At 43.5% G+C, this 71516-nt stretch overlaps 1 protein-coding gene and 1 pseudogene across 2 annotated transcripts; one reads left to right on the top strand and one right to left on the bottom strand.

The window, feature by feature from the left end:
- Positions 1-1831: 1831 nt before the first annotated feature.
- On the bottom strand, positions 1832-5278 carry LOC143640230 (carbonyl reductase [NADPH] 1-like; annotated as a pseudogene). The gene is made up of 3 exons (XR_013154899.1): positions 4992-5278; positions 4195-4302; positions 1832-2554 (listed from the first exon to the last, which is right to left on the bottom strand). The product of XR_013154899.1 is annotated as a carbonyl reductase [NADPH] 1-like (transcript).
- Positions 5279-17692: 12414 nt separating this feature from the next.
- Positions 17693-38350, top strand: LOC143640231 (SET domain-containing protein 4-like). Its single transcript, XM_077108113.1, has 10 exons — positions 17693-17783; positions 22779-22874; positions 24687-24724; positions 27020-27108; positions 28595-29024; positions 30229-30403; positions 32058-32139; positions 33298-33378; positions 36309-36432; positions 38171-38350. Exons 1-10 carry the CDS (start codon positions 17711-17713, stop codon positions 38348-38350), a joined length of 1368 nt encoding a protein of 455 aa, XP_076964228.1. The 5' UTR covers positions 17693-17710.
- The last annotated feature ends 33166 nt before the right edge of the window (positions 38351-71516 follow it).

The raw sequence follows: 71516 nt of genomic DNA, 5'->3' as shown, positions 1-71516 counted from the left end.
CTGGTTGTAACACCTGTCTGAATCCTTCATATCCTATATGAGACTCAGTTTCTCTTTCTCTTCTGATTTCCTTTTTCTTTTTCCCTGTGAATGGGTCTTATGTGCTCTCATGTGGTCTTGAACTCTTAGATTCTAGCTTTGAACCTGCACAAGCATCCCAAGCAGTGGCACAACAGGTGTGCACCACTGCACACACCTCTGGAAATGGTATTTTTATATGTAATTTTACATTTTCTGAAAATTTTATTTTAGCAGCATGTACCTTAGTCTTCAGGTTGAGAAATAAATCTTAGCAGTAGGATAGAATATCCTTTCCCCCATTGCAGAGGTACCCAGGAACCTGAATATGGAATGATGATGTCTTTAGAGCTCTTGAAGAAGCTGGATGTCATTAAGGTATTAAGGAAACTTATCTTTGCATTTCAACTGTACATTTCTAAGCCAGCACTTGAAACACTATAGTCTTGACTTAGACATTGTTTATGTGTTGGTGTCTGCCTACAAAAACAAAATAACTAGGAGGAAATGAACAACCCTGTTGAAGGGTCAAACCTGGAAACCAAACCTTCCTCTTTTTTTTTTTTAAGTATTTTTTTTTAGTTGTAGATGGACACAATATCTTTATTTTATTTGCTCATTTTTATGTGGTGCTGGGGACAGAACCCAGGGCCTTAAGCATGGGAGGCAAGCGCTCTACCACTGAGCTACAACCCCAGCCCCCAAACCTCCCTTTTAAAAAAAGAGCTGGTTCTCAGGGGTGCTCACTCTTCAGGTCTCCAGCCATGGCAGCCCCTGGGGCAGAGTGAGAAGTCCTGAAAGTAGAGGTGTGGACAGCATGGAGCCAGGCTGTGGGAGGGAAGGGACAGTGGACACTTCCTGATACCCTCTGGAGCCAGCTGGGTGATGGGCAGTGAACAAGGGCTTCTCTCCACCACCAGGGGTGACATTGCTCTGATCCCAGGTGCGACAAAAGCACATGCCTTGTGGTACACGTGCCAGGCACCGTTTTTCAACACTTACACTGATGTGTCATCCCATGAGTGCTTGACAGTTAAAGAAACCCAGACACAGCAAGGAGTGGCCACTCTGCTTGAGCCACTGCTAAGTAAGGTGCCAGATCCTGGGCTTTCCTTTTCCATTTCTAATTTTTTATTTATTGTTGTGGTACTGAACTGTGGACCTGAACCCATGACTTCACCCATGCTAGGCCAGTGTTCTACCACCGAGCCATACCCTCACCCTCCCCAAGATTTCAAAGCTCACAATAAACAAAAAAGTGGAAAAATGGTCATCAATGTCTATATATACATCTATGGTTTGCAATTCCAAACATCCTGTTATGCTCTTCTACTTCTTTGTATTTTGGAACACATGGGAGTATTACAGTTGTGGGCTACTTCATTCCTACTTAGGAACACTCTCTTCCAGGCGTCTCTATAATATTTCTCGAGCTCAGTCATAAGTGACCATGCACACAGCACCCACTCACTCTTCTCAAGCTGCTGGTTGTTTTCACACAATGACCTAGGCTTTGGGAAGACACAAGGGCAGCTGCCTTTGCCTTGGTGGTAGTGTGTTTTCCTGGGGGAGGGGTAAGCCATACTCCAGGGGCCACATCCAACTATGATGCTTGTTTTGCTAAGTGTGTCTGCTCTCCTGTTGGACGAGTAGTTGCAACTGAGGGCATAGCCCACAGAGCAAGGTGTTTAAGGCCTGGCTCCTTCTAGGTCTGACCACGCCTGAGTTCCCCTCTCCCTCCCCTTGACCTAGCTTTTACAGTGACCAAGCTCCTGGCATGGAGTTTGCTTCATCATGAAAACAGTCTGCAGAGTGGACATTTATCAAGAATCCTTTATTCACCTTCTCATTTGCATTAGTTATTTTCAGGAATTTCACTTTTCTCTCCCTGTGTTGAAGAAAAGACCTCAGGGAATTAGTGGTGCCTGAGTGAGCTCTCTAGTCCACCTTTGACATGTGACACCTAAGCACTTGATAAGGATGCCTTGCGGGATTTTTTTTTTTTTTTGTCTAAGGATAGTTTTGAAAGCATAAATATCCTTTGGGTCACATCAGTGCAGGATACCAAGTGGGGACCATGGTGGAGGTGTGAGTTCAGCTCACCACTCACTAACTTGTTTATCCTGAACAAACTGCCCATGAGGCCCCTCTGCCTCTGGGGACAAAAGGGCCAAGTACACGGGGGTCTCGGCTCCTTCTTCCAGGCTCTTGGTGGCCGAGGGTCCTGTCATGTCGGTTCTCACCCACCCTGGGCAGCAGGCATTCAGCAGGATCTTGTCTCCTCTCCTCTGTTCACTGAGTTTCCAGGCATAGATTCTGGACAGGACTGTGACACCAATCTTGGACACTCCATAGGCAGAATTGGGCCAGCCTTCTTTTTCGTGCACTCCATTTTTTGTGTCTTCCACAAACTTGTTCATGAGCCCCACCAGCTCCTCCTCTGTGATGGTCTCACTTCGAAACTTCTGCTGCAGCTCTGGGCTGCAGCGTTTAAGGTAGACCAGACTCAAAACGCTGGAGACATTTACCACTCTGCCTAAAATACATTCCAAACCATCATACATTCACCTGTGTTAACATGTAACATAAAATCTACATGAGAACAGTGAAGACCAATTATACTGAAATGTTAGAGCAGAAAATTGTCATATGAAAGAGCGCTACCAGTATGAGCTGTAGGAGAAACAGACATGGACTGTCGGGTGGTTGCATAACGAACTTCCATAAAGAACCTCCTGGGATCACAGGGTGCTTGTGAGCACAGAAGTTTCAAGGAAGCTGTACACTCAAGTGTCAACTCTAAGCCACACATCTCCTTGTTGTAAAGGCGGCTGGCTGCCAGTGTGTTCTTAATGAGAGGGGGTCTCCCTGAGTGGAGGAGTACTAGGGCAGTTTTTAGTGGAAGACTAGGAGAGTCTGTGGCGTGCACAGCATGAAACACTTTGATGGGGAGATGAAATGAGCCAGGAGGGAGACAGGGGCAGATCACAGCGTCACTGTGAACCATGCTGAGGGCCTGGATTTCTCCTGAAGGAGTCTGGGAGTGCCCGGCACAGCTTCAGCTTCAGCAGACACTGTGCAGAGCCCTGGGAAAGTGCATGACTCAAGAAGGGAGGCCTCTCAGGAGGGTTTGCAAGTGTGTGCATGGTCAGCTGAGGGCCCGTTTAGGGCTGGAATGCGGGATTCGGGTGATTCTCAGTAGGCACAATCTTTTTAATTTTATTATTTCTTTTTCTTCTTTTTTGAGAGAGAGAGAGAGAGAGAGAGAGAGAGAGAGAGAGAGAGAGAGAATTTTTAACACTAATTTTTTTAGTTATCGGCGGGCACAACCTCTTTGTTTGTATGTGGTGCTGAGGATCGAACCCGGGCCGCACGCATGCCAGGTGAGCACACTACCGCTTGAGCCACATCCCCAGCCCCTTATTATTTCTTTTTGATTTCAGCAATTGAACCTAAAGGTGCTTAACTGAGCCACATCCCCATCCAGTTCTTTGAAATTTGAGGCAGGTTCTTCCTATATTGCTTAGAGCCTTGGTAATTTGCTGAGGTGGGCCTTGAACTTGCAATCCTCTTGCCTCAGCTTCCTGAGTTGGTCGGATTGCAGGGGTGTGCCATGATGCCTAGCTCAGTGGGCACAATCTTAGCACATGGGCATTGCTGATGTGGGGGCAGAGCCTCGTGACCACCAGGGTGGCCATGATGGTGGGTGGCCAGGAAGATTTAGAGGAAGGATGGACATCCTCTGAAAGTGTCAGTTGTAGATTGGGGGTATCAGGAGTTATGGAGGATCAGGAACATCCATGTGTGAGTTGGTCTGGGAGTGTTTTGGGCAGGTGACAGGTTTAGTGGGGCTGTGTCTAGTGAGGTGGTCCTAGTCCATGAGTCTGAATAAGGGTGCACAGAATCGAATTTAGGGCCTTTGTCAGTAGGAGGGAAAGAAGAAATAAAGAGCTGCTCTGAGGAGACCTTTGAACAGACACTTGAGGATACCAAAGAGCCAGGTGCGGCAAGAACAGTGCACAGAGGATTAAGCCACTGGAGAAGGGGGGTGGGGAAGTAGAGCTGCACCTGGCAGGTGGAGGCCCAGCAAGGCAGGGGCACAGCTGCAGCAGGAGAGGCCAGGGGCAAGGAGATGAGACTGTAGGAGGGCAGGGCCAGATCACCCACCCCACTCACCTTGTGGTTTTATGAGGGGGAGTAGATCTGTGCAGACATCTCGGGTACCAAAAAAGTTTGTTTTCATTGTGACTTCTGCTTGAATATGAAAGGGTGTCGGATCAGCCGCTTTTGAGAAAAAAGAGAAAACAATAAACAGTTGCCTTGGGGTAGAATTTCTCAGAAATAAAAGAGTGCACAGGATATCCCTCCAAGTAAAGTCTTGTGTCTAGTGCAGGGTTGTTCACACTTGAGATCTCCTGGGAAGCGGGTATAGCAGTTGGGGAAGGAATGGGGAAGGGTTTCAGATAGTGACCTCATTATATTGTTATATTTTCTTCTATATGAACATGTAGCATGAAATCCCATCATCATGTACAGCTATAATGCATCAATAAAAAAAATGTGGAAAGCGGAAAAAAGTCAATCTCCTAGTTTCATAACATTCTTTGTTTTTGTAGAATGGCAGTATTGGGGTAATCTGAGTCATGGGTACTATTTACTATATTGGTGTAATCAATATTTTGCAATTATTTATTTCAAAAGTAGTCAAAAGTCTATTCAACTGCTTTAATGTAAAGTTTTTTTGTAAAGAAAACCTAGAAAGGTCCCAATGAGTCCCAGCCACGCAAACACAATGTCCCTTTGGCTTGCACCTTCTCGGTCTCTGTTTTCCCTATGGCTTCAGTCTGTGCTGTTCTGTTGCTTTCTAGGGAGACTTTCTGGATCCCACAAAGCAGAGGGCACCCGCCCCTGAGCCGCTTGAACAATCGTGGTCCCCCAGGACTACAAGCTTTGCACCCCGACCGACCGCTTACTCTTAAAGGCGATGCCCGCGTTGTTGACCAGCACATCTAGTCCCCCGTACTCCTTGCGTAGGAAGTCGCGCAGGTTGCGGATGCTCTGCTGGTCGTCGATGTCCAGCTGGTGGAAGAGCGGGCTCAGGCCCTCTGCCTGCAGCTGCTGCACTGCTGCCTGGCCCCGCGCCTCGCTGCGCGCGGTGAGCACCACGTCCCGAGAACTGGCGACAGAGGTCGCGCACGATGGCAAAGCCAATGCCCTTGTTGCCTCCAGTGACGAGCGCCACCGGGCGACAGGACGACATGGCTGGTGGGCAACGCGGAACACCTGCGCGGAAAGCGGACCTTAGAACCTCTGCACCGCTGGAGCGCAAAAGTGGAGCAACCGCTTTTGCCCGGGACCGCCCGCCCACCACGCAGGCGCAGGCGCAGCCCCGCCCCGCGCAAGGCGTGGCCCGCCTGGAGTCCCCTGGAGTCATTTTAGGTGGTCAAGGACTGGGAGCTGGAGATTAAAGTTGTGCTTTGCAATTTAATCTTTGCAAAACTCGCCTCCTGGTTTTATTGGTGTGTACTTAATGAATTGTTCAACTGTGGTTTCCTTCCGCGGTTAGAGAAATAAACAGTGAAATTGAGTAGCTTTTTGTAGAGGAACATGAGGAGTGTTTTGGGGGAGTCAGAGTGAACCAGGAGGTAGGCTGGGGCAGATCACTAGCATCCCTGGGAACCATGCTGAGGGCTTGGACTTTCTCCAAAGGATTTTTGGAGCGGTTTGCCAAGCAGACTGTGTGCAGAGCCCTGGGAAAAGGAAAGGATTCAAGAAGAAAGGCCCTTCTCTTGCCACACAGGCCAGTGGGAGCTGGTGGGTGCTGGCAGGTGCCTACCTGGTAGAGTAGAACCATTGGGATTGGTCATGTGACTACATCTGTACTGACTCCCAGTGCTGGTCTTCTAAGGTTTGCTTTCTGTACCACCAAGTATATAGTTATTCACAATTGTGCTTGAAAGACATGTGGCTTGTGTATGAACTTCCCCTCCCTTTATCTCTGCAATTGAAGTCTTTCAAACTAGAGTTGTGGAATGAACTAAAAGAACAGTCCAGGGCATCAAATTTCTGTTCATTTCACCCTAAGTATATAAAAGCAAAGCTACTCACCTGTCCTTTTTGAGAATGGAGAAGTATTTACTAAATCAGCTGTTACTTTACTATGTATTTGCAAAAATGCCATCCTACCTGGCTCTGAGAGCTGCAGTGTACAGGTGCCTGGGCACATCACAGCCCTTCACACACACACACACACATACACACACACACAAGCACACACACACAAATCACATGTCAGGATATACTTTTCTTTCCCTATTTTAAGATGAAGGAATGGACTCCTGCTGAGAAAGTTTATAAGTTGGTTAAGTGATTCGAATGAATTTTCCTCATCCCTTGGAACTTACAACTAGGGAAGAGGGGACTAGATCAAGTTTCATTTCTGTCCTGTCCCATAGATATCCACAGTGGCTATTTATATCTAAGTTGAAATTGATGTACAATTAATGCAAGTTATACTTAATGCAAACTTAATTTTGCAATTAATGTGAAATTTCTGTTTTGGGCTAGAGTTGTGACACAGGGGTACAGCACTTGCCCACCATGTATTAGGCACTGGGTTCGATCCTTAGCACCACATAAAAATAAAATAAAGATATTGTGTCCACCTATAACTAAAAAATAAATATTAAAGAAAAAAATCTGATTTTTTAGCTGGGCGCCACACCTGTAATCCCAGTGGTGCAACAGGCTGAGACAGGAAGATCATGAGTTTGATGCCAGCCTCAGTAAAAAGCAAGGCGCTAAGCAACTCAGTGAGACCCTATCTTTAAATAAAATACAAAATAGGGCTGGGAATGTGGCTCAGTGATTATGTGCCCCTGAATTCAATCCTGGATACAAAAAAAAAGTAAAGAAAAAAATTTCTTTTTCAGGGCTGGGGATGTGGCTCAAGTGGTAGCGCACTCGCCTGGCATGCGTGCGGCCTGGGTTCGATTCTCAGCACCACATACAGACAAAGATGTTGTGTCCGCCAAATACTAAAAAAAAAAATAAATATTAAAATTCTCTCTCTCTCTCCCTCTTTCTCACTCTTTCTTTAAAAAAAATTTCTTTTTCAATTTCAATTACCACATTTGAAGTGCTCAAGATTCACACATCTGTGACCATGGTATTGGGCAGTGCAACGCTAAGGTATTTTCATCATTGCAAAAGAGACTTTTGTACAAAGCTGCTTTACACAGATTCTGATTATGTTGCCATTTCAAAGTGACTTTCCTGGCAGTTGATTTAACAACAAGTTGAAGAACCTTGCTTTTTTCAATGGATTTTTTAAATTAAGGTAATAATAAAATCACAAGCAGTGGTAAAAAAAACAAGAGAAATCTTACTGCCACTTCCGCAGTTTTCCTCAGTCTGCAAACTCTAGTATGATATCACACATATATTGACATGAAAAGGATGACAAGTCATTTTTGGAGTTCTTCTGTTTTGTGTCCTTACTCATGGGTGTACAGTTACTTCTGTTTGATTTCATCACATGTGTAGATTGTACAGGGCTCCTGCCCAAGACACAGCATTTCCAGGAGCAGAAGAGCGACTATTGTTGCTGTTGTATAACCAAACTCTTCGCTCTTGCTCCCAAACCCAGTCTATCCCCTATCAATCAAGCATCTGCTTCCCTTTTCTCCAGGTTGTTGGAAACTTGTTACACAGATGAAGCCTAGGATATGTAACCCTCTGGGTTGTCTTTTTCACTTGGCTAATGAAGTGGCTTTGTGTGTTCTCTTTCACCCGAGTGTAGGTGTGGTCTGTGGTTGGGTGGCCTTTCCTCTCCTGCTTTCTTCTGTAGGTGTGGTGAGCCAGTGTAGGAGGGCATGGGTTAAGGACGTGGGTTGAGTTAGAGTGGGTAGGAGGGCCACTCGCTGATGGCTGGTGGTGCAGGAGCTTGGAAAAGAGAGCACCTGCTGATTAAAAAGGCAGTGCCTGAGAGAGGGCCCTGGATCACGATTTTCAGGCTGGTTTGTTTGTGCTTTCAGAACTGGTCCTCACACAAGAGTTGACAGTTCAATGGGGCTAAATGCTCCAGAAAATTCAGTATAGGAACCATCAAGTATTAATAAGTCGTTGCTGTTACATCAGCCCTGTTTTTCTCTTTGCCAATTGCTGGGGCAACATTGGCAAAAGAGAAAGAGCTTGTTTACTTGGGTGTGGTGCAGGGTTGACCCAGTCTTAAGTCCTGCCACTCCCGAAGTAGGGCTTGGGGAAGTTTACGAGATAAACAAGAGGGTGGTTCGACAAAAGGGCATATATGGCTGGAGTTGAAGTAATCTCTGCTCTGACTATGCATTATCAACCTTTATGTCTCTTCATGGGATATATGTTCAGATAATGGCATTAGCAGGAGTGGAGGGTGCAGTGTGGATTTCCCATTGTCAAAATAAAGTTAGGAGAGGTGGTACAGTCCTGAAATCCTTGTGAATCCAGAAGCTGAGGTGCTGAAGCAGGAGGATGGCAAGTTCCAGGCTGGTCTCAGCAATTTACCAAGAAGTTGTCTCATGGGCTGAGGATGTGGCTCAAGCGGTAGCTCGCTCGCCTGGCATGCGTGCGGCCAGGGTTTGATCCTCAGCCCCACGTACAAACAAAGATCTAAAAAATAAATATTAAAGATGTTGTTTCATGATAAAAAAAAATAAGAAGGGCTAGGTATATAGCTCTGTGGTAAAGCACCCCTGGGATCAATCTCCAGTGCAAAAAGAAAAAAGAAAGAAAGAATCCCCAATGGACCCTTGCATAGGCCCAAGTGAAGAGCCAATGCTTTCACAAAGGCAGACTTTAAGTCCCTGGAGGGAAACCTCAGCCACTATTTTCATTATAGGCTGCTCTTAAAAGGTCCCAGCTACCGCAAAGTGGGAGACTAACAACATATGCCGAGCTGTGTGACCTCCAAAATGATTCCCCCCTTTTTTGTGCCACACCGAGGACTTAGCCCAGGGGCACTTTACCACTGACTACATCTCCAGCCATTTTTATCTTTTATTTTGAGGCAAGGTCTCCTTAATTCACCTAGGCTGGTTTTGAACTTGTGATTCTCCTGCCTGAGCCTCCCCCATTGCTGGGAATACAGGCATACGCTACTAAGCCTGGCAGAACTCATGATTTTCAAGGTCTACTAAAAGCAAGAAACTAAAAGTGTGTGAAGGTGGAGATTTTATGTGGGTTTTCTTTTTGGTTTCATTAGTATATGAAAAAGGTTACATCAAGAGTTAGTGGGGCAATGGAAGGATCATTCAAAATCAGTGCTAAGGCAAGGAAGCAATGATTGAGGGGGAAAAGTAGACACTGAAATAATCACTAAATAATTTCCAAAGACAGAGAACGAAACTGATTTATTAATGCAACCATAAAATAACTATAGAAATACATAACATTTATCCCTTCAACCTGGGAAAAGCACTTTATAAGGATAATTATAGGAGAGGACTCATGAAGGACTGACAGAGCTAACTATGGAAAACTTCAAGCATTTGTTTTTAGAAAGCATGGTATTTAAAAACCTGAAAATTAATCTCTATTTGAAGGATTTTGCATCCTTTTTTCCTTTGTGGCATTTGAATCTTGGATATTTTTTTCCTCTCAATTATTTTTATATATTTTTTTCTTTCTAATTTTGGTTATGTATATTATTATTATTATTATTATTATTATTTTAATATTTATTTTTTTCATTTTGGGTGGACACAGCATCTTTATTTTTTATTTTTTTAATGTGGTGCTGAGGATCGAACCCAGTACCTCATGCTTGCCAGGCGAGCGTGCTACCACTTGAGCCATATCCCCACCCTTGTATTTTATTATTATCATGTTTTTCTTTTGCTTTGTTTTTCTCTTTCCCATGCTGTGGTTGGAACCCAGGGTCTCTCCCACCCCTGACCTATGTCCCGAGCTCTGGGTCTGGATTCTCGTTTGTTTGTTGGGCCACCCCAGCACAAAGCACTTTGTCCAAACGTCTGAGAAATAAACCCAAAGAGCAGGGTGAGGTTCTGGACCTTCCTTCTTCCTGCCGTTGGCTAAGTTGGGAGACATGCGTGGGTGGTGAGAGTCAGAGTTGTGGGATCTTGGCTCCTGTGTGGAGAGAGACTTTCATCCCATCTATCAACTTGTGGAGTAAATTGACATCTTTACTATCTATTGGTTTAAAACAATTTTTTAATTTGTCTTAAAGAACATACTTTCATGGTGTCTGTGAAAACATGCTGGAAAAGACTATTGCTGAATCCTAAATCATGACGCTCTCGGGCCTTTCCTTGCCTGACTTGTCCATACCAGCACCAACATCTTTCTTGGGAGTGCCCTGTGTGTCACAGAGGATCCACGTGTGGTGGTCAGGCCAGCTTTTCCACAGTGTTACTCAGTTTCATCTCAAACTTTAATTAGATCTTTCTTTGCACGGAGGCCTGCCTCCATCCTGAGCATATGGACTTGAATAATTTTGGACCTTGCTGTGCGGTTAACATACCTTGTCTTTCTGGTATATTGCCCGTAAGGTTTGTTCACATTGTCCCCACCCCCCCCCCCTCCTTAAGTATTGTAAGGATACTAGAAAACTTCTCTATGGCAATATGTGTTTGATTCATGGACTTACACTTTGATCATCTCATTAAACCACACGCAGCATGGTTGCTGAGGAGTACACTCCTGCCTTGTGGGAGATATATCTCAGAGGAACAGGAGAAGAATGCATAGTACTAAGTCTTTTTAGTACATTCTTTTTTATTTTTTAGTTATAGTTGGACACAATATCTTTATTTTAATTATTTATTTTTATGTGGTGCTGAGGATTAAACCCAGGGCCTCGCACGTGCTAGGCGAGTGCTCTACCACTGAGCCACAACCCCAGCCCCTTTTTAGTATATTCTTTAAGGGTGGTCAGGGGCCTAATGTCAAGTGTTGTCTAGAATCAATAGTAAATTTTTTTGCAGCTTTTAACATTATCAAGAAGGTACTTAAAGGGATGGGGGCTAAGCTTATCCTTGGGATAGAGTCTTGAACTGTTAGAAACTATGTTAGGGGCTGGGGATGTGGCTCAAGCAGTAGCACGCTAGCTTGGCATGCATGGGGTGCTGGGTTTGATCCTCAGCACCACATAAAAATAAAATAAAGATGTTGTGTCCACCAAAAACTGAAAAATAAATATTAAAAAATTCTCTCTCTCTCTTAAAAAAAAAAACTATGTTAGTGTTTAAGTTGTTTGAGGTGGGGACATAGATGGACAAAATTGTTTGTGCTGAGGGTCTGTAGTTTTCATAGAACAAGTTTTAAATCAGGAATCTGGCTATAGTTCTGTCAAGGAGAGAACCTTTTTCAGTTCCTATATAGCAAGTGGGATCATACATTATTTTTGACCTTCATAACAAGAAAGTTCTTATTTAAATGCTGCTTTTCTTTTCTTTTTTGTTTTGGTACTGAGGATTGAACTCAGAGGTACTCCACCACTGAGCCAAATCCCCAATCCTATTTTGTATTTTATTTAGAGACAGGGTCTCACTGAGTTGTTTAGTGCCTTGCTTTTTGCTAAGGTTGGCTTTGATCTCATGATCCTCCTATTTCAGCCTCCTGAGCCCCTGGGATTACAGTTGTGCACTACTGCGCCTGGCTCAATGCTGCTTTTCTTGATGTTTAGAGGGCAGGTGTATGTGATGCCCAGAGCTGTGGCAATTACCTTGAGATCACGAGAGAACAACCAAAAAGTGTATTGAATAGCCAATTACATCAGGGATGGTAATATGGAAAGCTAGAAAAAGGGTTGAACTTTAAAGACATCACCAAGTCTCAATCTGTTAAACACAGTAATAAAAGTGGGCCAACCAACTAACAAAGAAATGAAAGACCATTAGATTGAAATAGTTCTAATGCCCTAGATTCCTATATAAACCCAAATCTGACTGAGATGTAAAAGAACATGAGGACTGGATATTGGCTAGTGGTTAATAAGAGCATGTGCAAGCCCCTGGGAAGATTACCAGCTAAACATGTGCATGCATGTGGGTGCCCCCCACTCCACAGACACACACACATACACTTTAAAAGAAAATGAAACTCAGGCTAGCCAATGACAGGTGGTCAACTGGGCTTTAGCTGTATTTCCTTGAACTTCCCATGGAAACAGTTCAAATAAGGCTTTTTTGTGGTTAAAATTCAATTTTGTTGCTTTGCTTTTGAGAAACTGATGTGACTCCATTTTTGAAAATAAATAAATAAGAGCAGCTTCTACCTCAAGGCCTGTCTTAAGGAAGGGGGCGGGACCCTTGTCCTTAGAAAAACCCACAGAGCCTTTCTAGGCAGATACCCACCCTGCTGAGTTGTTTGTCTGTAAATAACAGGAGAGATATGCAGCACCAGGTGTTCCTGACTCAGTTAGGCTAGGTGAAGACCCATAGCAACCCATCTAGCAACCACCAATCAGCATGAGACAGGGAAAATACCGGGGATGCCAGATGACCCCTCAGTAGTTTATGGTGGTTGATAACATGTTGGGAAACCATGTAGTTTAGCACATACACCCCTCATGGCCTAAACCAATCAGTTCAAAGGCATCCCCCTCTTGTACTAACCAATCACCCCTACCCAACTTGTTCCCTCCAGTGAATGTGTTAATCAATGTTAAGAGTTGTTGTTTGATTTTTCTGCGGTATGGAATGATTTGCTGTGTGATATTGTGACGCATAGAGTATTCCCCCAAAACCTATAAAATCTCACTGGACAGAAGACTGGGACTCACTCCTCGGGAAATGGTTGTGACTCCAGGCTCAAGCTTGCAATAAAGACTCTTGTGTGATTGCATCGGATTTGGCTCCTGGAGGTCTATTGGAGCCCCACGAATCTGGCATTACACTTTCACGTTCACCCTATAAAAGCTGCCTCCTGGTACTCTTTCCAAGTGGAGATCAAAAGGAATTCCAGTTGCATCCTGCCTCACTCATGAATCTCTGCTGAAATAAAGTTAGTTCCTTAAAAACTTTATCAGTTTATTTTAACAGTTCCATGCTTGGAAACATCTATTTCTAGCCCACACATCTTTTTTTTTTTAAGTTTTAAGTTTATAATTGTTTAATGTAGAGTAAAATTGCAAGTGTAATACAGAGAATTAAAGTGTAATACTAACTTGGTTTCTTCTATTAACATCTTACCACTATTGTTACTGGTAATCCAGTCTTATTCCTCTGTTATATGTTCCCATTAGAGAAGACTTAAGGTGAGACTTGAAAAGTAGCAAAAATAGCTGGGTACTCAGGAGCCTGAATGAGGCAGGAGGATCGCAATTCAAAGCCAGAGTCAGCAACTTAGTGGGATACTGTCACAAAACAAAAAGTGGATGTATCTTGCTCTTTTATGCTACTCATAAGCTCTAACTTGGTTTCTTCTATTAAGAAGGTTGGTCTCTGTCCCCAGTGCCAATCAATGCCAATTTAATAATGAGGACATGGTTTTGAGAAAAAGGAAAAGGTTTATTGCTTTGCTAGCAAAGGAGAGACACAGGGGACTATCCCAAAGGTTGTGACTCTTCAGATCAGGAGGGACAGGGAGTTTTAAAGGAAATTCAAGGGTTACTTTCCAGGTGTGTTCTGGTAAGGAGTCCCAGGATGCCCTGATGGCGTGTTAGGATTAATTTGTTAATTTAGGAGATATTCATTTCCCAGATCTTCAGCAGGCATCTCCTTCCTGTAGGGGTATGTTCAAGGGCAGAAGAAAATATAATCCTGACCCCCTATTCTTGTTAGGGAGGGGAAGAGGGGAGAAGAGAGAGAGAAAAAAAATATATTTTTAAATAAGCCTTAGAGCAATGAGGGTTATAATCAGAAGGTGAAGGGACCACTGTTAAAAAGTCCACCTGAGCCCCCACCTCAAACAACTTAAACACTAACAAAGTTTCTAACCACTCAAGGCTCTGTCCCAGGGAGGAGCCTAGTCCCCCACCCCACATTTAAGCACCTTCCTGAAATGTTCAAGCTGCAAAAAAACTATTTATTCTAGACAAAATTTGATATTAGTTCCGTGACCACACTTCCTTCAAAAATGTACTAACAAGAGCTTTGTGTTATGAATTCTCCCCCTATTCTACGGAAATGTATATCCCTTAAATCAGGAGTGTACCCCCTCAGCAACCTTGTTGCATGTGGTAAAATGAGATGTACAAAGTATAAATTCCTGAATCAAACACTGTGATACTGATAAGCATCTTGGAGATCAGGAACTGGTAGCTACACCCCTACCTCCACCCCCACTGTTGCAGATTAAACACCCAAGAAACCACAGGCAGAAAGCAAGTTTTATTTAACAGAGGGACAAAGGTAGCAGACTTCAGAGGAGAAAATGGGGCCCAAAGCTGGGTGCCAGTGGGAGTGGATGTATCTTGCTCTTTTATAGACCCCCAGAATTCCACCACCTTCTCTTCTCCATACAAGCACCTAAGGGCAGGAAGGAGCAGCACAGAAGGTAATGCCTTGTGCTGGGAAGTGCTGTCCAGGTTAGCTGTTAGAAACCAGTGATAACCAGTCCTCATCTCCTCAACCCCCATCATTCATTATCTACACTGACTGCCAGGCTTTTGGCCCCCTGCCTCGGTTTGTTGAGGAATGTGACATTTCCTGACCCCTCAGGATAGGCAAGGCTGCAGATAGATTGCTTTTTGGCAAAGTAGGCTCATTTTATATTCTCTTAACCCTTTGTTCCCACCATCCTATTCGTCCTATTTGTCAATTTTCCATGTTACATTGCCATAGAGTTTTCTTAGGTTTACAATATGTATACAATGGCAAGGAGGGGATTGCAATGCTAATTATATTAGAGTGCTATTTGATAATTTGTTTAGGGTTATCTTGAACATATTGCAGTTTAGGGAGCATGCCAGAGACCTGTTTGACAGCGTGGGTGTGCTGTTTGCCAAGAGACCCAATAATTCTGACCACAACTGGTTATAGCTTTCTGACAGCAGATTTTGGGATCCCTCTCTTTAGTCTGCTTATCTTCCCTGTCCCTTCCAGTGACCTTGCTCATGTCTATATTACCTAACACTGTAGTATTTTTGTCACAAGAAACCAATACTGAAGCAGCTGCAAAAACTAAGCTCCACACCTTATTGGATTTCACTTGTTTTCCTCCTAATATCCCTTTTCTATTCCAGGATCCCCTCCAGGATACCACACTGCATTTAATGGTCATGTCTCTCTGGTTTTCTCTCGTTTACGACAGCTTGTCAGAGTTTGGTTTTCATGACAGAAAAGATATTTTAGGAATCCTGGGGTTGTTTTTTTTTTTTCTCTTTTTTTCAAGGAAGAACGCGAGTTATGGGTTTGGGGAGGAAAACAGGAGGAAAATGCTGTCTATGTGACTTATTCCGGATGCTGTCGCCTTGACCAGCTGGCCAAGGCGGTATTTGTCAGGTTAGTTCCCACCCAGCCCCTCTTCCACGTTGTACTTTCAGGAATCCATTTACTAAGCACAGCCCACATCCAAGTGGTGGGTAGAAATGGAGCTGGAATTGGTATCGACGTGGATTATTTGGAATCCTCCTGCAAGGCGGGTCTGGAGCTGGGCAGAGAGCGGGAGCGGGACAGGTGGGGAGACGGGCGAGACCGTGTCCAGGCCGTGTGAGGGGAAGAGTGGAGGGGGTGGGGAGCAGGTAGCGCCAGCCCGGTAGGGCCTGCGGGTGGCGAGGGATGCCCTAGGAGCTGCGTCCTAGTGGAGCACAGGGCAAGCCTGGGCAGCTCGGCTCCTCGGAGGGCCGTGGCCACCCGCGCGACCTCGGGCGCCGACCCAGCGGTCAAGGTTGGGTGCAACCGGCGAGCCGTGGCAGCTGCGCATGCGCGCACACCGGCGACGGGAAGGGGCGGGGCTCCGCGAGTGACTGGCGTCTGGGCGGTCGAGGGGCAGAGGCGGGCATGGTGGCTCTCAGCCTCTGACTGTGCGGGTTGGGCCGCCCTCGGCAAGTGCAGTGTCAGAGGCCGTGGCGAGCTTTCTGGTGAGCCGGGGAACTTCCGGTCAGAGCCGCGCATTGCCCGGGTGGCGGCGGCTAGGGCTTGCAGGAGGGTCCCTCTTGAGTTGGGCGTAGGCGGAGACGCGCGTGCGTGGCCGCCGCCCGTCCCAGCAGTGCGCACGCGCGGGCTGTTCCTTTGGGCATGCGGCTCTGGCGCCGGCGGTGGGTGTCCCCGGCAGGCGGCGGGCGTGGTGGAGCGCGTCGGGGACCGGAGGATGGTCCGGCGTCGCGGGTGAGGCCAGCGCTGCGGTCGTGGCCCGCCGGTCGCAGGGGGCCTTTGAGCCACCCTAGAGGAAAGCCCTGCGGGGCGCGGAGCGCTGCTTGTATGGAAGCAGCTTGTTGAAATTCTAGTAGCCACTCTTCATCTTGCCACCTTGGCTTGTCTGCTTTTTTGACTTGTGTTTTCTCCCTAACTAATGCAAACACCTGTTTAAAGATGTTTATTCCAAGACTGTGAAATGGAGCTACACCCCCAGTGCTTTTTATTGTTATTATTTAAAATTTTAAGATGGGGGTCCAGTTGGTGAGGCTGGCCTCGAACAAATGAGTGATTCTCTTGCCAGTGTCCTCTCATTGTCTGGGGTTACAGGACTGTGCCACTGAAATCGAAGTTTTTGATTTGTCGAAAAGTTTTAATGGAACAGGAATTTCACAGCTCTTCGAGTTCTAAATATGGTTAATTCAAATTGGTGTTTTAGTAAATGTTGGTTATGACTGCGATATGCAAGTCAGCAAAGCACTCGTTTATAAAATCAGTTATGAGCCCACGGTGGCACACGGTGTAATCCCAGCATCTCTGCAGGCTGAGGCAGGAGGATCATAGGAGTTCAAAGCCAGCCTCACCAATAGAGAGGAGCTAAGCAACTCAGATTCTGTCTCTAAATAAAATACTGGAATGTGACTCAGTAGTCAAGTTCTCCTGGGTTCGATCCCTGTACCAGGAAAAAAAAAATTCTGTTTTCAGTTTCAGTAGCCACAATCGAAGTACTCAAGATTCACATGTGTCAGGGACTACTGTATTGGGCAGTCCAGAAATAAGGTATTTGTATCATTGCCCGAAAGTCTTTTGCACAGAGCTGATTCTAACTATGTTGCCCTTTCAAGGTGATTTTCCAATGGAAATTTTTAATGAGGTAATGATAAAGTATAAGAGGTTGTAAGAAAACAATAGAGATCTTACAGGTCACCAAAGCACCTGTTTATGAGCCAGGCATGGTGGCACACACCTGTATTCCCAGTGGCTCCAGAGGCTGGGGCAGGAGGATCTCTAGTTCAGAGCCAGCCTCAGCAACAGTTAAGATGCTAAGTAACTTATTGAGACTCTGCCTTAATGAAGTACAAAAAAGGGCTTTAGTCCTCAATACCAAAAAAAAAAGAAATTATGAAGTTTTCTGTCATTAATCAACATTCATTAAGGCCTCAGGCTGAAATCGTTTCAGAGGGACCCATATGATAGGGTCTCCTTTATGGAAAAAATCTTGATTTAGCTCATGGCACAAGCATTTCCTGAACAAAAAGCACATTAGAGAAACAGCTTACCCAAGTGTATGTTTGCATATTCAGCAGTGCAAGGGTGGTGATTGTCATCCAGCTGGAAAGTAAGACAAAGACCTGCTTTGTATTTTAGGTTGGGCACCTACACAGAAACTCCAGTTTAGTATGCAGAAGGGAAGAGGGAGAACAAGCCGGATCAGGAGGCGAAAACACCTCAGAAGTTCTGAATCAAGAGGAGGTATGGTTTTGTTTTTTTATTAGTAAAACAGAACTTCTTTTTGTCTAGCATCCAGTGATGTACATAGCTTTTCTCAAAGCCATGTAGATAGATATTGTTCCAAAGTACTGTTTCTTTCTTTCTTTTTTTTTTAAGAGAGAGAGAGAGAGAATTTTTTTTTTATATTTATTTTTTAGTTTTTGGCGGGCACAACATCTTTGTTTTTTGTATGTGGTGCTGAGGATCGAACCCGGGCGCATGCATGCCAGGCGAGTGTGCCACCGCTTGAACCACATCCCCAGCCCGAAAGTACTGTTTCTTAAAGAGCATTTTTTTTTAATGGTGCTCTTGTATTCTTTCCAACCCTGGATGCCGCTATGAATATATTTCAGTTATTGCTTCAGTAGTTTTCTCTGGGATGACCCAGGATCTGTGGCTTGCCATGACCTTAGTTATGTGTAGTGTATAAAAGTGGGGGTGTAAATTCATCACTCCCAATCTATGTGAAAGTGCTTGGACAACTTAAAAGTGCTGTTTAAATGTAAATCGTTTCTGTATAAAATTAGTTACCCTCTTCCTAGTTGACCCCAAGCATGTCAGCACCATTTTGAGGCCCTCCATAGCCTGTGGCCAACTAAATCTTTCTTAGCTTTGTTCCCATTCTACCTTTGCCCCCTGGGATGATTTCCACCGCTCCTTTGCCTCCATCCTCTTTTGCTGTCTACTTGTCACTGTTGGTGCAGCTTTCCTGAGGGATTGTGTCTGTGTTGCCTGTTTGGTTAGGTGTGTCGTGGGATCCTCGTGCCTTTTGTGTGAGATCTCACCTCCTGCCTGGCACTCGTGTCTCTCACCAGTGGAGCTCCAATTTGGCTGCTCGATATCCTGGAAATACGTCATCTCTGCTCACCTCTTCTGGGGCCCCACACTTCCAGCTCTGCCGATCTCTTAGCCTAGAACGTCTCCTTTCCTTCTCCCAGCTTGTTTGCTTTCTCTCCTGTGCTCAGAACTGAGCTGAGGTCCTATATTTTTGAAAATGCTCTTTCTACTAGTCATTGACATTAGTCTTTGCAATCATCCTTATTAGGTGTACTCTTCTTTGAGGACCTAATATTTTTCCAAGCTTTCTCATGAAACTCTTGTTTCCAAACCGTACTAGTTTTTGAGGGTCAGCAATATAGTGTATGTTTTTTCATAGAGGCTACCATAAAGCTGTGTCTTTATCTGTGTGTGTTTATGTATGTAAAGTTGCTCATTAAATTCTCATTTAAGGGCTGGGGTTGTGGCTCAGCGGTAGAGCACTCTCCTAGCAAGTGCGAGGCTCTGGGTTCGATCCTCAGCACCACATAAAAATAAATAAAATAAAGGTATTGTGTCCAACTATAACTTAAAAAATATTTTAAAAAATTTCTCATTTAACCTGACATACTGGTGGGTACCTATAGTTCCAGCTGTTGGGAGGCTGAGTGGGTAACTACTTGAGCCCAGGAGCTCTAGTGCCAGTTTAGGCAACACAGTACTACCACATTTCAAAATAAACACATAAAAAATGATTATGCTTGTTAATTTATTGCTCTTACCACAAGATCTATTTCCTTGTTGTTGATTACATACGTTGGAAGGCTTATGCCTTTGCATTTTTTTTTTAGTTGTAGTTGGACATAATCTTTATTTATTTTTATGTGGTGCTGAGGATTAAACCTGTTCCTCACACATGCGAGGCAGACGCCTTACCACCGAGCTACAGCCCCAACCATGCCTGTGCATTTTTAAAAAAGATTTTACTGAGGTATAATTCTCATAATGAATATTGTATAATTAAAGTATATAATTTGGTATGTGTATCATAAATGAAGTCATTATGCTATAAAATTTCCATTTTTAAAAAAATATTCTTAGCTGTAGATGGACATAATACCTTTATTTATGTGGTGCTGAGGATGAAACCCAGTGCCTCACGTATGCGAGGCAAACGCTCTACCACTGAGCTACAACCCAGGCCCTTCATTTTTTTTTTAAATAATCACTTCCTACCATCCCTGGCTGAACCCTCTGTACCCCACTTCTTGAGTAACTTCTTAAATACTTGCTGTCACAATGGATTAGTTTGCATTTTATAGTGTTGTGTGTCACTAGAATCACACAGTGTGTCCTGTTCTTAAAAATGTGGTTTATTTTATTTAATTTTGAAATAATTTCACATTGTTATTTGCATTTGTTCTCTTTCATTGTTGAATGCCTTTATTGTTTGTTCATCCTGTTGATGATGGAAGGATGTATAATATATTGTATATGTGTAAGTTTTCCTTTTTTCCTTGAGTTCATTCACTTGTTGTTTAAAATCAAAGCCTCTGAGTGGTGTTCACTGGTCATGATTCTGCCCAGAAGTTTTGGAAGTTGAGAAGATTGATTCCTATCACTAGAGATGAGAACCTGGCACTGGAATGAGAAGTCACCTTAATAAGGATCATTACAAGACTATCATATTTCTCATCTTTTCTGAGGGCCTGTGTCTTTCTAAGGCCATTCATTTCCCCATAAGTGCCTTCTCCCACACCAAAGTACCCTAATGAGATGGTACAGAAGCCCCACAATTTAACCACCTCCTTGAGTTGCATTTTTCTGTGAATATCTGTGTGTACAGGTGAATAAAATTCTGTCTTTATTTTCTTGGTAGTTGTCTTTTGCCAGAGTAATTGCAGACCCCCAGACCCTTACTGTAGAGCTCAAGTTTTGCTTCCCTCAAACTGGGCACTGTAGTCATTTGTGTTTTGGGCCATTGCAAGTGAAGCTGCAGCGAACACTTGTGTGCAAGTATTTGCATGGACTTACGCCTTTGTTTCCTTGAATAACTACGTAGGCGGGAGTGGTAGTAGGAGTTTCTTTCTAACTTGTAAGAAACTGCAGCATGGGTGAGTTTCTCAAGTGATTGTATGTTTTATGCTCCCATAGCAGTTTGTGAGAGTCCCAGTTTTCCATGTGCTTGCCAACTTTTGTTGGTCTGTAATGTGATCTATCCTGAATGCTTCTTGTGCATTTAAGAGAAATGCACTTTCTGCTGCTGTGGGTAACGTGTTTAGCAGCTCTCCTTCCATTCTGCTGGGTCCTTGTGCTCTCTCTGCTTCCTTGTTGATCCTGTGCTTAACTACCCATTATTGAAAGCAGGATCTTCAAGTCTCTAGTGATTATTGTAGAATTGTCAACTGTTCCCTCTAATTCTTCCAGTTTTTGCTTCAATATTTGGGGCTCTGCTGTTTGGTTTCTATCTGTGTGTAATTGTTATGTCTTCCTGATGGATGAACCCCTTCCTTGTTATAAATGTCTCTCTCTACTGACTTTTGCTTGAAAGTCTTTCTGGTCTTTTGTTGGAGTAGTCACTTCTGCTTCCTAGGTGCTGTGCATCCTCTGGGGCTTTCTATCCTTTACTTGCATTATCTGAATGTCTCTGTTGACAGGATATACTTGAATTTTGTTTTTAATCTAGCCTACCAAACTCTGCTTTTCCCCAAATTTCCTAATCCACTGACATTTGGTGTTATTGATAGATGTGGATTTACATTTGCCACTTTGCATTTTGTTTTCTGTGTGTCTCCTATCTTTGCTTTTGTTCCAGTACTTCTTCTATACTGTTTTCTTTTGTATGAAATCAGCATTTTCTGGTGAACTGTTTTCATTTCTTTATTGTTTTTTCATTTTGTTGCTCTGGATTATTTCCTTAGTTATTGTTCTAGGGTGTACCATATGTGTCTTAACTTGATTAGAATCTATTTCATTCTTGGTCTTCATCAGCTTGGGTTACCATAACAACATACCATAGAATGGGCTTCAGCTATATAAATTTATATCTTAGTAGTAGAGGCTGGGAAACCTCAGGTGAAGGTGTTGCTGATTTGGTTCCTGGTGAGTGCTGTCTTCCTGGCTGGTGACCATTGCATCAACACTGTCTGCACATGGCAGACCATCTCTCTCCCTCCTTTTTAGTGTTGGGGGATGGAACCCATAGCCTCACACATGGTAAACGCACTCTGCCACTGAGCTACACCCTCAGTCCTCTTTCTTTGCTTCTTGTAAGAGCAGGGATCCCTTGGTAAAGGCCCCACCCTCACGACTCCCTGACCTCATAACCTGAACTCCCTAAGGCTCATCTTCAAATACTGTTGGACTAGGACTTTAACATACTCATTTTGGGAGGCCAATAATATTCAATTTATAAGAATCTATTTATTTATATATTTTTAATTGTAATATTTTGAAGTTCTTATTGTGCAGGTCTACATTTTTTTAGATTTATCTGTTTTTTAGGTTCTTGAATTATATATTTTTTGATGCTATTTCATATGATATTTTTAATATTAATTTTTGTTTATTGCTCATATGTAGAGATACCATTGAATTTTTATGAATTGATTTGATATGCTGCAACATAATATTTTGGTATTTGTATTTTATTATATTTCATAGTTTTGAGATTGTATCTCTTTGTATTGCCTAGGATGGCCTCAAACTTGCAATCCTCCCATCTCAGCCTCGATAGTAGCTGGGATTTTGGGTGTATGCTACCATGCCTGGCTGGTTGGTTGCTTTTTTGTAGACTCCCCTTAGATTTTCTCTATGGGTGCTCATGTCTTCTGAGAATAAGGAAAGGTTTACTACTTCTTTCCTGTTTCATTCCTTCGGTTTGTTTTTCTTATGTTTACTGGTGTTGATGAAAAGGGAGAGGTGAGATATACTTCTCTTGGTCTTGAAAGCACTGAGTTTGTCACCATTGTGTCCTTGTTAGATATTATTTCCTGGGCTGAGGAAGTTTCCTTGTGTTAGTTTGCTTAGAATTTTTATCAGGATGGATGTTGGACTTGATGAAATGCTTTTATGCATCTATGGAAATGATCATATAATGAATGGTCTTTCTGTTTTAGTTGATGTTAAACCTTTTATGATCAGTCCGTCTGATATTCTTGATTATAGGTGTTCTTAGTATACATTAATTTTAATGAGCATGTTTTTTCCTCTCCCAACCAGTGAATGAGAGCTACAAGTCTGAATTTATAGAGCTAAAGAAGTGGCTGAAAAACAGGAAGTTTGAAGATAGGAACTTAACTCCTGCTCGTTTTCCAGGTAAGAGTTGTGCTTCAGCTCTGCTGACCTCTCTCAGATGGGAGTGGGTGGAGCGCTCTCTGACAGTACATCTGTTGCTGGGTGGTGGGCTTCTTGACTTGTCTACACTGTTTGTGCTTCACCTTGTTGTAAATATAAATGTACATGGTAGGTGAAGGGAAATGACAGAATGATGAAATCAAAAGGAAAAGGAGAATGAGAATATAAAAATAAGATGAAGTCTTGGACAGGGACATAAAAGACACATTACGATATGTTACACACCTGTGGGAGGGGAGCTACGAATTCAACTGAGCCAGATTCTCTGGTATTGACAGGACCAGTACCGTGACTCTGGGTCTCCTATGCACTAAATTTAGTTGTCTGTTCAGTGGAAGTGCAGGTGCCCTGGACCCCAACCTGCAGGGAATGCCTAGCTAGGCATCATAGGAAAGATACTGGGTGACCTGTGTGCTGGTCACCTTGCCTGTGGTGGTTTCCTGGGATTTTTCAAGCATGCAGGCTAATGGGATTGTCCCTGGCCCCAGTGAGTTGGCATAGTTTTCTGTAGGCGAGGGAGGGCCCTCAGTTCATATTGTCCCTCAGCTTGGTGTCAGGTGTGTAGTTCAGTGTCTTGGAGAAGGAGCTTATCAGTGCTACAGGCTGCACAGTCACCTGAGCTGAGGCATTTTAACCTCTGATATGGGAATTGAAGAGCTCATTGTAGAGGTTAGGTTGTAATTTTCTTCTGAAACATTCTGTCACAGAAGTTGGATAGCTTGCTATTAGTGCACACCTGCATACAAGGATACCCTGCTGTGCCCATGGGTGGGCTAGAAATAATGGTAGAATACACCAGGATGCCCTTCAAAGGGACTTGGGGTCTGCCACAGTACAGAGAAGGAGTTGTGTGATAGAAGGGCCCTGAAATTCTATATCACAGGGCAGGATACAGACATTTTACCTTATAGAAAATGTGAAAGTATATGTTACTGAATGCTTCCTCTGGCCATTAACATTATCATTCAGTTTTAATTTGACTTTGAGCAAAATGAGTTTCTCTGTGTCTCCCAAGATAGATGATTTCCATGTGTGCCTCTGGCCAAGTGAAATGATATGTTGTTCCCCAAGAATCAGCTACATGTGGTGAGTTTGGACTAAATTGCTTGATTTGAGTTAATAACAACAGAGAGGGGCTCCAAAACAGTGTACTCAGGAATGGCAGGCCATAATGAACTACTGGCATGTCCAGGGAGGCAGAGGAAGATAAGGGTTTTTAAAGGTGAATGAGAAGGTTTGGGTAAGATAAATGAACAATGTTTGTTGGCTGTAAGGATCAATAACAAGGGTGGCATCATTCCAAGGTTGAACAGACAATTGCTGGCAATTATCCTCACAGAAGTATTTTTGTTTTAGATTGTGGTTGTGGCAGAATCTTTTGTGACAGTTTTTATTGTCAGGCAATCAAGTGTGAGGACCCTTCCTTCACGGCACAAGTTAACTCCATTTTGGTTCTGACAACTTTGACCTAGTTGTTTTGTATCAGGGTTTCTGCTAGCTCTAACAGAATGTTTAATTTTCTGTTTTGGGGAGTCAAAGAATGATCTGTGAAAGCCACATTATCAGATTGATTTTAATATCATAAGGAGTTCATGATGTTTTCTAGAACAGCTTCCTGACCTCCTCTCCCTTGGGAGTGGAGGGCTAAGGACACCCATCTTCAGCTTTTTGTAATTTTGGAGCTCATTCACATTTTTCTTTCAAAATGGGCTCTCTAGGACCTTGAAGATACAGTTGAAGATATTCACCTCTTTTCCATGTTTGCTTTCCTAGGTACAGGAAGAGGGCTAATGAGCAGAACACCCCTGCGGGTGAGAACTTCTCTTTTGTCCTTGAAACCTAACACAGATTTTGGTGCTTTTTTTTTGTGGTTCAAATCAAGTGAATCAAAAGTACTTTACTTATAACTATTTCTCTTACGGTTCCGTCAAGTAGGGTTAAGTTTGCTTCATATAAAAGACAAAACCGAGTGTCTCAGTGCTTAAAAACAGTGCAGAAGTGTATTTTGCTGTCATTTAATAAAGCCTAGAGGGGCCAGACCTGTGGCCTTCAGAGGCTCAGATTCCTTCTAGCTCTCTGTCCCTCCCTAAGCCTGTCTAGGCTCCTGGAGCAAAAGGAGGGAGCAAGGGGGAAAGGCAGTGCAGGGACCCTCCCTGGAAGGATGTTCCCAGTTCCGCCCCCATTGGCCAGTGTTCTGTTGTCCTGGCGGCTACTTGGGAGGGAAAAACCTGCTGCCTTTTCTTTGGCCCCTTGCTCTTTAAATGGGACTTTGTTAGGAGAAGAAAGAGAGAAGTCATTTTGGTGTAGGCCTCTTCCTAACGCTTCACCACATCAAGGTTTAAAAATCAGGTCATATTGTAGATGCGTGAGGGGTGCTGTTCGTGGTACGGGAGGAGAGCCTGAGCAAGTTGGGGACAAGGCCTGATCCAGGGGTTGCTGCCAACTCTGGGATTGGCAATGAAATTCCAGTCCTTCCTGCTTCTGTTTCCTTACCTGGTAAATAAGGAGATGATCTTTAGGTCCCTTTTAGTTTTTCTCTGTGGTATTTTAGAGCATTATGTGATGCATACTTTTCTTTAAAGTTAGAAATTAATTGCTTCCTTTACCTTAAGTTTATCTAAACTTTTTTTTTTTTTTGGTGTTGTGTATTTTTATATGCAAAGCCTCCCTCAACCCCTGAGCTACACCTTCCGACCCTAAATTTATTTTTAATTCCTTTATTTAATTTGTTTTAAACTCAGCTAAGAAAATGATACCTTTTGATGTTGTATTCTATTGTGCTGCTTTTATATTTTTATTAGTTTTCAATTTTAATGATGGTAAGATACATAAAACTTAGTTTGCCATTTGGACCATTTTTTCATGTACAGTTCAGTAGTGTTAAGTATATTCACATTGTTGTGCAATATTTTGTATATTTTCAGAAAGGCATAATAAGTCAATTATGCCTTGACTTATTTGAAGCAGAATTTGAGTAGAAGAAATAGACCTCTCATATATATAGCAGTATCTATAAGTAGTTTTTGTTGAAATTATTAAACGATAATTGGTAGTTGCTTCACTTGTACTTTCAACTGTGACTTCTTAATTAAACTTTTTGAAAGTAGAGACATTTTACATGTAATGAAATGCACAGATCTTAACTGTATAGCCTGGAGAATTTATTTGTTAAAGAGATATTTACCAATCAAGTTATAGGATGTTTTATTTATTTATTTTTTTAAAGTAGAAGATCATGGGATGTCTACACTGATCACCTGCTTTATAGATTCAGAAACCATAAATTGAACCTCAAAGAGCTTTGAGATAATTTGTTGACTGGTTAAATTACTGATGCTGGTTAAAATGAAGGCAGGTTCTTCTATCTGCTTCTTAGTGCTCTATTTGGTGATCATTACTGGTTCCATAATGTTGTACACTACCAGTGTCTCCAGTGTCCAGTGCCTGTTTGTTACTTTTTGTCATAGTTTTTTCCTCTCCGTGGTTGTATCTTAGTAAGAGAAACGAAAATGTACACTTTTGCAAGTGGTAGAATGAGAATCTGTGTGCTGGGCTGCCCTCTCTGGCACAGATCTCAGAGATTAGGCCATTGCCTGCTCACTTGGATTTCACTGGATAGTTTTTTTTTTTTTTTAAGAGAAAGGGGTCTCATTATGTTGCACAGGCTGGTGCCAGACTCCTGGGCTCAGTTGATCCTTCTGTCTCTGCCTCCTGAATAGTTGAAACTAAGCAGCATGCTGCTGTGCCAGGCTTTGTTGGATGAAACTTTTTTGAGTGGTTTGTGCCTGTGCCCCCAGGTATCACTGGTTCCTCAGATAAGAAATTAGAAGAACTATATGGTTTCAAGTGTTTCCATGTTTCCTTCCTGTGCTGGTTTGACAGGTGGGAGTCATTCCCATTCTGAACCTTTAATTCTGTGTGTTTGTTGAACCTAGAGTTGGAGAGAACTCATCTGCTGACTCAGGGAATTGGGAGTGAGCCTACTGTTGGGCTCATGTGGCAAGTAGTAGGGACTTTTGGGTAGATGATTGCGGGATCAGTGACTTCACAATATGTAAGTCCATCCCAAAATGCTGGCGTCCTAAACTTTACTTTTTTTTGGCAAGGAGGGACAGATGATTATTTCGTTGCCTGAGAGTTGCCTGCTCACCACGGAAACAGTGATTCGAAGCTACTTAGGGGTGTACATTACTAAGTAAGTGGCCACATCATGTTAATCTGGTGCCAGTGTTTCTCCTGAATGCCTTTGTCATGGCAAATGTGTTATCCAAGGCACAATTCAGTAGAATCCAGATGCTTGTCTAGTAGATAAATACCTGAACTCAATTGAATGCAAATTGAAAGGTATATTCTGTCCTAGAAGTTTATTCTTCATGCACATAAACTGCATTTTGAAGTCTTTAATAGACTGCAGGGGACACAGGTGTGAGTCCTGACCCATCACCTAACTAGAAAGTGGAGGTTAAGTGGGACCATATATGTAAATCACAGCCAAGTGCCTTAATAGGTAGCAGTTGTTCCCTTGGTCATAGTAGGTATCCATGGGGGTTAGTTAACCCTTTTTTTAGTTTAACCCTTATTTTTATGTGCTTGAATTCTTCCTCAACTATGAAGAGCTTTAATATTTTGAAAGAATTAATTCTCTTTAGGTAGAGAGAGGAGGTGAAGTGGGAGTTAAGAAAGCTGAGAGTATTTTTGGCTTATTTCTGGTGGGCAATGGTTTGGGTGCACCTCAGCGGAAGGAGTTTCTACATTATGGGGTTGAAAGGTTGTGCTGTTGCTTAATCCCAAGGACAGCTCTGGGCACCCGCCCTTGCATCTTTGTATTGGCTGATTGGGGGCAAGGTTGCCCTTAGGGTTAACCTTTTCTCATTCATTCTTTAGTTTTTGGTGGAATGCATCTCAGTATAAGAATCTGGATATTTGGATATTAAAAGATTAATGATAACTTTTTCTAAACACATTCATGCCACATGAGATACTTTATCAGTAATTATTTAACCAAAATTATGTAATTTCTAACAGAGCACGTAAGTTTAGTGAGTGTATTATGATTTCACTCAGGTTCCTGTCCGGGTTAGTACCGTCCTGTAGAATGTTGGGCAATGACAGAGGTGTTTTATTTTGCATTGTCTAAAATGGTAGCCACTGGCAGAAATGGCTTTTGAGTACTTGAAATGTGACTTACCATACTAAGGAACTGACTTTTAAATATTAATTTAATTCTAAATAAACAGCTACATATACTTAGTGGTCCGTATATTGGATGGTATACGTCTAGGTTTTTTTCCCACCAATTTTTTTCCCCACTGTATTTTATACCCTTATCCAGGTGAAACCAATGGCTTATGGCAAAAGCTTTCAAACAGGAGAACAAAGTTGAAAGCAAAGAGGTGTTTTATTGATTTTTGTTTTCAAAAACATGTAAAAAATCTTGTAAACAGTCCTGGAATCTGTAGAGTCAGCTTTTCTGACACATAAATGTGGCTTTTTGAGGTCCCTGATCGGGATGTGCTTTGGAGAAGAGCCTTAAGGAAGGAGACAGTTCTCTTGGTATGTTAAGTCAATGTAGGGTGTGTTGACCGTTTGAGCAAAATTCTTCCTGCAGCAAACCAAAGTACTTAGCTTATTCCATATTTCAAGTCAGAGTAACTCCTTCAATCTGACCTTAATGTTTCAAGGTGGAAGCCTCGTCCATCTCCTCTGCTGGCTCTGTGCACCTTTTTAGTGTCAGAAAGGCATGCTGGGGACCGGTCTCTCTGGAAGCCTTACTTGCAGATTTTACCCAAGACCTACACCTGCCCTGTTTGTTTGGAGCCAGAAGTGGTGAATCTTCTACCCAATGTGTTAAAAGCAAAGACTGGAGAGCAGCGAGCCCATGTGCAGAAGCTTTTCACCTCTTCCAGAGACTTTTTCTCTTCCCTGCAGCCTCTGTTTGCAGAGCCCATTGACAGCATCTTCAGCTACAGCGCCCTCCTGTGGGCCTGGTGCACTGTCAACACCAGAGCTGTGTACCTGAGGCCTAGGAAGCAGGAATGCCTTTCCGCAGAGCCGGATACCTGTGTGCTTGCTCCATACCTGGATTTGTTGAATCACAGCCCTCATGTCCAGGTGAGAAGCTGATGTGGTGACACATGTTCTGTTTTGATAGAAAGATTTCAATGTGTAGAATCTGTGACTTTGAATAGTGAGTGAGACCAATGGGGAAAGTGTAGCTGACTTCGGGTAAATCAATGGGACCCATCTGTCTTTCGTGCATTCTGGGTTTTTCTTTTTGACTCCATTGTCCTTCTGGAATGCTTTTTCTTTGCCCCATTTCTCCGTTTTGCTGTCCAGGCCTCAGGAGCCCCGGGCTCCATCCTCTAGGCTACCTTTACCAGCAGCTTGAGTCCTCCTTCCTTCATGCTCCTTCTAGACTGGGGCCAAGGTCTAGCTTCTTTCCTGTCCCATCCCTTTTGCACTTGGTGGCATGGCTGTCAGAGCATTAACCTTTGCTCTGATCACTGAGGGATTCCTCCTTCCTGAATTAAGCAGCAAAATCTTTGTGGATGGGGACTTTTTGTTCTCTTTGGAACCCCAGGGCTTAGAGCAGAGTTTGGCATATAATAGATGTTTGGTAAACTTTTATTAATTGGATGAATATTTGTGGGGAGAGGAGTCAGGAAATCATGAAGAATCCTGCTTTGGGAGATAGCCACAGAGTTACAGATACCCTCTTTCCCTGCCCTTTCTTTTGGTGGCAGGTATGGAAGATGGGTGTGTCTGCAGGGTAAATGGGTATGCTGAGGTAAAGGGCTGACTTTCAGGGTGGAGAGGAGTTCCCATCAGTGGGCTTGTCTGTGGGTGAGGGGTGCACGAGGGATGCGCTGTGCAGGCGAATGGCTGGCTCTGCTTGTGCTCTTCCCTTTATGTGACATGTGCCACGAGAACATCAGAGGTGTCAGTGAGAGGAGATTGGGGAGGCCTGCTGTGCTTGCTTAGGCCCAGGACAATGCCTGACCTGTCCAATTATTCCTGCTACAGAAAGATGCCTTTTCCACAGTGTGACCCACAGAGGTCAGGGGTCAGAGGGGTGATTCTGTTGATACATACGAATAATGCCAGGGTGTGCAGTGCCGTAGGATGCAGTGATTTTTATAGACTACTGTAGGAAGATCACGAACTGCGGCCTGTGGATGTGTGGCCTGGGTTCCTGAGCTTCTAAGAATGGTTAGTACAGTCTTAAAGAATTACCAAAAAATAACTTATGACAGAGGCCACAGCTCAGCTTTTTAGTTTTATATTTAAAATAATCTCTAACAAATTTCCATTCTAGGTAAAAGCAGCATTTAATGAGAAGACTCGTTGTTATGAAATTAGAACAGCTTCTGGTTGTAGAAAGCACGAGGAGGTATTCATCTGCTATGGTCCACATGACAACCAGTGGCTGCTGCTGGAGTATGGCTTTGTTTCCCCCTGCAATCCTCATGCTTGTGTTTATGTCTCAAGAGGTTGGAATCAATTTTGCTTTTCTTATTAAGACAATTTTTTGTCCCACTTGGATATGTTGTTATTTTGAATTTTATTAAAAATAGTAAAACCTTGAAACATACCTATACATCATTTACTTCATCCTAGATAGAGCTAGCCTTATTGTTTCTAACTATGCAGTTTCAATATTGAACTCAAAACAGCAAAGCTTTGGTTGATAAAGTGGATAAGAAGAACTGAGCAGAGTTTTATTGCACTAGATCAGAGGCCTATACTGGAAGAAACCTAGACCTACACTGTCCATACAGTGACCATTGGGTGCATGGAGCTGTTTCAATTTAAATTGCTTACAATTAAATTAATATTTAAAATTCATTCCTTAGTAAGGCAAATCACATCTCAAGTGGTTGAAAGCCATTTCTGACTAGTGGCCACCATATTGGACAATGCAAAAGGAAAGGAAGATTGCTAAGGAGATAAGTATAGTATTATTAGATCTAAGGAAATGGAAATATTTGTACTGAAGCCTTGTTACTGAAGATAGGATTAGAAAGCAGGGAATGAAAATGTTAAGACATCTTTAAGACACAGTGCTAATCAAAGAGGTAAGTGTAATATGTAATCCTATGTTTGGAGATTAATGCCATGGTTTAAAAAAAATTGATTTTGCTTGTGTTCTTTTGTGGTCTGCTAACTAGCCATGTCATTGATGATAATATTTTAAAATAATAATTTAGTCATTAAATTTATGATGTGAAAATTCTAAATTTAGTATTAGAAATAGTACATAGAAGGCTGATTTTTGTTTTTCTTCTGAAGTAGTAGAGGTGGTTTGGAGGTCATGAAGAAATGTCTAGAGATTTCCCCAGTGTATAATTTGAAGTGGTCATGTGTAAGTTGAAAGGGACATAGAAATGGTCAAGGTTATATATTCATCCTTTACACAGACTAATAATAGTCCTCAAAATATAAATAAAACGACTAAAATTGGGCCTTACAGAGTCTCTTGGAAAACTTGCTTTGAGATTGGCTCATGCTTCAGAATTCTGATAACTTTAATATTGATGGTTATGAAATGATAGTTGTCAAATAAATTAATTTGAAGAAAAATCACCCTTTTGTTAAAAAATAAAGAAGGGGCTTTGGGTACAGTCCAGTAGTAGAGCACTTGCCTAATATGTGCTAGGCCCTACCACCATAGAAAGAAAAAACCCTTCTTACCCTGTCCTATTCTCCAAATAACTGTCAATTTTTACATATTTGCATTTTTTTTGTAATCGCAACTAGTCATTATTATGCTATTTGAATTCTGCCTTTTAAAAACTCTTGTTACAAGACTTCTCTCATGTTTTTACAAGCCTGTGTTTTGTTGGTTGTGGTTTTCCAAGTTATTATCATGCCTTAATGACCTGGTTTTGTTCATTGATTGACTTAATGGGAACATGAACTCAGCTTGTGGGTGTTCTGTCCTGAGGCCTTGGAATTCTTAGTTTTTCAGGGACTAAATAATGATCTCAGTGAATTGGACTTGAAGAGTAGATTTCCTTCGTGTGAGTTAGGAAAAACTGTTTATACTTGATCCTAATGGGAAGGAAAGTAAGTGCAGATGGAGAGGGAAGATAACTTTTGTGTGAATTATACCCTAAATCTCTGTATGAATTTTTTTTAATGCAGATACACTTGTTAAATATCTTCCATCAACTGATAAACAGATGAACAAAAAGATTTCCATTCTAAAAGATCATGGCTTTATAGAGTAAGTGTTTCCCTTTCCCTTTTGAAATTACTCTTTTAGGAAGTTTTCATGAAAAAATTGAGGGCTGGATTTTCCATGAGACACCTCCTAACTCCATCAGCTCACTGGTAGGTGTTAGTTGAGCACTTACTGTGTGCAGAAAAGTGGTGCTCACTGTTGTGGAGGAGAGGACACAGGACTAAGACACTTTAAAGAAACTTATTTGAGGGGCTGGGATTGTGGCTCAGTGGTAGAGCGTTCGTCTAGCATGTGAGCGGCTCTGGGTTCGATCCTCAGCACCACGAAAAAATAATAAAATAAAGGTATTTCATCCAACTACAACTAAAAAGAAAAGAATAAAAAAAATAAAAAACAAACTTGAACTATTCAATACTGTATTAAAAGAGAATCCCCTGCCTTTGCCATGTGGCAAGGTGGGATGGCCTTCAGGAAAACCAGTCACCAGCATCATGGTACAGGCTCTGGGGAAGGGGTGGTTGGTGGTTCCACACTACACGGGTAGATAGGCCTTTGGGTTTTCCCTTCCAAATTTTCTTTGAGGATAAAATTAAGATTTAAAATTAAGAGAGCTCTCACATAGCAATTGAGTGAGAGCTGTCTGGCTGTGGTAGCATCCAGATTCTTCCATCATTCATCACTATGAACTTTGTCTTGTGCCCCTTTGCTGTGTATCTCTTAACCAAGTTTTGCTTCTTACTAAAATTGATTGGAAGATAGATTTTTATTCTCTTTCTCTTTTTTTGTACCAGGGATTAAACCCAGGGGTGCTTAACCACTGAGCCACATCGCTAGACCTTTTATTTTTTATTTTGAAACAAGGTCTCACTAAGTTGCTTACGGCTTGGCTAAATTGCTCAGACTAGCCACAAACTTTCGATCCTCCTGACTCAACCTCCTGAGCTGCTAGGAATACAGATGAGCGCCACCACACCCGGCAGCTTTTTATTCTTTAAAAAAATTTAAAAAGAGAATTTTCTGTTTCTTAGACTTTATTCTTAAGTATTATTAAGTATTTATTCTTAAGTATTGTTTTGACCAACATCATAGAGGTAACAATGTTCTGTGACCTCATTTTAAAAAAGTTTGGCTTAACAAACATTTGTCATGGTGTCATGAAATACTGAAATGACAGAAATGTCTTTGTTTTTCTACTTTTAGAAATTTGACATTTGGATGGGATGGGCCGTCTTGGAGGTTACTCACAGCTCTTAAGTTGTTATGTCTGGAAGCTGAAAAATTGTAAGTTCCACGTGTATTGGTCTGAATTTGTAGCCACAACCTAGACACAATTTGGGGGGGGGGTTTGGCTTTTATTTAAATAGCCAAACAGAGAAAAAAGAAAGGCCATTCTGTATGTAACTGACTCATCCAGGGCGTGTTTTACTGTTTCAACCATTTCTGGCATTCTGGTTTTAGAGTCATAATCACGTACATGGCTCTGGAAGTTTTTATTCTCAACTCTTGGGTTTCTCTGCTGGTGACCCGATGGCTTTTGTGAGCAGTGTCACCATTCAGCATCAAGACTCAGAGTAGTTCTGCTTTTCCTGGGAGCAGCAGAGCTCCTCACACAACCCTGCCTGTCAGTTGCCAGGGCAGACCCAGAAGCTGTGTTAAGAGCCCTAGAGTTTTCAATGGGGAGACAGGAGGAGGAGCCCCGGCAGGCTCCCTCGCATTCCTGTGAAGCTGTCAGTGCCACTCACAGCAGCCGCCTGTCAGCACCTTTGGGCGTGCTCTGCCCAGCACAGGGCTGCTGCAGCCTGGGGCCTCCTCAGGGAAGCAGCCTTCATCTTGCTGCTGTCCAGCATGTAGGGAGGACTTCTTGAAGACGGTGAGGCCTGAGGAGTAAATGAATAATGCTTAGAAATTGCTCTTAGCACGGTGCTGGATGTAGTTGGTGCTCACTCAGTGCTGCCTGCTGTGCATGATGCTGCCTTCTTCTCTTCCTTTAGGAACTTGGGAAATAGATGATCTCAACCATGGGCAGCACAGATTTGCACTGTGCGGGTCCTTATACATGGATTTTTTTGGAAATTTGCAGTAATTTGAAAAATCTTAGCTATGTCATGAAAACATCAAATATGTATAGATAATAGTCTATTTTATCATTTGCCACCATAAATATACAGAAAGTTAAATTTTATCAAAATTTATGCACAAACACATCAGAAAGATGCAGTTTTAAATCGTTAACTGCATAAAAATTCAGTGAGTGAATGTTGTGTTACTGTAAAACTTTTGTACCCCTCCTGTTGATGTTTGGTGTTTAGAATGTCTGCTTAAAACTCTGCTGATCATCTCTGCCTGAGCATTTGTTTCTGCAGTAAGTTATATATCACAGTAAAAGCCATTTCTCGCAGCCTATGTGTGTTTTTCGCCATGTATGATACACACAGCACACAACATATGTATTAATCGACTATATTATTGTTAAGGCTTCCAGTCACCAGCAGGCTAGTAATAGTTGAATTTTGGGGGAGTCAGCAGTTATCTGTGGCTGGGACAGTGGCACCTGTAATCCCAGCAACTTGGGAGATTGGGTCAGGAGGATCAAAAGTTTGAAGCCAGCCTCAACAACTTAGTGAGGCTCTAAGCAACTTAAAGAGACCCTGTCTCAAAAATAAAAAGGGCTGGGGATACAGTTCAGTGGTTAAATGCCCCTGGGTTCAATCCCATATATATGTGGATTTTTAATTGTGTGTCAGCACTGCCAGCTCCTGGGTTGTTCAAGGGTCAGCTGTAGGTGTTTTCACTCTCAGCAGATGGTGTGTTCTGTTACTGATATGTTTGTTTCTTTTCATTATAAAAGAAAGCTTGGGAATATTTGTGGTCCTCCCAAATGTACAAACATCCTGATTCATTCCTGACTGTACTCTATTTTTCCTCTTTGTTTTTTCCTTTGACTTGTTCTTCCCATTCGTTTGTTTTACATTTATTTTGTTTTGTGCAGACCCATTCAAGTGTTTTTAAATCTTTCTCAGAACAAGCCAGATATGAGAGCTTTTCAGGCACTTCAGCCTAAAGTTAAAGCAACTGGACATTTTCCAGAGGTCATCCTTAGGCCTCTTTTCTTCCCTCAGAGTCACTTCTGTGTCAGGTGCAGGAAAAGCAGGTGGTGGGCTTCTGCCTACTGGGGGTTTGCGAGCTGGTCGCCTCCCACCCTCTTGTTCTGTCCGGCCAAGGTCTGCAGCTTTCCCAGTTCTCACTTCCCTTGGGTTAGGTAATTGTGAAGATTACATTAGATAGTGGTCATGCATGGGACACTGTCCAGGCACATGGTAATTTTCTGCTTTCTGTCACAAGCACTCTCTGTTCCTGAGGTGCAGCTTTGTCTCTGACTCTGCAGACGTCACGACTCTTCCCTGTGGGGTCTTGTTGCTGTTCTGAGTTTCTAGCTGGCTATGTCTACGTCCACTTGCACGTTGTGCGCTTTTACCTTCTCTTGTCAACCGATTCTCCAGAATCTCTGCTTCCCAGTCAGCCCCTCCATCCCCTCTCTCGCTGATGGTGCTCCTTCCTCACGTGTGGCCTTGGCTCTGCCCCCTTCCGGCTCAGTGTGCTTCCCTAGCTCACCTACACTCTTCTGCCTTCAGAAAGTCAGCCCCACCTCCCCACCGAGCTCCACTCCTGCAGACCTGCAGAGTGTCTAAGCAGAGTGGCTTTCACGTAAAGAAAGCTGTGGCTGTACCTGTTGAGCATTTTGCTTTGTGAAGTGCGTTCCAAGTTGTCACCCAGCAAGAAAGACTGTCACTTGAAGAGTAGGACGACTCCAGTGCCTTAGCTCCCAAGTCCTCTGGCCTTTCTGCTGTGGACCTGGCTCCCTGTCCCGTCTCTGCCTTCCTCCTCTGTCGCCTGCTTTATTCCCTTGGCTGGTGGGCACGACTCCACTTACTGTGTCCCAGACACAGGGTTGTGATGATGGTAACATCTGCTCGTAGCCAGCAAGGAGCACCCAGTACCCCTGCCTTTTATTCTTGGCTGCTCCTTTTTTGTGCACCTTGTTGCTTCCACACCGGAACTACCCATGGTGTGAAGGTTTTAGGGAAGCTGCTTATAGAAGGAGTTTTATTATGCTCTGGAAGAATTGGAGGGGAGTTTGTTGTTTGCAGTGTGAAAGCTCTTTATTTCTCAAGAGCCTGCTGAAATTACTTTATTGAACATTTTGGTTCTAGTACGTGCTGGAAAAAAGTTCTTCTTGGAGAAGTAGTTTCAGATGCAAATGAGAAGACAAGTTTGGATGTAGCCCAGAAAATATGCCATCATCTCCTAGAGGAGAGTTCTGCTATGCTTCAGAGGGTATGTTTCTATAATATGACATCCTTTTCTTAAGCATTGTGACTGTGAAGTTATTTGTCTTATACATGTTATTAAAGACAGTAGATCTTTTTTTTAAAAAAAATTATTTTTTAATTGGGGGTGGACACATATCTTTATTTCTTTTTTTTTAATGTGGTGTTGAGGATCAAACCCAGTGCCTCATGTGTGCTAGGCTCTACCACTGAACTACAATCCCAGTCCAATAGTAGATCTTTTTAAGAGCACTTTTTAGTGTCTTAAATGTTGTAAATTCTAGGGCTGGGGTTATGGCTCAGCAGTAGAGCGCTAACCTTTTGCACATGCAAGGTCCTGGGTTTGATCCTCAGCACCGCATATAAATAAATAAAATAAAGATATTGTGTCCAACTGCAACTAAAAAATAAGTATTTAAAAAAATGTTGTAAATGCTGGATTTTCCTGTTGATTTTGTACCTGTGCCTTTAAAATTTTCCTTTTTAATTGACAGATTAAACATTCATATATTTATGTTGTACTACATGATGTTTTAAGATATTCTTTTATATATATATATATATATATATATATATATATATATATATATATATATACATATACATATTAGAATGCCTTAATCAAGCTGTTTAACATATACATCACCTCATACTTCTTTTTTTTGGTTGTGAGACTCTTTAAAATTTAATTTCTTAGCAATTTTCAAGGATGCATACTGTTAGTAACCGCAGTCAGCATGCTGTACAGTAGATCTCTGATCTTTGCTAGGTGATTTTGAAGGTCTCTGGAGCCTACTCTTGTTTAGCTCGGGTGTTGTATCCCTTGACCAGTGTCTCCCCCGTCCCTCACTTCTAGCATCTTCTGACACCATTCTGCTCTTTTTCTGTGTTCAACTTTTTTCTATCCACATATAAACAAGAACTTATAATTTTTGTCTTTCTATTCCTGGTTTATTTCATTTAACATAATGTCTTTCATTTAGTGTAATGTTTGTCTGCGTTGTCACAAATGACAGGATATCCACCTTTAAATTTTTTTTTTTTTTTAGTTATTGATAGTCCTTTATTTTCTTGCTTATTTACATGGGGAGCTGGGAATCAAACACAGTACCATGTGTCCAAGGCAGATGCTCTACTGCCGAGCTACAACTCCAGCCCCCAGGATACGCATCTTTTTTTTAAGATTGAGTAGTATTCCATTTTGTACATACTCCATGTTTTCTTTATCCATTTGTCTGTAATGGGCACTCAGACGGATTCAGTGTCTATGCCTGTACATTTAAATAGGTAAAAATTGATCACATGATTTCTTACTAATAGGTTTTATTTTATGTTTTAACTTAGTATTTTAGGTAAATGAGAAATCAGCTCATTTATATGAAAATGTGAATGGGATTATAAAAAGCAATTTTAAGGAACCTTGAAGACATTATGCTAACTGAAAAGAGTCATACACAAAAGGATATATGTAGATTCTACTTCCATAAGGTATTCAGAACAGGCAAATCCAGAGTGACAGAGTAGAGTGCAGGTTACCAGGGCTTTTGGGAACGAGGACTAAGGATGCTAATGTGTGGTCACAGGATATGTCTGGGGTGGCAGAGAGTCGGAGGGGATAGTAGTGTTGGTTGTACAACAATGGGAATCACGCAGTGCCACTGAACTATACGCCTAAAAATGGCTAAAGTGGCAAATTTTATGTTCTATTTTACTACAGTAAAAAATAATTTAAAACTCACTTTCAGGTTTCTCACATGAAGGATGAAAAGGTGTCTTTGGTAAGCCAGCTGGCTTTGGTGGAAACACTGTGGCGGGAAGAGCTGATGGTCCTCCAGGCCTCCACTGAGACCCTCGCCAGCGTGCACACCACTTACCTGGCCTCCCCCAAACGCCTGGGGTCACCTCCTGTGGTGGGTGTGACTTAAGCATTTTTAAATTAAGTTGGATTAAACGGATTTTCTCTCAGCTGTTTGCGGTCTCTGAGTGGTTTGTATTCTACCCATGCCCTTAGTCCTTCCCCTGTAAACACTGAGCTTTTAAGATCAGGTGTTCAGGTGTGTGGAGCACGTCTGCAGGGGCAGAAGAGTTCTGGGAACTGGGAGCTGTGAGTGAAGACACATCCGCCATCTGAGTGGCACCTTTCATCCACTACAAAATAAACAGCAGTGCCAAGGGAAGAGGGCGGGGAGGGCCTGAGGGAGCTGGAGCCATGCTGGAGCCCGCCCGGACTCGGCTCTGTGTGTGGTTGTCACTCTGCGTCCTGCTTTGTTCTGACTCAGCAGAGGGAAGAGGCCAAGAAGTTGTGCTTTTAAGATGCTCTGATACCATCGAGTTAAGGGGCAAGTTGGTGGCGGGTGTGGGGGTGTGAAGCAGCTGTGGGTCCCAGCCAGGGTTCCTCAGGCCTTCTGTGTGTGGACGCACCTGATGGGTGTTGAGAAGCCTTCCTGGGGGCATGCAGGGTCTCCAGGAGGACAGACTCCCCCGACCTGCTCCTGGCCGCTGATGACTGAGGCAGGCTTACTCGGGAGTAATCTGGAGGATGCCTGGCTGGCCTGCGGCTGTCCGTCTTCCTCGCCATCTCTCCTGGGCAGGCCTTCACTAGAGGAGCCGGGCCCTTGTTGTGTTGCTGTGCCTCAGTTGGATGTCTGCTTGATCCTGGGGCTCAGTGGGGGACAGTTGGCCCCTACCCTTACTTTTGGTTTTATTTTTTAATATCTTTTAGGTCCAGGGCAGAGAGAAGGGAGTATGCCCCCAGAGCTCTTTGTCTTTGGCCTTATGGACCTTCCAGTGTCATTCGGAGAGCCAGGACTCACAGAGGTGTGGCATGGCCTGTGCAGGGGACGCCCCAGCAGACACTGCACTCAGAGTCCTGTTCTCTTCCCTCCAGTGTTCCTTCCCCAGAGTGCCAATTCCTTCTCTTGTGGAACTTAGTAAAACCAAGTGAATGGCTTCCTCCTTGGAAGGCGGGGAGAGGTCAACATTTTCAGGATTCCGTTTTGAACCTATTTCCCTGTTTGCGTATATAGTTTGTATTAATTTTGTTTTGTACTGGCTGTGGTATATTCCATGATCCACTGTACCGGGGGTCAGAACACTCCCTCTTTAGTGGGCAAAATGGTAAACATTTTAAGCTTTCAGGATCAACTCTACTGCAAAGCAGATTTAGATCAATGTGTAAGCAAATTGCATGGCTGTGCTCCTAGAAAACTATTTAGAAAGATGGGCAGTGGGCTGTAGTTTGCTGACTCCTGTGTTATTCCAGAATTTCTTTTTCTGTCACTACTGGGGGATCTTTTGGACCTAAATACGTCACTTCCTTTATACCTTTGAAAGTGAAAGCCCTCCTGAGCTTAAAAACTTTCCAAATAATGCTTGGTAATTATTTGCTCAGTGATTAGGAAAAGAAACATACAATGACAAAAAGCAACTTCTCAGACACATTTATAATTGAAAGATACTTTTTATCAGCTACAACTGATCTACATTTATTTGAAGAATGGGAGCATAAGACTTTTATCTTGAAGGCAGTGCTTGGCATATATATGAAATCCCAGACGTCTGTCAAGTACTCTGGCCTCTGTGGGGTGGTCTGTGGTCCACAGGGTAAAACCACTGTTTCCAGGGGAACTCCCGCCCCGCACCTGCTAGACTTGTTCTCATAAAACCATGATCAATGGGCTGGGGTTGTGGCTCAGCGGTAGAGTGCTCACCGAGTGGGTGCAGAGCCCTGGGTTCGATCCTCAGCACCCCATAAAAATAAATAAATAATTATGTCTAACTGCAACTAAAAAAAAACATGATCAAGGCACAAGCCTCTCTCCCAGCAGAGAGTGGGAGGGCCAGCCCACAGTGCTTTTTACCCAGTGGCCACCCGGCCCCTCCACCAACCTCCCTATAATTTTTCTTCATTTTTGGTTTTCTCTTTGCAGGTGCCTTAGGCAGGCATGAGGTTCCCAAGCACTCCACCCCCTTGCTGGTGTTGGGTTACTGAGTTGGTGGGTGGTAAAACTCCACTGCTCACCTGGCCTGAGGGGACAGACACCAGAAAGTTGTGGGTGATTCCAGGCATTCCTCTTATAATCCTTCAGTTAAAATTAGCTGTGGCCCTCCTCAGACGGGGAGCTTTAAGTGCTTCTGTGTGAAGGTGGGGACTGGCAATGACCTTTAGGAAGTTGGAGTGCAGTTCTGGGAAAACGGCTTTCTCGCTGAAGCATCTGGGCACTGCTCTGAGAGGGCTGCCAAGGTACAGAAGAAGGGAAGTTACCTTAGTTCCTCCGTTGGTGGACAGCAACCATGTCCTGTGTGACAGATTAACGTTGGGCCATAGGTTTTGCCCAGGGGGAAGGTAGAGCAGGACCCATACTGTTGATTGGTTGACTGCTGAACTTAGGAGCTTTGTCACGAGTGCCACAGGTTGGGTTACTTGGGAAAGAACTTCCCTTTAGGATCCAGAAAGTCACATGTGAACTAAAGGGAACAAGAGCATTAGGAGGGAGAAAGGAGGCCTGGTGCCCTTTTCTACAGCCCAGCCAGTGTCCCCCATACCCAGCACCAGTGCCCTGCACATCACAAAGCCACACACACCATGCCTGCGTCCCCCCGGCAGAGCCATCGGTTCCCAGATGCTGGTCACCCTCCACCTTCCAGAGGCATTTCTCTCTTCATCATTTTTATAACTTTAATTTCCCTCTTTCTGTATAGTTTTAATATTAGGCTGCATGTGAATTTTAAAAAATAGAATTTATTTAATAAACAAAGTTTCTACTTTATTTCTGGCCATGATCAAAATGATAGATAGCAATAGTGGTGTCCAAGAGGTGGGGAATTGGAGGCTCCTCCCCACTGGTGGGAATGCAGAATGGTGCAGCTGCTTCAGCAGAGGGTCTGGTGGCTCCTCAGAAGGACACGCAGTCACCTCATGACCCACCAGCACCACTTGACACATATTTCCTGGGGTGTGTGTCCGCATGAGAATTGAAAACTGTCCAGAAAAACTATTCATGGCAGCATCATTCCCCAAAGCCAGGAGCCCCGATGTCCACTGGGGATGATGGGATGAGCAAAACATGGCCCACCATGAAACGTCCCATGGGAGGAGGAAGTGCCAGTACTGTGGCATCCAGGGCAGTCTCAGAGGCGTGGAGGTGGAAGAGTGCCACCGTGAGAGACAGCGGTGATCTCATTTATATAAACTCCAGGAGAGACGCGTCTGCAGACAGCAAGTGTCCTGCTAGGCGCTTAGGCTGGTGAGCGGGGGCCGCAGCAAATGCAGCTGGTCACTCTAGATGGGGGGTGTCTGGAGATGTTTTGAAATTGGCTGTGGTGACGTTTGCACACCTCTGTGAAACTACCAAAACCCACTGTTGTATACTTTAACTGGATGAATTTTACGCTTTGTGCATTATATTTCAATAAAGCTGCTTTTAAAAAAGTTAAGTTAGCACCTGGGAGTTACACCACTTTTTCACTTTCAGGAAGGAAGCCACGGCAATGTTAGGCCCAAACCCCACATGTTCCGTGTATCTCCTTGTTTAGCTTCATAGTGGGTCATCAAGGCAACATCCTCCTGATTTTGTAAATTTTGGAACAGGAATTCTGAGGTGGCACCAAGCTGAATGGCAGGCCCGGGAGGTGAGCCTCCTGCTCTTGATGTCGCCACAGACAGCCTTGGTGAGGGGTGCCTGAGTGCAGTAGGCAGGACTGGCTGGCTTGGGGGTGTGTCGGGAGGGCTGAGGGGGTGTGGTCCTGCTTATTAATGAGCTCTCCCTGCATAATCATGGCCTACTTTTGAATAAATAAGCTTATCAACATGTTGGGAGTCTGTCTGAAGAAATGACAGTCCAAGCGGGGTGCGGTGCTGCATGCCTATAATCCAGGGGCCTGGGAAGCTGAGGCAGGAGGTTGCAAGTTCAAATCTAGCATCAGCAACTTGGTGAGGCTCTAAGCAACTCAATAAGACCTTGTCTTAAAAAAGTAAAAAGAAACAACAGCCCACTTTGTGAATTTTTAGCCACACTTTGTAGACAACTCAGTGGGAAGTGGTGCCCAGGAATGTGTAGCCAAGTGCAGAGCCATGTGGGGTGAGGTGGAGGTTCCCCCATCAGGCAGGCGGAGCCTCTGCTCTGATCATGTGCATTTCAGAGCAGCTCCATGCTAAAATTTACAAACCACTGAGTAGAGATGGCAGGGAAGAGCCCCAGGATTTTAGTTGGTGCTTTTGCAGACTCTTGATATGTAGCATTAGGCAACCTTACCCTGAGACCCCGGGAATCAAGGCCAGATCTCTCAATACCTTTAACATCAGAGGATTGAGGCCAACGTTCTTGAGATCTTCCACTCTGACCTCCTCATTTCATGGTGGAAGCCTCAACAAGTTGAGAAATGTGCTCAGGGCCAGAGATTTATCAGAGCCTATGTTTTTAGCCAATTCCAGTGGACTTTCCCTTCCCTCCAGACAGATCCAGATGCCTCAAAGTTCCCCAAATGAGAATCCTCTGTTGAAATATCAGAAAGTTTGAGCAAAGCCGTGGATGGAGGAAGGGGTGGTAGGCCACACCCAAGAAGGGGGCAGCACTGTCAACTCCTCCCTGGACTTCCCCTGTGTTTGTGTCCAGCCTCATTTACTGATTGTCCTTTGTTTTTGTTTTTGGCAGGGGTGGGTGGGTACCAATTTTAAACCCAAGGGTGTTTTACCACTGAGCCACATCTTAGCACTTTTAAATATCTTACTTACAGACAGGGTCTTGCAGAGTTCCTTAGGGCTTTGCTAAGTTGCTGAGGCTGGCTTTGAACTCACGATCTTCCTGCCTCAGCCTCCCAAGCTGCTGGGAATACCATTGCACTCGGCTCCTCATTTAGTTTTCACAGCAGCTATGTGAGGTGAGCATTACATCTTAGATGTGAAGATCCTGAGGCATCTAGGGGTCAAGTGACTTGCCCCACATCATACAGTGAGGATAAGAACCTGGGAGTGTCAGTGATACCTGCTTCTGCCTTCAGAGACAGGCAGTGGAGGGTACAGGTGGGGTCTGGAGTATGCCTGGGCACTGGGATGGTGGGTACAGGATGGCTTCAGCCCTGAATCCGCTCGCTCTGTTTGTTCTTATAGTGTAACGAGCAGCTTTACTGACCTCTGTACATGCTGATGTGAGGGCATCCAGCTCGGGCAGAGCTGCCCCACAGGCTTGCAAGGCCTGCTCACGAGGGGCCATGCCCTCTCCTGGGAGCCCCACCTTGAACAGCCCCATTTCAGTTTTACAGCCCCTCCTTGTCACAGCAATGCTCATGTCACAAAGGGCCAGGGCTTTATTAGAGGGCTGAGACAGGCTGAGTGGTGGGGCCAGGCCAGCCTTTCCCATTTCTGAGGAATTTGTCCTGGGGGAGGGGCTAGCTTGCTGACCTGTGAGTCCCTTAGAACTTGAGAGCTTTCTTCAGGTGCCGAGGAAGCTGCTAAAAACCTGAATTCCTTGCCCAACCCACTCTGAAAATAAACCAATGACCAGGCTGCAGAGAGCCTACTTGGAAGTTCCTGGGACAGTAAATAACTCCAGTTCTAACTTTGCATTTATCACAAAGGGAGACTAAATTGTTTTAAGGTAAAAGGGAGTTCACAGTGTCACTGAAGAAGCAGGCCAAGCCTAAGCCATGTTTGGGGTGGGGCTGTGAACTGGGCGGCATAACCCTATCCCCCAGACCCATCTTATTATCTCCATCTCCGGGTCGAGATGGTGGTTCACAGCCTTCGCTGTGCATTGGAAGCACATGTGGAACTTTGAAAAATCCTGAGGTGGGGTCTGGAGTGTGCCAGAACACGGGTGGGGTGGGGTGACTCAGAGCTCCTGGGTAATAACTGTTCCCCAAAGTTCCCTTTCTGAGCCTCTGGGATACAGGAGCCAGATGTTCTAATTCTTCCCAGCTGGAACATTCTGGTTTCAAAGGTTTTCAGTTACCACAGTTTGGGGAGGCAGGATAGAGAGTGTCCGTTCCTATATTATGCAATTTTATGCTGCATTGATGTGTACAGATAAATCCAGAGATCAAATGTTTTCTCATTTGGTTCATCAAATACAGTTAAACATAGATGCCCAGCCCACAACAGATGATCAGTACACTTTAGTTCTCCTAAGAGTCTCCGTTAAAAATGAGCCACACCTGTAAGTGAGTGGGTTTATGCCTGAAAATTATCAGGTGGGTCTCTGAGTCTTTCCAGACTTTGCAAGGTGCTTGAGTCACTTCCAGCTTCGGACACTAGATGGCACAAGAGGACTGCTGTGGCTCCCCTGAGATACAGGTGTAGGGTGGGTGGTGGTGGTTTCTAAATAGCAGGATCCCAACAGGGAAAAAGCAACTTTGTTACTACTGGGATCAAATGCAGGTGGGCATGGTTTCTTGTGGGCAGTTGGAAGATGCAGATAAACCTCAGTTCAAGGTGACAGCTACCAGGGAAGGGACCTGGCCAGAGGCTCCAAGGTCAGGGCAGAGGAGGGGCAGGTGACAAGATTCGGAATGATTTTGCCTGCCACAAGTAATTGGGTTTATTTAGCACTTTCTTTTTTGGAGTTTTCTCAGACCAGGTAGCAGGTTTAGTTTCTGTCATTAGTTTCTGTCATTGCTGACAGCAGGTGAACACAAGTCTATGTGACAGGCAAGCAAAGAGGAACTCCATTTAAGGCATGAAAGTCAAATACCCACACAAAGAAAGAGCTCCTCATCTGCTAGAAGTGTCTCAAGTAAGAAAATGGTGCATCTGGTGGATATCTAGAAAGAATCCATTTCTGCTGATGGATGGGGGCTGGCCTATCCACTGTTGCAGGTGCATATTTGACCTGGGGGCAGAGCTTCAAGGTGGAGTGGGCAGTCCCCAGGGTGCCCTTGGCTCCTCTGTTCACAGGTGGCTGTGAGATTGCAGACCCCAATGTGGCTGACTTAGCACTACATCACACTGACTTCCTGAGGGCTGCATTTAAATTGCTTTCTTTCCTCTTTCTTTTGTCAGTGCTTCTATTATCTGTTGTATCTCAAAGAATTTAACTTGCAGACTGAGAAGCTCCTATGAAGGGTTTTCCCTCCAGGCCCATTCTCCTCCCCTCCTTACTGCTTTTGTGTTGATTGGAAGTTTATTTTCTCTCTGACTTGATCTGGAGATTGATAAGACAGAGCCCTGGTAGAGGCCCTTATCATGACATCAAAGTTTTAGTTTTTAATTGTGAGAAATGAGAAAATTATAAATTATGTTTATCTGCTTGGAGTTGGTGGGGACCCTGGTTGTGTGTTTGGGATTCAGATATTGCTCAAGACCATTCCGGTTGGAATAACAAGTGAATTTTGATTGCTGTGGTAGCCACCGTGTGTGGCCTGGTTGGGAGCCAGGGCTCTCGTGGAAATGACTGGGATTTTTTCAAGAGTGGAAATGTTGTATTCAGAAGGCAATGTTTCTATACCAGTAGGAGCAAAATACTGGCAGTGGGGAACTGCTAGGCTCCATCTTTTATCATTTATCAGGGTAGAAGTCTGTGGAAGAAGTGTCTGCCCCCAGAATGTCCCCAGGAAGCAAAATGAGCACTTTCAGCACCCCTTGCTAGGGTTGCTTGCTTAGAACCCCACTCCTCAAAGGGGGAGCTGCAGACAGTAGCATCAAAGGCACTCAGAGCTTCCTACAATGCAGGTTCTCAGGCCCCCCGAGTCCACCCAATCAGAATCTGCTTGGGAACAATTTTCCCAAGTAGCCAGTTGGTCAGTAGGCAAAGCCTCTTGTTTGCCCAATGCCACTGGCTGGAAGGAGGCAGACCTGCTCTGAGTCCTGGGCATTCTGTCCCCACCCAGACATTTCCACATCCACTCTCTGAACCCCCATGGCCCTGAGGCCGAGTCCAGGGAGGAGTTTCCCTGGAGTCTAGGGTGCGAGGTGTGGGGAAGGAAGCTGGGAACGCAGTGGCGGCAGGGACCCGACTCTGCCTCTGCTTTGGGCATCTGGGGTTCAGGAACGGGAGGGCCTCAGGAAAGGAGGGAACCTGGGATGTGGGGGGCAGACAACTGACTGGCACCGCCGGCTGGGCCTTCTCTTTCTTGTGACTTTGGTTCCCACAGCTAGTTCTGACCTGCCCACGGCTCACACAGATGCCAGGGAGCTGCGAGGAACTGCAGCGGGCTGGCTGGCCGATTTCACAGACCCATGTTCACCCATTAGCTCATCTTGTGCAGAATGATGGGGAACAGGACCCGGTGTCCCTTCCTTTGTTTATGCACATTTTTTCTTTGTGAAGGGGGAAGAGACGTGAAAACTGAGTTTTGTCTCTCCTTCCTGTTACTGTCAAACAAAAGTCACCTTAGAAGTCCAGATCGCATGGGCTCAGCACTGTCAGGAAGCGGGGCCTTCCCTCCTGCACGTGTAACTTGCAGTCAGTTCTCAGCAGACCAAAAGAAAAAAAAATCCCTTTCATCCTGCTCTGTTTTCCCCACTGTTTTATTTCTTACAACCACTCACACCCACGTGGTGCTTGTCAGGGGGCTGTGCTGAGGCTGCCCAAATGCAAACTCTCAAAGCAGTTGTCTGTTTTGAAAGAAGATCTTACATTTGATCTTTGAAAAAATGATTCTTGCAGACATGATATGTCTGCATTCTTTAGCCTTCCAACCCCTTTCTGTTTGGGGGAGGGGGGGGTCCCTGCAGGAAGTAGAACTTCACAGGGAAGTTAGACTGCATCTGAGAAGTAACCACAGCACATGAATAACCATTTTCTTTTTTCTTAATATTTATTTTTTGGTTTTAGGTGGACACAATATCTTTATATGGTGCTGAGGATCGAACCTAGTGCCTCATGCATGCCAGGCAAGCACCGTACCACTGAGCCACAACCCCAGCCCATGAATCGCCATTTTCAAAACATGGCCGTAATTTATTTTATTGGCTCTCTGATAAATTTTCATGGGTTTTCAGGTTGTTGTCTATTGAGTTATGACTTCAAGCTTAGCATTTTATGTCCATTTCTATGACAATATTTATTCTTCTGAGCAACCAATAAAAAAATACTTATTTTTCTGGGTGGAAATATGCCTGAGGATGGTGATAACCAGTGCAATGCCCTCTCCTGCCATCTCAATTGCAAGCTACCTGCTTTTGTGGTGCAGACACCATATAGCCAGCAGGTTAGACTCATCTGATTCCACTGAGGCCCAGAGAGCAGGAAGAATTAGACATCATGCAGTAAGTGAGGACTGGACTCCTACAGCAGCGGCCTTACACTCTACTGGGCAGCTCCTGTTGTCTGCTTGGGGCCAGAGCACAGCCATTGGAGAGCTCCTTCTCTTGGTCTCTGGGTTGGACCCAACTGGTCTTTGCCTGTGTTTGGTGGCTACAGGTGAGTACACTGGGCATGCTCCAAGTGGCCAACAACCTCTTTTGGATCATGGCGTGGATGTGCTTGGCTGCTGCTCAAGAGATCCTGCCCTTTGGTTCTCGTGAAACCCAGATCAAGTATGACCTACACCAGGAGGCACTTTTCTCTCTGCCCCAACACGCATATATTAGTTTCCTAGGGCTGTCTAAGAAACCCCCACAAACTTGATGGCTTAAAGCAAGAGAATCCTATTCTCTCACAATCTCGGCAGCCAGAAGTCTGAAATGCAGATGTGGGCAGGGACACTCTCCCTCTGGAAGCTCAGGGGGAATCTGTTCTGTGCCCGTCTTGGAGCTGCTGGTGGTCGCCGGAATCAGCCCTTAGTGTTCCTTGGCTGGTTGGTACGTCACCCCCGTTTCTCCTTCTGTGGTTGCATCACCTTCTCTCTGTCTCTGTATCTGTTTCTCCTTCTTTTTTCCTGTAACAGCTTGTCACTGGGTTGGGGTTTACTCAGGAGGACGGTCTCACTTTAAGGTCTATTAGTTACATCTGCAAAGACCCTGTTTCCAAAAGAACTTGTATTCACAGGTACTAGGGGTTAGGACTTAGATTATCTTTTTTTTTTCAGGGTGAGGGGAGGGAAATAAAGGAAATGACACTGCCTTTTGCCAGTTAACATTCATGAACACATTTATCCCCACTTTGAGTAAGGCAGCCATGTAATGATGTAAAAAACTAGTCCTTTTTAGGCAAAAGGCTGATGATGCTAATGTCATCATTGAAAATTATTTTAAAAATGTATTTAAGGAATGGTTTTTTAAAATATTGATTATTTTAAAACATGTTGTTATTTTTTTAAAAAAATATTGGAAAGCTCTGTGTGGTGGTACCTGACTTTAATCCCAGTTACTTAGGAGGCTGAGGCAAGATGATCCCAAGTTTGAGGCCAGATGGGCAAGTTAGCAAGACCCTGCCTCAAAATAAAAAATAAAATGGATGGGGTGTGGGTCAGTGGTAGAACATCCTTGCGTTCAATAACTAGTACACACACACACACCCTCTCACACACACATACACACACACTCACACACATACACTCACACCCTGAGAAGTGGAGAGTGCTAGGGTGAGGATAGTTCTGCAGTCCACAGATAATGAAACAAGCATGCACTCCAATAAATATTACCCAGTAATTATCACAACAGGCGGAATTCACAGATTTTTCAGGTTTATGAGAATGAAGAGACACAGTAGGACACCTTGATTCTCCAGAGCTGCAGATGGCTGCCCTGGCTCAAAAGGAACATTGACAAATTGAAACTGTCTGATTTTTCTTGTGATGTTTGTATGAAAGGAAATCTAAATAGTGATTTTGGGAAAAAATGAAGAGTTGTGAGAGTCTGAGATTTTCCCACCTCATGGCTACGTTTGGATCTGGAATGGCCCCAGTGGGCCCATGACCTAAAGCCTGGATGTTGGTGTGATCAGACCTGGAGGTAGTGTAACAGTAAAGAGGTGGGTCTAGTGGGAGGTGTGAGTTCTTTGGTGGTGTGTCGTGGAAGGGACTATAGGACACCAGTTCTCTTTCTGTCATTTGAGTCCTGCCATGAGGAGAACAGTTGACTCTGCCATGTATTTCCCCCCACGATGTTCTGCCTCACACAGCCTCAACAGCAATGGTGCCAACTGACTATGGATTGAAACTGTGAGCCTACACAAACCTTTCCTCTTTTTAAGTTGACTATCTCAGGCATTTATTTATAGTAATAGAAAGCTGACTGACACACATGCTGATTTTGCTCAGGAGTGATACAGTATTTACACATTCTTTGTTCATTCCTTGATGTCTTTCTTATTAAGAATGTATCTTAGAGGGGCTGAGGCTGTAGCTCAGTGGCAGTGCACTTGCCTAACACTTTTGAGGCACTGGGTTCAATCCTTAGAACCCCATTTTAAAAAAAGATAAAATAAAGGCATTATGTCCATCTATAACTACAAAAAATTTTTAAAAAAGAATGTATCTCAGAATAAATCTAAAAGGCAAACAGCATCAACGATAAAAGCTCACTTCATAAGCAGTGAACAACTTGTAACTCCCACCCTTATTATCTGTGTATCAAGGATTTTGGGGCTGGGAAGAAAAGGAAGGAAAGGTGGCTAACTATTTTCTCATTCTAACCCAAATTTTCTTTTTATAACTCAAGAAAGCTTGTCAGGAGTGACATTATCTTGGAGATAATATTTAATCCAATCTAAGATACAGAAGGAAAAATTTGATTTTATATCAGTGATGTTAAATTTTTATCATAACACATTGTTTTGTGCTACACATATCATAGATACCCAGGATGGTGTTATGATCCATCTCAATTTGCAAGATTATTTCCATGTTGAAAATTTAGGGCCTTCCACAGTCAGAGCCTGGTGGTGACAGCCCCCAGTGGAAACAGGGCCATGGCTGCACTTTCTGGAGAAGAGATGTCAGAGAGGCAGATGAGGCCGAGAGGGCCTTTCCTGTGACAGCTTGTGGTGTAGACAGCAGTTCTGGGGTCTACCAGGTCTGTGCAGGTAGAAGTGGGGCAGCTTGCACCCTCTTGGTCTTTTGAGGTGAGCTTTCTGTAGTGGCCCATTGAGAAATGGAGAATGTGCTAGAATTAGGATGGGAAGCCATCATGGAAACAAGGGAACAGGGAGCCCCTCTGGCACTGAACACTGGGGAGGAGGAGTGGGGACACACCAAAGGCCATCTGCAGACAGGGAGAGGCCTGTGGCCTGTGACCTCCCTGGGGTCCTCCCTTGGCCTCCCTATCAACAGCACACCCAGTTTCAGAACATACCTCCCAAAATCTCACCATGCGAAATGGCTCTCCAAATGGAGATGGAGAAAGGAAGAAGACGAGTGTGGGTGAGGAGCATAGGGCTTTTATTATCACCCGAACATTCTCATTCTGCGGTCTCCCACTCACTTCATCTCGAAGGACTCAATCCTGGAGGCCATGGTGTAGTGCTGGGGAGACTCGGAGCGATGGACCTTTGTCTCTCATTAAAACATGGCATCTCATGGCATGACACCGCTATGTACTTTAGTAGTGAACAAAGTGAAAAGAGATGATTTGTCTGATGTAGGATAAATACAAAATATAATCATTTGTGCAACAGCTATCTAAGTTGTAAAGTGTGAATTGTGGCCCTACTGATTCTAGTATAGCATAAACCAGGCAAATTACACTCTTGGTTCCAATTTGGCCTGGTGCCATTTCTTAAAAATAAGGTTTTATGGGAACATAGTCACCTACATTTATTTGTATATTGTCTATGACTGCTTTGTGTTTACCAAAACAGAGTTGAGAGTTGCAAGAGAGACCCTATGACCTGCAAAGCTGAATATTTTTACTATGAATAAATAGAAAAATGTTGCCAATAATCAATAGTAGTAGGCTGCAAGTCAAACAAAGTAGCATTCCTTGGGAAATGATAGTATCCTATGATGGTGGCCTTCCCTTTGTCTTATTTATAAGTAGGAGAATTTTACAAAAAACATGCTTTGATGGGGAAAAAATAGAATTGACCAAAAAGAAAAAAAATCCAACTAAGAAAAAAATATACTTATCTCAATTAAAAAATCAAGATGGAAGCCAAGAAAAGTTGAACTATGGGCATGAGCTAACTGCTGATCTTCCATTATCATGTTAGGTTGTGTTTCTTTCCCTCCTAGTCCTACCTTAGCATGTATTTTCTTTCTGAGGTAGTTCTAGATAAAAGTGAAGCGCTAACAGGTAAATGCCAAAGACGTTAAGTAGGTGGCCAAACGTTTTTGCTTATTGCCCTCTTCCCCAAGCGTCTATTAGTTGTCTTCACTGTTGAGTTCACAGCACAAGTAGTTTTTCTGTGTTCCCCAAACACCGATTCACTTTGTCCCTAAGATGTTGATAAAACTGACTAATAAATGTTCCCAACGTTTGTAATGTTTTTGAAAAGCAAATAGTAACACACAGTCATGACGTCATTCATCAGATATGACAAGTCTCTGTACATACAATCATGAATTCTCCTTATGGCTTCCACATCCATGAAATAGCATCACAGTTTTTTTTTTCCATATGAAGCATAAGGCTTCATATTTTGACAACAGAAGAAAAACTCAATGTCCTGTATCTTCTTTAAGTTGATGTTGAAGGTATACGACGTGGAGTCTTTTGGGATGTGTAAGAGTCGTATCTGACATTTTTTCAGCAACTGTAAAGAAACAATGAATTGAAACAAAATGCAGTTAGGATTGAGAAGTAATGGATTCGTTTCCATTCTGGCCCACGAAAAACTCATTCCACCTGTCTTTTTTGTGCTGTTTTGTCCACCTGACACATCTGGGAAGTCAGATTGTTTTCTTGCCCTTGTAGTGGGTTAGGTAAGGCACATCCGGGAGTTTTGCCTTCACATCTTTGATGCAGTGTGACTCACTGGGCAGCAGTGCACTGTGAGGGAGCTCAGTGCCAACAGGGTTTCCATCTTTACGAGAGTTTTGTTTTACTTTGAGGTGCTGGGGAGGGGACCCAGGGCCTTGCACATAGGCAAGGGCTCCACCACCGAGCTCTCTTCCCCAAGAGTATTAAAGGGACCCAAGAATGTGCTGTGAAATGACATTTCAGTCAATGACAGCATGTAGATGAGGATCCCATAAGATGCTGCTGCCTAGTGACATCTTAGTTTGTTTGTGCATTCTATGATGTTCACACAGTGACTAAATTGCCCAATGACACTTTTCTCAGAACACGTCCCTGTCTTTTTTTTTTCTTCAATTGTAGTTGAACACAATACCTTTATCTTATTTATTTATATGTGGTGTTGAGGATCAAACCCAGGCCTCCCACGTGCTAGGCGACTGCTTTACTGCTGAGCCACAACCCCAGCCCCTACATCCCTGTCTTTATGTGGCTATACTTCATGGTGGTATGTGGAGAATGGTGATTTGAATCATGGCTTCTGACTGTCTCATGGATGTGTTGCATTGGGAACTTCCTGTGTAAAAGTACAGGTTAAGATAGCCCAGTTGCTATGGTGATGTCAGCCTGAGAAGGCTGTGTGCAAAGGCGTGCAGCTGTGTCAGTCAAGCCCTTGAGCTCAGGCACCCAGCTTCCAGGGATAGAGGATTCTGGGCATAACAAGATGACCTCGATGTCTCCCAAGTTTTACTTTGGCCTTCAAGTCTGTCTACTTTTTTGAAACTTTCTCACAAATAACCTTTTGATGACAAAACCTGTATAATAAACGTGCTGAGCTGGCTCTGAGTCAGTCAAATTCCACCAGGGTTTGACTACCCACCTGGCCCTAGCTTTTTCTCTCTCTGTGTGTCTGTCTGTCTTTTCTTCATCCCCCATCATCCCTGTGGGTTTCTGAATTAACGGCCGTCCTGTTTGTGGCAGTGATGTGTACAGGAAGTCTGCTTCTTGTGCTCTCTTGCCCAGAACTGTCTTCCTCCAGCCTGTCTTTCCATCAGCCTGTGTCTCTCTGGCCACAACCTCTCCCCAGGTCCCTCTCCCTCTGCGGAGTCCTGATCACTTCTTTCTCCTGTCTTCTGGGTCTCAGTTCCTATTAAGCCTCTATGCTCCTCCCGTGTTCTGCAAGGGCCCCTCTCAGCTGCCCCTTGGCCCCACCTGTGATGGGAGATTCCTTCCCATGATCGTCCTTCCATCCCCTCCTCCCCTCGCAACTGCGGAGTTCAGAGGAACGTCTGATGCATGTGTGCTGGAGAAGCACTGGCAGGACATCATTCCACGTCTCCTCGCAGGTCCCTTGACCCCGTGTCTCTAAGGCTTTATGCTGCCAAGGGTGTTAAGGCCTGGGTAGCCTCCTGTGACATGCCTCACACTAAGGGCTGATATTCTTCCCTGCAGGTTTGATGGCTGCAGGCTCCCTCATGTCCCCTGAGCTTGTTGGGTCTTCAGTCTCATGATGGGAACGGCAGGGACCCCTTTAAGCTGCATCAGCCTAAAGTTGTGGCTCTGTGTTCAGGTCCTTTGGATCCTTGTGAAACTGCACCACCCTGGGAGTCCCTGCTTCTCACCCCTTTGCCTCTTCTCGCTGTCCCCTCTCATCCCCACCATTTCCTTTTGAGACCATTCTTGGGAACTTCAAATCTCATTGGATTTTCAAATATTGGGATATAATTCACATGTCACGAAATCTACCATTTAAAAGTGTCCAACTAGGTAGTTTTTAGAATATTCACCAATTGTCCCATTCTCTCTGCTATCAAATCCCAGGACATTTTCATCAGCCCCAAAGAAATGGCCTTACCCTGAGCCGCCTTGACCCACTGCACCCTCCTTCAGCCCCTGGAAAGCACAGATCTACTTTCCGTCTCTCTGGATTGGCCTGTTCTGGATCTTTCATAGAAATGCAATCACACAGCGTATGGCCCCCTGTGGCTGGACCCTCCTGCTCAGCATAATGTTTATTGCAAACTATACCAGAACTTCACTAATGTTTCTGTGGGACAGTATTCTATGACATGGGCAATGCCATCTTTTATTTACTCATGGTGGACATTTGGGTTGTGTCTATTTTTAGTTGTGAATAATGCTGCTATGAACATTTCTACGCCAGTTTTTGTGTGAATGTGTGTCTTCAGTCCTCTTGGGTCTAAACTAGGGGTGGCGTTCTGAGGAGCTGACACATTGTTTTTAAAAGCAGCTGATCTTCATCTGTCCTCTCCTGCAGTATGCGTGGGTCCCAGTGTGTGCACGACCTCACTGCACTCGTTTGTCATCACCCCTTCTTAGTGGGTGTGAAGTGCCACCTCACTGAGGTTTTGATTTGCACTTCCCTGATGATTAATGATAACCTGCACATTTTTATTTGCTTATCAGCCATTTGTGTATCTTCCTTAGAGAAATGTCTAAGTCATTTGCTCATTTAAAAATTGGATAACTTGTCTTTTTGTTCTTCAGTTGCAAGAGTTCGACCCGTGTTCTGAGTGATAGACACCTAGGATGCGGATGTGTGAGTATCTTCTCCATTCGGTGGGTTAACTTTGCGCTTTCCTGAGAGTGTCCTTTTGAAGCACAAAAGGTTTTGATTTTGATGAAGTTCAATTTATCTATTTTTCCTTGATTACTTGTTTTTTGGTGTCATGTCAAAGATACCATTGCCTAATTGGAGGTCACAAAAGTTCACATCTATGCTTTCTTTTAGAGTTTCACTGTATTAATGTGTACATTTAGGACTTTTGATCCATTTTGAATTGATTTTTGGATTTGACCCCAACAACTCTGGCAACAAAAGCAAAAATAGACAAATGTCATTCCATCAATTAATTAAAAAAACAATGAACAGAGTGAGGAGACAATGTCAAGTTTGGGAGAAAATATCTGCAAGTCACACATTTGGTAAGGGGTTAATATGCAAAATACATAAAGAACTCAAAACAGGTAAACAGCCCTGTTAAAACTGGGCAATGAACTGGATAGACCTCCTGAAAGAAGACATTCAAGTGGCCAGAAGATAGATAAAAAAGGCTCTGCATCAGTAGTCATTAGAGAAATGCAAGTTAAAACCACCATGAAATGTCACCTCACTTCTGTCAGAGGGGCGGTCCTCAAAAGGTGAAAAGTGACTAGGGGTGGCCAGGAGGTGGGAAGAGGGAACCCTGGCACACCATGGTGGGACTGTGTTAGTGCAGCCATTTTCAGCCTCGGATTATAGAGTCCCCCCAAACTATACACAGCTATCATGGAATCGGCAATCCTGGGTGAACATCCCAAGGATCCAAAGTCAGCATGTCAAAGGGACATCTGCACTTCCACGTTTCCTGTAGCACCATGCACAATAGCCAGGTAGCAGACAACCTAAGTGTCCACCAGTGGATGGGCAGATTAAGAAAATGTGGGAGATACACACAGTGGAATACTGTTCAGTTTTAAAAAAGAGGGAAGTTCCATCATTTGCAGCAGCAGGGAGGACATTATGCTAAGTGAAAGAAGCCAGGCACAGAAAGACAAAGGCCACAGGTCCTGCCTTGATGTGGACTCCAAAACCATTGGCTTCCTTGAAGCAAGACTAGGATGGCTGTTAGCAGGGTCTGGAGGGGTGGGGCGTGTAGGTGAGGGTGCAGAGCTTCAGTTAGATGGGAGGAATAGGTTCTGGATTGTACAACACGGCAAACTGGTTAACGGAATATTGTATATTTTAAAATTGCTAAGAGTAAATTGCAAATATTCTTACCATAAAAATAAGTATTTGAGATGATGGATATGATAATTAGCTTGATTTAATCATCCTACATTTTATATACATATCACAACATTGCTTTGTATCCATAGATAAATACACTTGTAATTTGTCTCTTGTAATTTCAGTGTCTCTATCATGAAAGAGTGTTGGATTTTGTTAAGTGTTTTATCTGTGTCTGACCATGTGGTTTGGGTACTTTACGCTGTTAATAGGTGTTTTACATTGACTGACTTTGCTGTTAATCAGCCCTGTGCTCCTGGGGTAAATTCACTTGGTCATGGTGCCTAATCCTTTACATATACTGCTTTGGATTCAGTTTGCTGGTATTTTGTTGAGTATTTAAAAATCTATATTCATAAGAGGTATTGGTTGTATAATTTTCTTTTCTGGCAATATTTTTTGTCTTGATATCAGGGAAATACTGACCTTAGCCTAGATTTGGTAGTGTTTCCTCTTCTTTTTTTGCGCAATTTGTGAAGTACTAGTGTTTTTCACTATAGTTTGCAGAACAATTTAACTAAAATATAAAGAGGCAAGTGAGAAGGAGCTTTTCTCATCTGTTCTTCTCGAAGTTGTTCTCCTCATGTAATGCCTAGATTTGTGGCAGCCTCCTTGGGCATAGGAGGGCAGAGATTCCAAGTCAATAACAGAAGGATGGCAAAGCAGAAAGAAGGAAAGAACCCGTGTTCTTTGTGAGAAATTCAATAACCCTTCAACCTTTCTGACTCCAAACTTCTTATTCTTCGTCCATCTCTCCTCACTCCTCCTCCTCCTCCCCTTTTTTCTTCTCTTCTTCCTCCTCCTTTCTTCTTTCATCTTTTTTTGAGGTCTGGAGATTGAACCTAGGGGTACTTTAGCACTGAGTTACATCCCCAGTCCTTTTTATTTATTTTTAAACTCTGAAACAGGGTCTCACCTAGTTGCTGAGGGTGGCCTTGAACTTGCGATCTTCCTGCCTCAGCCTCTTCAGTCACTGGGATGACAGGTGTAGGCCACCATGCCTGGCTCCAGACTTCTTTTGGGAGGTACTGTGCCTCTTTATTGCTTGGACACTCTTTGGTTAGGTTTTCAGGTACATGCAGCTGAAGGCAGACGTCTGATGGTTGTCGTCATCAACTCCTTTGCCGTGGAAGCACTCCTGTTGTCTTCATCCTCCTCTCTTTTCATGGTATTCGGCCTGAGGTCACCAATTGTGCCTGCGGAAAAGCATCCTGCAGGGGCTCGATGGCTGCTAGTGCCTGTGTAAAGTAAACCAAGCACAGCCTCAAGGTGACAAGGGACACAGCCTACTGGTGCCCTTCAGGCTGCCCCAAGCGCTGAAAACCCTCTGTGGGTTAATGTCTTGGCCCTGTGTAGGTGGCTAAAATGAAGGACAGATGGGGACAGAGAGCCTGAATATAACTGACACTGAAACCTTGTGGATTAGTCCAGGGTCTCCAGAGGGACAGGACCAGTAGGATTCTGAGATGGCTCCCTATTTCTGCTCTCGTGGGCACACCCTCCACAGTCCTCCCTTGCTCTCTGCAAGAAATTGGTTCCAGGACACCCCATGAACACCAAAATCCTGCACGCTCAAGTCTCTTCTATAAGATGTTGAGGTACTTGCATATTGTGTATCCTCCTGTATACTTTAAGTCATCTCTAGATGATTTATAATATTTTATACCATGTAAATGCTGTGTAAATATTTGTTATGCTGTATCATTTAGGAAATAACGACAAGAAAAGATCTGTCTATATTCAGTACAGATGCACTTTTTGTTTCAAATACTTTGATGCATGTTTATCTGGATCCTTGTATGTAGAACTCACAGATCCTGAGGGCCAACTGTATAATCCCCCTCTCATCTTAAGTGTGGATGGAACTATGAATATATTGTAGGATAAAAATAAAGCAGTTTTTCAGGTATGATTAAGGTTCTAAGTCCCTGACTTTAAACAAGAGAAAGATGATCCTGCACGGGCCTGGCCTACCAGGTGGGCCCTTAGCTGGACTCAATCTTCCCTGCAGATAGACTTGAAGTTTGAGGGGCCTGCTGAGGGGACCAGGAGCCAGGCACTTGAGAGCAACCTCTAGGAACTGAGTGTGGTCTCTGGCTGACCAGGGTCCCAAGCTACCAGCTTGGTTTCAGGGAAGTGGATTTTGCCAACAACCGGAGGGAGCTTGGAAATGGATCTGTCCCGAGTTGAGCCTCCAAATGAAGATGCACCTGGATGGTGAGTTGGTTTCAGCCTTTTGAGATTCTGAGCAGAGAACCCAGTTCAAATGTGCTGCATCCTGGCCTACAGAAACGGGGAGGGAACAATGGGGGTTGCTTTAAGCTACTAGTAGAAAATGAATGCAGTAATATTTCCAGTGTTGCTCCTTTATATTAGAAAAATATGATAATAATTAGAAAAGAAATTGTGAGAAGTCATGTTTGATAGCTCAGGAAATGACAGATCAAATGCCCCCAGCAAATTGCCTTTTCTTTTTTTCCCATGAGAGCTACATTCCCAACTTTTTGTTGTTGCTGTTGGTTTTGTTTTTGTGACCCTCCTGCCTCAGCCTCTCAAGTAGCTGGAATTAGAGGTGTGAACCATTGTTCCCTGCTACATTTCGACACTTCAGATGGAACACTTTCTCTTGGACAAGGGCTGGATTGGGAGAGTTAAGGGATGCACGTTCGTCTTCCTCCTGACAGTTGGCCACATGTGGTCAGCCCTTGGGAGGCCAGTGCATGTCTCATGGGTCCTTGTTCTGGACCTGGGACAACCTTGGTTAGAGGAAACCACAGTTGCCCCTGCCTAGTATGGATTCTGAGTTCTTTCTGTTGAAACATCTATTCCAGACAACATCAAGTTAAGGAGAGCCATGGTGTTGGGAGAGATTGCTTTGAAAAATGAAACTTATATCTTTTTGGTATTTTTTTCTTCTACGGCATGTGTTGTAACTATTTCTTGAAACCCTATTGCTCCAGGAAAGGATTCAGGCAGATCCTGTCTGCTGGGTAGAGCCTCCTGTCCTGTTAGAAGTTTGAACATAATTCAAGTTGTTAGTATAGAGATCATGTCTTATCTATAGATTATTAAAATATTTTTACAAAGTGATTTAAAAAATGTTCTAAACTGCTGACCTCTTATTAACCTTATTTAAGAAGTTTCTGAGCTGTTTTTTAATGTTACTGATTTATACAGAACAATTTTATTTTTCTTTCTTTGGCTTTGATGGAATCAGAGATAGTTGATTATGTTTCTAGCTTGAGAGACAAAGAAAAACAAGATGCACGTTTTTTGTTGTTGTTGCTTTGACAACAAAAATGTGAATCAGATGGAGTTTTTTTTTTTTTTCAAATTAAAAAAAAATGTCCAGTCATTTGTACAAATGGTTTAAAAGCCTTGAGATTTTAGGAATATGTACTTGCAATTATTCTCCTTTAATAATTAATTACTAATATGTTTTAATCACTGAGAACAATGTTTTGATCATTAAGAATTTACAATGTAAAGATTATTTCAAGGTCAAATTTCAAATGTTAATAATTTTAACCTAATGCATGTAAATCTCTACTGAATTTAGCTTAAAAATAAAAAGTAAATCATTAATTCAAACTGGCATTCTTACTGGAAATTGTCTTTTATTATTCTCTGCTGTGGTTCAAGGTCATTTCTTTAATCAAACCTCAGAGATGGATATAGTCATTGGAAGCAAAATCATTCTTCTCCTTCTCTTTATTTCCCTAAAAATACAACTCCCATGGGAGATCTCTTCCAACTTTCTTTTTCTCTTAATAGTTCTCATCTCATCTTTAATTATTGCTGCTGCTCTTAGGCATTTTTAAAATCGTTTTTAGTATTGAGGGCAGTTTGTGTTGCTGGGCACAAGCCACTTAGAAATCAGGCAGCTTCACTTGCTGTGGAAATCTTCACGTGCATCTTCCTTTGATGCGATGGGCATCCTGGGAGGACCCCAACCTTTCCCATGGCTGTGTCTGACCAGGGCCGTGAGAAGTGTGGATGGCAAGCATGGGTCTAGAGTGGTCCCCTGGCCTTGAGTCCTGGTGCCCCACTTATTAGTTCTGTCCATGGAGAGTCAATATGCACCCTGTGCCCCGACCTCATCATCTGTAGAGCAGGGACATACAGAGCAGCGGTGAACAGAGTCCTGTAGTGGGGACCGCAGGGAGATCAGTGCCCAGCCAATGCTGACAGCTTTGCAGGGTCCTCGGTTTAACCCACACTGATGAGAAAATGTAATTCCCATTGGGGAATGGAGGAATATGTGGCTTTTAGTCTCATCCAATTTAAATTTTAGTCTTATTCAATTTAAGTTAAAAAACCCAACAGAATTAGATTTGTTCCTTCAGATGAATTTAAAGAGAAATTTGCTCCGATGGCCTTGCCTGGTGTCATCCCTGGGTGGCTTCTGGGGGTGTGAGCAGCGGGTTGTGTGTTTGCTCGTCTTCCCCAGGCTGCCTCCCCTGCCTCCCCTGCCGCAGCCGCCTCTCCTTTTCCTCGGGGCCTGTTCTCTCAGATCCCCAGTGGAGGCCTGAAGCACATGGCTGAACCCCACCTGCATGTGCTGTTTTTCTTATACATATATACCCATGGTAAAGTCTGCTTCATCAATTAGGTACAGCAAAAGAGAACAATTATAACAATATCCTGGAGTAAGTTATGTGAATGTGTTCTCTCTTCCATTATTAGGTAAAATGAGGTCCTTTGAACAGAAGCACTGCTGCAGATGCTGCAAAAGTCGAGATATCTACTAACTGAGTAACAGCCAGACAGTGTGGCTACTCTGGACAGGGGACGGTTCATGTCCCGGGTAGGACAGAGTGGGATGTTAAGAGACTGCATCATACACTAGGATTGGTGTACCATTTAAAACTTACAAATTGTTTATTTCTGGAATTTTCCATTTATTATTTCTGGACTGTGACTGATGACGGGATGCAGGATGCAAAACCTTGGATAAGAGGGACGCTGCTGTAGTTGGTTCTTTGGGTTTAGGGAATATTTCTGGGTCATGTCTGCTATCTCTCCCTTGGTGCTGTTTGCTACCAGAATACCTCTGAACCTCCTTCTCACCTGGCCCCAGGCCAGGGAGCCACACTGTTGGCAAGTTCCTTAGCCTGCTGGCACTCAGCCCCAGGGGATCACCTGGAGTGGTCCAGGACAGCTGACCTTCGAGTCGTCCTTTGAAATGGACATGGTTTTTGAGCTGCCAGATTTACTAGGATGTGTTCCTGCTGGTTTGGAACATGGGAATCCTGTCAGATGGCTGTTTCCATAGCCTGACACAGATATTAAGGCCAGAGAACTCTGTCCTGGATATCTTCACCTGGAAACTGGGTCACCTTGACCTGGCTCTGAGTTTCCTTTTCCTTACCACACTTCACTCGGAACCAGAAAGGGGCAGGGCCTCCCTTGTGAACACTCATGGTTTAGTTCCAACAAACCTGATGTTCTACAGGGAGGATGAGAAAGGCTGGGCAGCCTTCCTCCGGTGGCCAGCCTGAAAGGCCAGCTCTTGCTGCAAAATCATTCTCTTAAATGCAGGAAGGTAAATATCCCCTGGGCCTGTGTCTTCACATTCCTCATCCTTTAATCCTCATCTGTCTCCTTGGCAGAAGGATGTCTCCAAGATCACAACAAGGAAAAAATCAAAAGAAAAAGCACATTAGTACTCTCCAGACTACTGGCTTTGTAACGTGGCAGTGTTTCCCCAGGACCCAGCACAGTTTCAGTTCAAAACCCAGTGAATATCGGTAATCAATGATGATGATTGACATTCTTAGAGTTCTTTATAAACTAATATATACAGTCATGTGTCACATAACAACATATTGGTCAATAATGGACTGTGTATCAATGGTGATCTCAAAAGACTATATCATATAGTGACATCATAGCCATCTTCGTTTGTCTAAGTGCATCCTATGAAGTTCACCCAATGATCGAATTGAGTAATGACACATTTCTTTCATTCCCCATCATCAAGTGACACATGACTCTATGTATATCTCAAACAGCTTACCAGCAATTCACAATGGATATCATATGGATATTTTTCCATGAAGAAATTGTAAAACCTTTGTTAGTTGTGAAGTAAGTTAACTCTTTGAAGCTGAGAGAAAAGAGCTTTCCACTTTTCTACAAGAAGAACAAAGTTAGAGGAATAAATACTCAGTCAAAGCAAAAATTGTATTGCCATAGGTTCCTGCCATAGGAGAGAAAGGCCACCGCTCCTGCTCTTTGTTTCAGCAGAGTTGAAACAAACAACTTGTGAAAAAGAACAAGGGATGATGCTGGGCAGGTTGACCAATAGGATGTGTAGAATACAGAGTTATTTCCTGAGTTTGCAAATGTTTTTCTTCATGTTCAGGCCATTGTGTTTACTAATTGGTGCCCATAATGTTGACTTCCTGCCTTCCCAGAAAGACCAGAAGGTAGGGCATTATTTTCCTTGATGATTACATTTCAAAAGGGATGGCTTCCAGTGACTTGATAAAGAATCGCTGGGTTGTAAAATTGTCTAGAGGCTCTAAAAAAAAGATTTGCATATTTCAAAATGACAGAGAATTTACAATTATAAGTTTTCTAAAGAACATGCTCTAAGAAACAGAGATTGGGGCCAGGAGTTAGGAATGAGCCTGTCTGAAGTCTGTTCAGGCTGGGGCACTCTTAACCCTGTCACGGTCACTCGCCACCAAATGAACTTCGGGGTTCCTCTCCCGAGTTGGGTGTGAATACAGAGTTTCACACTGCCTACTGCGAATATTCCTTTCTGAAGTTACCTACCATGGCATTAGTCATAGGAGACCGTAGCTGATGTTTCTATATTTTGCTCTGCGGGTCAATCATTTGGGAACAGTAATCAGAAAAGACACTGGAGAGTGTAGGGTCTGTGGAAGTCCTCCGGTCCCTCAGTGTCACTGGCAGGAAGCACTCCACCATGGTTCTTCCCCTTGAGAGGGAATGTTAAAGTGAGTGTTTCTCCAGTTCTGAAGCCATGATCAGCCAAATCAGGCACTTGGTGGTAAAACCGTCCTAAGTATGCAAATCTTTTCTACAGACAGCTTGTGCTGTGGTTTCCCTCCCGGCTGGACACTTTCCCCCCTCTCATCCCAGTCTAGCAGATCATCATCATAGCTCTCCAGCACTGGAGAAGTTCAGAGAGGAGACCTCCACAGAGGTTGGACACATTGGGTCAAGGCATAGTCGTACAAAAAAAATCCCACAACCGTGGGCTTCTACATCACATACAACCAGAAGAGTGAGAAATTATACTCCATTTATATATGATGTAACAAAGCGCATTCTACTGTCATGTATAATTAGCACAAATTTTAAAATTAAAAGAAAGAAAGAAAGAAAAGAAAGTAGCCCGATGCTAGAAGGAAAGAGAAACTAATAATGAAAAGATGAACGGAAATCTGAGCCGATGGCATTGTTTAGGCTAAGAAGGCACCAGCACATTTTCACTTTGATGGTGTCAGGTCTGGGGTGGTGGACAGAAATGTTGTGAGCTGCCAAAAGTGCTGGGCACGTTGAAGTTCAGAAAAATCTATCAGTTGGGGTTAATTAAATCTGTCTGAATTGGTCGCATCCAAATAGTTTAACACAATTTAGGATTGTTTCCAGGACCATTCCTTTAAGACTGTCTCTTGGCTACATGATTCTATTCACAAAACAGATATTTGCCAGCCCTCCTGGAGTTTTATACATACACCTTGATGAAGAAAAATGAGGAGTACCAAGGTCAATAATGGTTTAGCACCAGAAACCATAAATCCCCATCAGCTGGTCCCATTTGATGATTTGGACACATTTTATACATCTTGGATTAAGTGCCTTCTGGATTATGGGCTCATTGTTTATTTAAATAGTAACTGTTATTAAGTTTAGCAGCAGCCGTGGTTTTTCAGATCATAAGGATGTTAAAGTGAAAAGCCCTGGTTTTTTATTTATTAAATGCTATATCTACATTGTTCCCCATCAGAAGCTAACTACAGATGGTTTCAAAGGTACATATTTTATCATCTGGATATGAAATGAATGTCTAAGAGTTTCTGATTGTGTGGAAGCCCCTTTTAATTATATTAGAAAGTAGAGATTAGAGTAAGCATCAGTCCTTCCCATGAATGCAATGTCTTTCACATATTCAGTTTATAGTTCATTATTTCAGGGTCATTTGCATGTCTTGATGTTATAATTCAGGTTATAACAGGGTAATTTAAACTCCTCCACCATTCTACAGAGTTCTAATTGATTCTGTAATGTTTCTGGGATGTTCTTTATTATGGGCTGCATTGTGTTGGCCCCAAAACTTACATGTTGAAGTCCTAAATCCCCAAAGTGACTATATTTGGGGTTGGAGACATACTGAGATAATAAGTTAAAATGAGGTCACAAGGGTGGGGCTCTTATTCGTATGACTGGTGTCCTCACAGGAAGGGAGAGACACCAGTGCACAGGCACAGAGGGATGCCCTTGTGAAGACACAGCGGGAAGGTGGCCATCTGCAAGCCCTGGAGCGCATCCCTGGGAGAAGCCAACACTGCCAACACCTTGATCTTGGACTTCATTCCTCAGAGCTATGAGAAAGTCAGTGACTGTGGTTAAACTGCCCAGCCCCATGACATCTGGTTGTGGTGGCCCTCACAGATGTTCTAAGAAAATAAGTGTTGGACCTGGGCTTAAAATTCAAGGACTCAGAAAATGCCCCCAACAGATCAAAGTCACTCTGCAAATGCTCAACACTTATCCCACTGAAAACATCTTTTCCTTTTAGTAATTCATATCTGAATAATAAAATGTTGCTAGAAATTGGATTATCAAGTGAGACTGTGAAGGTCAGGAAGACTTTTGGCTTCTAAGGCAGGTGAATCAACTCTAGTACTCTTAGCCTCCAAGACTCTCCTCAGGTCCCCAGCGGTCCTTAGTAACAGCTGTGTTGATCTGATAAAGAAGTGCTCATAAATGATGATGATTCCTAACAGACAGAGAAAACATTAGAAGGCTGGGGGTTCAGCTCAGTTGTAAAGGACGTGCTTGGGAGGTCCTGAGTTCCATGCATGCCCAGACCCAAAACCCAAACCAAACCCAAACCAGAACCACCACACTGTAGCTTGACTGGATCCTCTTCTTCTTCTTTTTAAATATATTTTTTTTAGTTGTAGATGGACACAATATCTTTATTTATTTCTATTTTTATGTAGTGCTGAGGATCAAATCCAGTTCCTCACACGTGTGAGGCAAGCCCTCTACCACTGAGCTATAGCCCTAGCCCTAGCACTTCTTTTTTTAAAAAATTAATTAATTAATTAATTCTAATTAGGTATATATGACAATAAAATACATTTTGATTCATTGTACACAATATCATGCTAAACAAAGTAAGCCAATCCCCCAAAACCAAAGGCCGAATGTTCTCTCTGATAAGTGAATGCTGATCCATAATGGGGGGGGGCAGGAATGGGAAAAATGGAGGAACTGTGATTGGGCAAAGGGGAGGGAGAGGCATGGAGGGGGTATGGGGGCTCAAAAGATGGTGGAATGAGATGGACATCATTACCCTAGGTAAGTGTATGACGGCACATATGGTGGCAACCTGGCACTTCTTTTTATTACTGAATATCCCATTGTGTTCATATAAAACATTATAGTTACCTATCATTTGATGTACACTGGAGTTGTTTCCACCTCTTGGCTATCATAAGTGATGACTTTCTTATGCTTTTAGTCTATTTTTAAGTTTTATTTATTTATTTATTGGTGCTGGGGAATCAAACCCAGGGCCTTGTGCATGCAAGACAAGCACTCTACCAACTGAGCTGGATCCATATTTTAAAGTCTTATTTAGTGTAGAAACAATACTCAAGATGAGAATGTCTGCCAATATCATGATAGAATCTGACAAGAGGAGGGTACGCCTGGGCAACACCTCGGTTCACAAACCTGCAGTAAAGGCCTCCCGGTGTCCTGCTGACCCTCCATGGTTCTGAGTGTCTGCTCCTTAGCCTCACCACATGTGCCACCACTAAATGTCTCTTTCCCTTTTCTCCCGCCTCACTCTCACCTGGTCAGCAACTTAGTTTATCTACCAGTGAGCTCCATTAAGGCCACTCCATACGCCCAGCTCGCCTCTTCCCCCTGAAGTGTTTGCTGGTCACTGCAAATCCCACAGTCCATCCATTTACCTGTAACTCTGCTAATCCGGTCCAAGTTCCAAAACAAAGTTCCTTTATATTTAAGAAGCCACCGGAATTCTTAGTTATTTTTACTTGCAATTTCAAGGCTTTTTCCTTTCTCCAAATCTCCTTGGGCTATAAATTAATCTGAGTCAAAACATGCTTTTAAGAGAAGGGAACTCAAAGCAGGACAAGGACTTGTTCTTTTTGAAATTGCTTATAATTTAACATGGTGTAACCTTTGAAGAGGAAATATGACCTGCTCAGAGCATCGCAGTGGGATTTACGGAGGCTCCATGTCTGAAAGCCTCATATCAAAGAAGGCAGGTATTTGGTTTCAAATTATCAAAACAGCCTTGTCTTCTTCTTGGAGTTATTTTGACATCTAAATAATAGTTCTGGCATTTCTTTCAGAGTGTAAATCAATAACATTGACTTAGTGCATTCTTTCCTCTTATTTTCATTCCTTACTCTTACCTTAGATCAAGTATTAATAATTATTTTAAGCCTTAGCCTCAGTTTTGTACTTTGCCACTTAGTGATGTGGGAGGCACCCCCTTCCCCTTCCCTTTACCAGCTGCCTAGCTCTTCCAGAATATTCTCTTCCTGTGACAAAGACATCTTCAAAAACAGAGAAGTAGACTTAGCAGTCACCCTGGACACACTTCATTGTCTTCTCTTCCATTTCTCATAACATTAGAACACAAGCATCTTTCTCCTACTTTAAAAAAAATATTTTTATTAGTTGTCGATGGACCTTTATTTTATTTATTTATATGCGGTGCTGAGATCAAACCCAGTGCCTCACACATGCAAGGCAAGCACTCTGCCACTGAGCCACACCCCCAGCCCTCTTCTACATTTATCATACTGCTTGGTTGTGGTTTGGAGCTGGAATGTCCCCCCAGATCTCATGTGTTGTTGAAATTTTGTTTCTCAGTGCAGTGATGGCCAGAGGTGGAGCTTTCGGGGAGTGACTGGATCTCGGGGTCTAACCTCAACAGTGGATTAATCCATTGAGAACAGAAGGGACTAGTCACTGGGAGGTGGTGGAAACTATAGGCAGGTGGGACATGGTTGGAGGAAATAGATCACTGGGTGTGTGCCTTTGGGGACCATGTCTGGTGTCCCCTTCCCCCCACAGCTTTCTGGCTGCCATGAGGTAAGCAGCATTCATCTGCCATGCCCTTCTGCCATGTTGTTTGCCTTACCTCAGGCCCAAAGCAATGAAGGTGGCTGACTGTGGACTGAAAACTCTGAAACTGGGAGCCAAAATGAATCTTTTCTCCTTTAAGTATTTTGTGTCAAGTATTTTTGTCACAGTTACAAAAAGCTGACTCAGCCAGCCTCCCATCATTAGTTTGCCCTAGTTTCTCACTAGGGTATGCCTACCTGGGAATCAGCTGGTGCTGGTTGAAGCTGATTCTTGAGTCTCACCCCAGCAGAGGATTGGAATCTCTAGGAATGAGGACCAAGGAGGTGCAGTTTTCACAAGCCCAGAGATGCCAATGGTATTCACAGGCTTGAAGCCTTCCCTCACACCTTCCTGGTTGCTAGTTCTCATCTCTCTATTCCACTTGCACTCAAAGTAGTTCCTGATTTCTTACACTCGGATATCTAATATGCAATTAATGCATTTTTCAAAGATTCTTGCACCAGTTCTCAATTCTTCACAATTGACTTAACGACTTTGCAGGATGGGAGAGGTACTATGGCAGAGGAGGGGGTTTGAGGGTGAGGTGAGGGAGCAGAGGGATGTGAGAGGTGGGAAAGGTTTTGAGATCAGTCAAACCTGGGTTGGATTTCCAATTCTACCATGTGAGTAGCTGTATGACCTTGGATGTTTTATTTGACCTTGTGAAATTCAAATTTCTCAGCTCTAACTGAGGGTGATAATTTATTATGCAGAGTTGATTAGGAGAATGAAATTAAACCATGTAGTAAGCCAGGAGGTACCATTATATGGTAGCTTTTGTTGAACTTTAGTTTATTCCTTTTATCTTCCTGGACTTCTATTTTTTTGGTTGTATTAGTTCCTTATCCTTTTCCAAGTTATCCACTTGGGTACATCATCATCATCATCATCATTATTGGCTGGAGATTGAACCCAGTCCTGGATAACTCTTAAATCCATATCTTTGAATCTTCTTTTCCAGATACTCCTCTCTAAAATTTCATCTTATTCAAACCTTTTAATTTTGACCTTTTTTTTTTGCAGGGGTGGGGGGTGGGTACCAGGGATTAAACTCAGGGGCACTTGCCACTAAGCCACAACCCCAGCCTTATTTTGTATTTAGAGACAGAATCTTGCTGAGTTGCTTAGTGCCTCACTTTTGCCGAGGCTGGCTTTGAATTTGAAGTTTTCCTGCCTCAACTGCCAGAACCGCTGGAATTATAGGCATGTGCCACCTTACCCAGCATAATTTTGACCTATTATCCTTGATCTATTATCCTTAATCCTTTTTATTCTCTTAACTTTTTTTGTGTGTGTGTGTGTGGTGCTGGGGATTGAACCCAGGGCCTTGTGCATGTGAGCTAGATCCCCAGTTGCATATTTTCTTAAGTTTCTGAGACAGGATTTCACTAAGTTGCTTAGAGCCTCCTTAGGTTGCTGAGGCTGGTCTCAAACTTGAGATCCTCTTGCCTCAGCCTCCAGATATACTAGGGTTACAATTTGTGATACCATGACTGGATTCTTTGACCTTCTATCTTTGGCCTTTTTAGAAGAATAGTATGGATACTCTTTGGGGTGAGTGGCTGTGGCAATAGTTGCCATTTTGCTGTGTTGAGCACTCCTCCATCCAGTAGCAGCACCTCTCTTCACCTTGGAGTCCTGCCATTCTTTCCCCATCAGGTGTGGATGATGGGAGTGAGACTGGTGAGCCCAATGGGCACCTGATCCAGTGGTGTGGTACTCATGGTGCCACAGCAGTCTCAGTATGGTGATTGGCCCCAAGAGTTATAATGTAATGCAAGCAGGGCCAGTCAGTGTTGTCCTCTAGTTTTCTAGCTTGCACTTGAGTGGGTTTTTGCTTCTGAGGCTCCAAGTCTTCTGGGGCTCTAGGCCTCCTCCAGGTTGCTGGCCATGCTCTGGGATAGGTTGGGGATGAAGGAGAAGGCACTCTCTTCTGCTCCTGGTCTTGGGGTGTGCTGGAGCTTTAGATTCCTAGTAGGAAAACCCATTTCAAACTCTAATTTCTGGGGGGAGACTCCTTTTCAGAGATGCTAGATGCTGGCTCCCAAGGATTTATAGCTTTCTTAATTGACTGTATTGTGTACCCCTTTCTTTTTCAAGTCATGCACACACTGTCAACATGGATGCATTTGAACCTGGAATGGCTGTTTCTCCTTTCCTTAGGTCCCTTTGGTGACTCTGGCCCATCAGGTCTAATTTTTTATCTTACACCATGGACTGCTTCTCAGGAACCCTTGCAATCTCCTATTCCTACTTGTTGGCTTCCCAGACTAGGCTCTGTTCTACCTGCCCATAGTCTCAAAAGATATTATAGTAATTTCCTGGGAGTTTTCTGGTCCCCATGATGTGTGTGGGCTGGTGGCTATTCACCTCTCCAGGCTGCATCCTCAGCCCTGATGGGACTTGTGCTATACATATCATCAGAACTGTGCAAAAGTGTGTGCACATGCCATCCAAGTGTGGGAAGAGCATGATACGGGAATCATCAGTGGGTCCAAGCTCAACAAATGCAATTCTATTTAATTGAGGATAGCTTCAATGGGAGTGGTGAAAATAGGAAGAGGTAGTTAAAGATGGAATTTGTCTCTGACATTGATTAGCTGTGAACTTCAGACAAGTGACAAAGGCCCTTCTTCTCAGAATTTTCTCATTGGCACAACGAAGAGTTTGGTTTACAAATACCTCTCAATTCTGAACTCCATATGACTCTGTGACAATGTTTTGAAGTGCAAATTCTATGGTTCCTGGCATTGAATTTTGGACAATGTGCTGCCCAGGATTAGTTTGAGGCTCAGGGGCTTATTCAGGGAACAAGAGGACAAGAGTTCACAAAAGATAAATCTGTGTCTTCCTACTGCAAGAAGACCTGCTCTGTGGTCAATTTATGTATTGAAGATCTGAATTAAATTTTATTCATCAAAAGAGGCACTGCTGCTAAAAAACAAACAAACAAACTGGAAAAATATCTTGGGCTATCCAAACAAGTGAACTCCTTGGTCTATCTTGGTATTGCCAAACTTCTCTCATTACTGCCAAATGGACTTTCTAGATCAACCAGGCTGACCATCTCACAGCCCCTGAACAGTTCAGGCCTATGTTTGTTTACACAGTTCTGTTTGCATGGATATAAACTGCACTTGGGAGATGAGAAATTGCTGACTTCAAAAATATTTTAGTTCCTGCAGTTACTCAACTTGGCTGCACTTGGCAAGACAGTATATAGTTAGGCTAATGACATAAATGAGGCTACACTGCTAGCTAGAGTAACAGGTGCGAACTAGTCAGGAGCTCTGACCCTCTGTGTCTGATGTAACACATTTTGAGTGAGGGACTTTGAGAAGTGGGCTTCACTTGTGATGAGAGGAGTAGGGGTGGTGTCATTTGCATAAGTGGAGGGGCTGCTGTGCACGTTTCTTGCTGGCTCATGAGATTTGTCCAGATCTGGTCATTTCTTTGGATGGTCACCTGGAGATGGGACTAAGCAGTGGCAAAGCCATCAGAAATCCCATACATTCTCAATTGCTCTTTGCTTGGAATTTCTACCTGGAAAGCATGGGCTAGAGGTCCCTCCTGCCTGCTGTTTGGGAGCCAGGGCAGTGGGTGTGGGACAGACTTTATTCCTCACTTTGAGCCACAACACTGTCCTGCAAACATGTGCTTTTATCAGATGTAAACCCATTGTCCCATTGTCCCAGATATCATATTTGCCCAGTGTCCTAGTTATAGGATGGCTCACATATGCAAAAGGTACTATATTGTCCCAGCATCCTATTTATAGGACAATCTGTAGTATTGTTCTTAATGATAATTAGGAAACTATAAGCTCTAGATTATGATTTTCAACCAATTTTATTGCAATTTCATTGAAATGTTTGCAGAATTGAAAACTTGGGACTTAAGGGTTGGAAGGAGTACTATTTAAATAAGAAATCTGGTTTCTACTAAGAAGTGATCTGAAGGAATAATGTGGCTAACTGCTGGGAAGCAGTTACCTGTACCTGACGCTTGGCTTTGCCCTGTAGATTGAAGTGTTTTGGAGACAGTTCTTTAACCCACCACCAGATGGCCAAGGCACTCCATTGACATTCAGCCTAGGCGTTGCTCTGTTGAAGCAGGTTTTAATGCCTTGCCTTCTTTTAGGACTGGATGGTTCACA

The sequence above is a fragment of the Callospermophilus lateralis genome, unplaced genomic scaffold (genome assembly GCF_048772815.1).
Source record: "Callospermophilus lateralis isolate mCalLat2 unplaced genomic scaffold, mCalLat2.hap1 Scaffold_139, whole genome shotgun sequence".
Taxonomy (NCBI): domain Eukaryota; kingdom Metazoa; phylum Chordata; class Mammalia; order Rodentia; family Sciuridae; genus Callospermophilus; species Callospermophilus lateralis.
The sequence above is the reverse complement of the archived record's forward strand: the minus strand, read 5'-3'. Positions and strand labels throughout refer to the sequence as shown.

Excerpts from the sequence above, each read along its gene's own strand:
- LOC143640231 (XM_077108113.1), top strand. The coding sequence starts at position 17,711 with ATGCAGAAGGGAAGAGGGAGAACAAGCCGGATCAGGAGGCGAAAACAC. Across the intron at positions 30,404-32,057 it reads TTGTGTTTATGTCTCAAGAG|ATACACTTGTTAAATATCTT; the intron begins GTTGGAATCAAT and ends TTTTTAATGCAG. Across the intron at positions 33,379-36,308 it reads TGTCTGGAAGCTGAAAAATT|TACGTGCTGGAAAAAAGTTC; the intron begins GTAAGTTCCACG and ends TTTTGGTTCTAG.